This window comes from Rutidosis leptorrhynchoides, chromosome 4 (assembly GCF_046630445.1).
Source record: "Rutidosis leptorrhynchoides isolate AG116_Rl617_1_P2 chromosome 4, CSIRO_AGI_Rlap_v1, whole genome shotgun sequence".
NCBI lineage: Eukaryota > Viridiplantae > Streptophyta > Magnoliopsida > Asterales > Asteraceae > Rutidosis > Rutidosis leptorrhynchoides.
Genome location: NC_092336.1, coordinates 325,158,885 through 325,230,973, shown reverse-complemented (window position 1 = coordinate 325,230,973; position 72,089 = coordinate 325,158,885). Strand labels below are relative to the sequence as shown.

The following is a 72,089-nucleotide window of genomic DNA, read 5'->3' as shown; positions in this document are numbered from 1 at the left end:
TCTAATATCAACCTTAAATGCTGCTCATGCTCTTGCTCACTCTTGGAATAGATAAGAATGTCATCAATGAAAACGATAACAAACTTATCTAAATACGGACTACAAACTCGATTCATGAGGTCCATGAATACAGCTGGCGCATTCGTCAATCCAAACGGCATGACCAAAAATTCGTAATGACCATAACGTGTCCGAAAAGCAGTTTTCGGAATGTCCTCTTCTTTGACACGTAGTTGATGATAGCCCGATCTTAGGTCAATTTTCGAATAAACACATGATCCCTGGAGTTGATCAAATAAGTCGTCAATTCTCGGTAGTGGATACCGATTTTTGATAGTTAACTTATTTAATTCACGATAATCTATACACATCCTAAAAGATCCATCTTTCTTTTTAACAAATAGAATCGGAGCTCCCCACGGTGAAGTACTTGGTCGTATGAATCCATGATCCAGTAATTCTTTTAACTGACTCTGAAGTTCTTTTAACTCTGACGGTGCAAGTCTATATGGAGCACGAGCCACTGGTGCGGCTCCTGGTACTAAATCTATTTGAAATTCTACAGATCTAAATGGAGGTAATCCCGGCAACTCTTCCGGAAAAACTTCAGGAAAATCTCTTGCCACAGGCACGTCGTTGATGCACTTCTCTTTTTCTTTCTTTTCGACTTTATTAACATGTGCTAAGATAGCATAGCACCCTTTCTTCAAGCACTTTTGAGCTTTCAAATAACTAATGAGTTTTAGCTTTGAGTTACCCTTCTCTCCATAAATCATCACCGGCATTCTATCCTTACAAGGAATGCGAATTGCCTTCTTGGCACACACAACTTCAGCTCCTACTTTGGACATCCAGTCCATGCCGACTATTACATCAAAACTTCCTAATTCTACGGGTATTAAGTCAATTTTAAATGTTTCTCCGGCTAAATTTATTTTACAATCACGGCAAATTTTATCGGCTTTAATTAGTTTACCATTAGCTAACTCAATCATGTACTTAGCATCTAGAGGTAATGATGAACAATTCAATTTAGCGTAAAAGCCTCTACTCACGTAACTTCTATCGGCACCAGTATCAAATATAATAGATGCGGATAAGTTATTAATGGTAAACGTACCCGTAACAAGCTCCGGGTCTTCACACGCCTCTTTAGCATTAATAACAAATGCTCTTCCACGTGCAGATCCATTATTCTTCTCTGGATTCGGACACTGGCTCTTATAGTGACCTTGTTTTCCACACCCATAACAAGTAATGGTAGCCAAAGCAGTTCTATTTGCATTGGTGGCAGGAGTCTTGGTACCATTTGTATTTGTAACGAGAGCCCTACAATCTTCAGCAAGATGACCCTTTCGATTACATTTGTTGCATACCACATTACAGTAGCCAGAGTGATGTTTGTGGCATCGGTTGCATAAAGGATTTTGTCCTTTGTAACCAAAGCTTGAACCACTACCTGCACCTTGTATGGTTTCTTGTTTCTTAAAAGATTGTTGTTGGTTACCTCGATCATAATTTCCATTCCACTTTCTTTTGTTACCTGATACCTTCACATCAGTATTGGATGCTTTCTTATCCATGATGACCTGATCCATTAGCTCGTTTGCCATGGTTATAGCTTCATGAATTGTCTTAGGTTTCGATGCTGTAACGTTTGCCTTGACCTTTTTGGGCAAACCATCTTTGTACATTTCAATCATCCGTTCTTCGGTTGGAACCAATTCAGGACATAGCAAAACTAATTCCATGAATCGCTGATTGTAGTTGGTGATTTCAGTACCAACAACCTTCAGGCTTCGTAATTCATCTTCCAACTTCCTAACCTCGTTCCTTGGACAATACTCGTTGATTAACATTGTTTTGAATTCTTCCCAAGGAGTATCATAAGCTACATCTCCTCCTACAGCCTTCACATAATTTTTCCACCACGTGAGTGCACTATCTTGTAAAGTGCACGATGCATACTTGGTCATGTCCTTTTCAACACAACCACTTATTTTAAACACAGTCTCCATCTTTTCTATCCACCGGGTTAAACCGATCGGTCCTTCTGTTCCACTGAATGATGAGGGCTTGCAAGCTTGAAAAGTTTTGTAAGTGCACCCCACACGAGGATTTGGGTTAACTGCAGCACCTCTTGCAGCCTCGACCCATAACATTCTGTCGTTCACTCGCTGATTGATGAGTTCCTGGATTTCTTGTTCCGTCATTCGGTTCAATCACGCCATATTCTTCTATAAGAATGAAAAGAAAATAATTATTCACATGGAATATTATAGATGTAGTGTATATTTACAGTACATTATAGCTTATTAATAATATGAACCAGGTATTATTATAAAAGCCTTTTCTTCTTATTAGCGTTTTATAATTATATCTAGGGTAGTACCTACCCGTTAATGTCCATACTTAATAGCTTAGTACAGAATCAATTACTACCATCTAAGTAATACTTAACCATGGAAAATTATTGCATTTCACACTTCACTATTTTACATATGCTTATCTTACATCGAACATTAAGCAAACCACACTAATAATATTATACAAAACATTATATGATCCCATGGTTTAATACGGCAGCGCATCGTTTGGTCTATTTTCTAGGACGTTTAGGTTCAAAGAATCGCTTAACGCTTATCCTGGCTGTCTGCCTATATTTTGGCTGTGGGGCTGAAGAACTGGATGCCAGGATAGAACGAATAGGAATAGCGGGAATAGGGGTGGTAGTGTCTAGTGGAGTTGGTGCCACATCATCCTTACTAAACTCGGGATTTGAATTTTCTAATTCATTAGCCTTTCGTTTCTTTCCTAGTTCGAACTCGTCTTTTGTAATTTCCTGTATTTCTTCCTCGGGTTCACTTTCCTCCTCGGGTTCACTTTCCTCCTCGGGTTCACTTTCCTCCTCGGGTTCACTTTCCTCCTCGGGTTCACTTTCCGGGTTCTCTATAGTCGGTTCATCCGGAATTTGTGAGTCTTCCCCAAAGATATTATTTTCGTCATCGGATAGGTTAATGACTGGAACACCATCTGAAGATTCTGGTTCGGAGTCGCTGAATGTGATGACCAGTTTTGAGCCCGACATCTATCACACAACAACTAACCCATTAGTACTACATAATATTTACATATAAATTTTAACCAACAATGATAAGCAATGGTTTTTAAATCAGACCCGGTCAAAGTCCAGACTTACTAATGTATCCTAACGACTTATCGGTTTAGACACACTAATGCAAACCTGGTTTGCTAAGACCACCGCTCTGATACCACATGTCATAACCCGTCCTTAACCATAAGAACGTGTTAGATAACGTATGATTTCATTGCGAGGTATTGACCTCTATATGCGACATTTTTAAAAGAACAACTGCATATATTTTACATTACAAACCATAATTCTTATTTTGATACAAGCTTTAGACAAAATAAAGATGATTATCGTTTAGCGATAATCTTAGACTTACAAACTTTACATGTGATGATAACAATACGATTTCTAGCATATTTTACATTACAAATCCTCCGATATGCAGTTTTATTTTTGACACAAATATGCATACTCAAGATCTTGTTTAAATTCAACATGTTGCAGCGGAAGCTTCTAATTATCACCTGAGAATAGACATGTTTAAAACGTCAACATAAAGTTGGTGAGATATAGGTTTAATGCCGGCAGCGATATAAATATAGACCACAAGATTTCATATATAAACATTTTAATAAAAATATTCTAAGTGGTTGAGCACTTGGTAACCATACTTAACATTTAATCACGTCGCATATTCCCTTTATTATGAAATCTTACTACACCGTACCAAGTGTAGTCACAAAACGAAGTACTGTGCAACCGTTGAATACTGGTCGTCCAGTCCGGTTGGGGTTGTCAGGCCCGATAGATCTATCAACAGGATTCGCGTTTACAATACCGCTGTAAATAACAGTTACCAAGCTACAGGGAAGTATGCCAGTGGTACAACTCAACGTAGAATATATTTTTCAGTTACTTGTGTCCATAACGTAAAACATAAAATACATGTATTCTCATCCCGAAATACTTAGAGTTTAAAAGTGGGACTATATACTCACTTTTGTCTTGAAGATATGTAATTTCGACTTGGTCTCCGATTGATATCACGAACCTATCCATATATACTTTATCAATATATTTCTATTTTAAACAATCGTCACATATATATACTTTTTATACTTTTAATAGTTTTAATAATTTCTTAGTCCGTAGTTAGCAGTCCGATGTTAGTAATTCAATTTTAATGGTTCATTTTTAGGTGTTTAATAAACCCCCAATGAAATAAATAAAAACCCCCATCGTATATGTATTGGTCGAGATTAATCTTGACCCACGGTACCGGTGTTGTCAAATGACGTGTTGCGTACATAAAGTACCGGTGTTGTCAAATGACGTGTTGCGTACAATCATGGGATCTTATGATTAATCTTCTCGTATTGTTTACGGGTGATCCTGAACCATATAAAATTAAATTATGAGTACATATATATAAAATATCATGTTATTTTAAAAAGATGTGATTTATTTAATTTTCTCCAATTATTTTCGTAGCTAAACTAGTCTTAGATATCCGATCTCGTTTTGGTCATAGTTTCTTCGTTACAACTCCGTTTTCGTTGATTCAACTTGCCACTTCCTTGGATCGAGTCCCTCTTTAAGACTATGAACTGTAAATACCTTAGTTTGTATTCGAAATCACAGGTCATAGGTCAAACTTTAGTGAAACTTATGGAGTTGATCATTTTCCATCATGTAAACAACCTTAAATGATTATTTTTCTAAAAATACTTATACTTTGAGTTAAATCATGAAATTTTTATGTGTTAACATATTCATAGTAAATATCAATTTTCCAGAAAATAAGCCTCCAATTCAAAGTTCAAAATAGTTTTTAATTATCCAACCCAAAACAGCCTCCGGTTACACTCCGACACCGTAGATTCAGTTTTAAGGTGTTCTTTGAAAAACCAAGTTATACCTTGTTAAATTAGCATATATTTAAGTTATATTACAGGTCTTGAAGTATTTTAAAAGTTAAGTTAGAAGGATCTATTTAGTTTGCAAACAAGTTTGAAAACATTCAAACTATGTTCTTGTTGTTAAAATTTTATACCATAAAATAAGATAGCTATATATATATGAATCGAATAAGGTTATGAACAAAGTTACTACCTCAAGTTACTTGGACAAGATTGCTGTAAAAGAGGAGTAAGAACCTAGAACCAAAAGAGTGATGGAATTGGATGAAATATTGGAAGTAAACTTGTGTTCTTGAAAGGATTCTTGAAGTGTTCTTGTATGGTTTTTCTTATGATGATTAAGGGTTGTTTTTGAAGCTAAATGATGGGGAAAATGCTTGGAGATGATCAAGTATGAAGTTAAGAGTATTTTGAGAGAGAAATAGGAGTGTAAGTATGAGAAAATGGGGTGAAGAAATGGTGTGCATGCATAAAAACGTTTTTAGGTTATAAAGGAAAAAAAAGATACCTAACTTTGTTTTCTTGCTAAATAATTCATGCTACTTGACAAATGGTTGGTTCCACATGTTTCTTAATCATTTAAGGCTGCTAAGGAGCAGATTTTTATTGGTATATACCAATAGTAAATACATCTAGAAGCTGCGTATGATACGGGTACATATACCCTAGATATACGTGTAGAAATCTTTGAGAAAACGGAACGAGGATTCAAATATAGCTATCTTTTGTAAATATACTTATATTGTTTTATGTATGTAAGCCCTTTAAAAGTGATAAAATACATATCTATACGATGCATGTATAAGTATTATAGGTTATAAGTATTTATGTCGAAGAACGTTACGTATAGTTATCGTTTTGAAAACTTAAGTTAGTAGTTTCAAAATATACTTATAACTCATTGTTATTAGTACCCAATGAGATGTTAAACATCCTTAGATCATGTTAAATATATATAAATACATATATATACATAAACGTATAATTATCGTATGTTATATAGTTCGTGATATCATCGGTCAAATTGGACGGTCAAACGTTGTGTAAAACTCTTTTCAAAAACATAAATCTCAACAATTTAGATTGCTTATCATGTTGGTAAGGTTTAATTTATGTAAATATTAATCTTATAAGTATAAATTGATCGAAAAAGTCCGGGTCATTACACCGAACAAGATCAACGATACCCGAAATTAGGAATTTGTAGGGTTTGAACACCATATCCATTGTTTATCTATCGATCAACGGTTTGATAACGCATAGGATAATTGGTTTTCAGGTATGTATAATTAATTTAATTCTCCTTTGTATTCAAACAATCTATTACGTTTTTTGACATCATGTTTCAATGAATTACGCCATGTTCCTGCGATTCTTTCACTCTTTTCATCTTTAAATCATGTTGAAGGTGTATTCCTTCTTCCCGGTAATTTGAAATCGATTGAAATTGGGGCGAATATTAGGGTTTCATGCGATAAAGGTGTATTCCTTTTTATAATTCTTGATTGAATTAACGAACCAACGTCTATGCTATTATAAATGTCCTTTGTATGTTTTTAAATTCTCTTTAGTTATCATCATTTTTTTGTCAAACTATTAAAAGCACATGATTTTTTTGTTGGAGGCTACCGATCTGGTTTAGTATTTCAATTTGGTGTCAATTAGTGATTTTCATTTTGTGTGTTGCATTTACGTAAAGGTCTTATATTGTTAGTTGTAGTGTAGTGTTAGATGTGCTTTTAAAGGCAAATAATTCTTCCCAATTACCAATTGTGACGCCCCGTACAAAATCATCATGTACGAATCGTCAACAACAGGTCCATTACACGGTATAGTACTACATGCTGTTTTAAAACAAGTTTTGCATTCATGAAAAGATAATGTTTTAAAAAAGATAACGTGACACAAAGGTCGTTACAAAGCCATTATTCAAAATAACATAAGTTGCGAATGTAAAATAAAAGTTCCATGATTGAGACATCTCTAAGTAATGCAGCAGAAGTCTAACACAGCGAGTCTGTAACAGCAAGTCTATAACACCAAGACAGCAAGTCTAACAGAGGAAGTAACAACGTCTAAGCACCTGAGAAATACACGCTTAAAAGGTCAACACGAATGTTGGTGAGCTATAGTTTGTTTGTATTCAGTAATGTAATGTAGACCACGAGATTTCGTATTCAAAACAGTATGAAAAGTATATGCTTATCCGTGGGCACCCGGTAACTAACTTAACGTAATAATAATACCCCCTAAAAGTACACTTGGCGAGTGCGTATGTTCTCGATGTATCAAACACCCGTTAAATGCTAGCGCGACTAGTCCGAGTGGGGATGTCAAACCCTATGGATCCATATCTAATATTCGCGTTCACCAGTTAAAAAACCAATGATTAAACGTTACCGTGCTAAGGGGAATCTTTGTGTCGTTATATCACCCACACATATATAAAGTTTAAGTACTCATGTCTAGTATGTAAAATATAAAAAGCGCATGCATTCTCAGTCCCAAATATAGTAAAGTAAAAAGGGAAGCTATAACTCACAGTGAATAAGCAGTAAAAGTTGATACGAAAAGTATGCAGGTAGTAAGTCGGTCCGAAAGGTCGTCAACCTAAGTAAAGGGCACTAAGTCAGTATATTGTCCCCAAAAGTTTAAAAGTGATTAAATTAAGTCTTAAGTATCATCATCATCATCATCATCATCATCATTATCATCATACGTAAAAGATAAAGTAAGTTTTCAAGAATAGAGATCGAAATAAAAGGCTGACTTCGGACAGCTGCTACGACCTCTACACAAAATGAAAAGATGCGTGGTCAGTGGCCAAGGCTCAGTATGTGAGTCCTCTAACCGCTTTCCAATTTTCAGATCCTAACTCGATGTCGTTTGACCGTGGCGACGGTTCAAGCGCGAGTAGGTCAGAATTTTCAGCACGTCGTTACAACGGCGTAGTGACTTTCGGAAGGCTATAAATCCTAAACCGTATATCGGATTTAGACGAGTCCTAAGCGAAAAGTAATCTAATCGAACCGAACTATCTGAAAATCGATTTTCCAGAAGTCCTAGGAATCTGATCAGACCCCAAAAAACAGCAAACATGTGCTCCGGTGGTTTTCTTGGTGCTTGATGCTCATCACGGTTCTCATCCTTGATGCGTGTAAGCTTCAAGTGTACAACTCTATGATGTTTTAGCATCACTTTGACCAAGTTTCAACCATCAACACACTACTAAGAGTAAAAGCTAACATTCTACAAGTTTTGAACATCAAGGTTGCCTCTTTATTGCATAAACATAATAAAGCTTCAACCTTTGTCCTTTTTACACATGTTTATGCATCTCCATCATATGAGATGATGAAGACTTGATCTTTATCATCACAACAATCACAAAAAGTTTCAAGTAAGTGAGATCTACAATGATAACTTAGATCTCAAGTATTAAGAAAACCCTAAGCTAGAAAGCTTGAATCTTTACAAGATTAATGAGACCATAAGCTAGAAAGCTAAGATCTAGTAAAAGTAATGAGACCATAAGCTAAAAGCTAAGATCTTTAACAAAATAATGAAACCCTAAGCTAAAAATCTTGGATCTTTAATGTTCTTGAAGATCCTTAAAGCAAAATGCTAGATCTTCAAGTTACATGAAGATCATAAACACAAGTTTTGATCTTTTTAACAAAATAAAGGAATTATAAGCTAGAAAACTTAGATCCAACAAAAGTAATGAAGATTCAAAGCTAGAAAGCTTGAATCTTTCATGTTCTTGAAGGATTCAAACCAAAGTTTGAATCTACAAGATATAACAAGATCAAGAAGCTAAAAAGCTTGATCCTTGCATGATGATGATGATGTCAAAAATGAGAAGAGAAGAAGAAGAAGAAGAATAAAATTTAAAACTTACACTTTTTAGAGTGAGAAAGACTAGAGAGAGAATTAGAGAGTAAGTGTGTGTAAAATGTGAATGAGATTAAGTGTGAAATAGGTAAGATTTTCTTGGTATTTATAGGGTGGATTGGTGGTGGTGACCGTGGGTATGGGGGGGACAAGTGGAGGACAACTTTTTCTTTTTGGTTAATGGTGGTATAAAGTTGGTACTTATGTTGAGATCCCATGCAACAATTGTGATTATGGTTAACAAAAATGCTAGTATGTTCCCTCTTATTAATGGGTATTTGTCTTACATTTATATGGGCCATAAACTTATTAAAATTGGGCTAATTAAATAGTCAATTAGCTAGAGTAGGGTGGGCTTGAGTCCAACAAGGTAGAAAGTCCAACAAAACTAACTAGTGAGCATAAGTAAATTACTAAGCGTAATTAAGCAACCAAAAGCCCAAGTAATTGTTATTAGAAAATAACAATTAGTATTATGTAGTCGTAATATTCCAATTACGACAAAAGTTAAACGTGTACCAAAACACATAGCTCGTTCTCAACGTCAAGTGACACTAACGGTCGTAAAAGCATTCGAGGATCAAGTTAAATAACTAAGTACTTAATGGCACATTGTATGGTATGAACGAAAGTAATTAATCATGAAATAAGATCCCAGAATATAAACCAACACAGTACGCATAAATACGTAGTTTCGCAGAAAGTAACAAGCACAAAAGTAAGTCGAAAAAGTCGAGTCGTTACATTACCCACCTGTTAATGAAAATTTCGTCCCAAAATTTTAAGCTGAGGTAGACGGTAGAGTTGTGAAGAGGTGAGGATACTTCTGCATCATTTGATCCTCTCGTTCCCAAGTAAACTCGGGTCCTCATTTAGCATTCCAACGGACTCGGACAATTGGAATCTTGTTGCGTTTCAAGGTTTTGACCTCACGGTCTATAATTTCAACAGGTTCTTCCATAAAGTGGAGTTTATCATCAATCGTAAGCTCCTCCAGAGGTATAATGAGTTCTGGTTCAGCAAGACACTTCTTCAGAATCGACACGTGAAAAGTGGGATGAACTGCACTCAAGTGAGTCGGAAGATCCAAACAGTAAGCAACGGGTCCAATACGCTCCAAGACTTCAAAAGGACTAATATATCACGGATTTAGCTTCCCACGCTTTCCAAAATAGATTACACCTTTCCAAGGTGCGATGTTCAACAATACTCGGTCACCTACTTGGAATTCGCGATCCTTACGCTTAAGATCGGCATAGCTCTTTTGACAATCACGAGCCATCTTGAGCCTCACTTGAATTTGAACAATCTTCTCGGTTGTTTCATGGACGAGCTCGGGTCCGGTGATTTGCTTTTCACCTACTTTGGCCCAACAAATAGGGGAACGACATCTACGGCCATACAAAGCTTTGAAAGGTGTGGCCTTGATACTCGCATGATAACTATTGTTGTAAGAGAATTCGGCTAGAGGCAAACGCTTCTCCCAAGCTTTCCCAAAATCAATTACACAAGCACGCAACATGTCCTCCAGGGTTTGAATCGTGCGTTCGCTCTGTCCGTCGATTTGTGGGTGATACGCGGTACTCATATCTAAGCGTGTTCCCAAAGCTTCTTGTAAAGAACGCCAAAATCTAGAAGCAAAACGGGTGTCTCGGTCTGAAATAATCGATAAGGGTACACCGTGTCGAGATACAACTTCCTTTATGTATAGCTGCGCGAGTTTCTCCATCATATCAGTTTCCTTCATGGCTAGGCAGTGTGCAGATTTGGTAAGACGGTCAACGATAACCCAGATGGTATCATAACCGCCTACCATCTTCGGTAGCTTCGTGATGAAGTCCATTGTTATTCCTTTCCACTTCCATTATGGTATTTCGGGTTGCTGAAGTAATCCAGACAGCTTCTGATGTTCGGCTTTGATCTTAGAATAAGTTAAACACTTTTCGACGTAAGTCGCAACATCCTTCTTGAGGTTTGGCCACCAATATTGAACCTTGAGGTCGTGGTACATCTTACCAGCTCCTGGATGAATTGAATACCTTGACTTGTGGGCTTCGTCGAAAATAAGGCTTCGTAAATCCCCATAACTAGGCACCCAAATTCTTCCGACAAAGTATCGGAGTCCAGTCTCCTTGACCTCGAATCGAGAAACGAGAATGTTCAAGTGCTCTTGAGCAATATTCTCCTCTTTAAGAGCTTCCTCTTGGGCTACACGGATTTGATCATTGAGATTCGTGTGAATGGTGACGTTCAAGGCGCGAATACGAAGAGGTACCATTCTTTCCTTTCGGCTCAAGGCATCAGCTACAACATTTGCCTTGCCAGGGTGATAGTGGAGTTCACAATCAGTCGTTAAACGTCTCGATCCATCGACGTTGTCTCATATTCAGTTGCTTCTAATCAAAGATGTGTTGGAGGCTTTTGTGATCGGTGAAGATAGTACTCTTGGTTCCATACAGATAGTGTCTCCACAGTTTGAGTGCAAAGACAACGGCTCCAAGTTCGAGATCGTGAGTCATGTAGTTTCGCTCGTGAATCTTTAGTTGTCGGGAGGCGTAAGCAATAACCTTCTTCTATTGCATCAATACACACCCAAAACCTTGTCGAGAGGCACCATAATACACAACAAAGCCATCACTGCCTTCGGGAAGGGACAGAATAGGAGTGGTGGTTAACTTCTGCTTCAGGGTTTGGAATGCCGACTCTTGTTCGGTTTTCCAAACGAACTTCTCCCCCTTGTGAGTTAATGCGGTCAAAGGACGCGCAATCAAAGAGAAAACTTCGATGAATCTACGATAATAACCGGCGAGGCCTAAAAATGTGAGTAGGAGTAGTGGGGGTTTCTCACTTGCTGATGGCTTCGATCTTTGCGGGATCGACTTTGATACCCTGATCGCTCACAATATGACCAAGAAATTGGAATTCCTTCAACCAAAATTCACACTTGGAGAATTTGGCATAGAGTTGCTCTTGTCTCAAGAGTTCAAGCATGAGTCGAAGATGTTGCTCATGTTCTTCTTCATTTTTAGAATAGATTAGGATATCGTCTATGAATACGATAACGAATTTGTCCAGGTACGGCTTGCATACGCAATTTATGAGATCCATAAACACGGCAGGTGCGTTAGTTAAACCGAATGGCATCACCAGAAACTCATAGTGACCATAACGAGTTCGGAACGCAGTCTTCAGCACATCGCTCTCCTTCACCCTCAACTGGTGATAATCTGATCGTAAATCGATCTTGGAGTAAACGCTGGATCTTTGCAGCTGATCAAAAAGATCGTCAATTCTAGGAAGGGGATACCGATTCTTGATCGTCAACTTGTTCAGCTCATGATAATCGATATACATGCGGAAAGATCTGTCCTTCTTCTTCACGAACAAAACAGGTGCGCCCCAAGGCGATGAACTCGGTCGGATAAATCCACGGTCTAGCAGTTCCTGCAGTTGACTCTGCAACTCTTGCAGTTCAGAAGGTGCAAGTCGATAAGGTGTGCGAGCTACAGGTGCAGCTCCTGGCACTAGATCGATCTGAAACTCCATCGATCTCGGCGGCGGTAATCCCGTCAATTCCTCTGGAAAGATGTCGGGAAATTCGTTCACAATTCGCACTTCATCCACGCTTTTCTCCTCAGTTTCTAACTTCTTCACGTGTGCCAAAACGCCAAAACGCCCCCTTTTCATAACATTTTGTGCCTTCATGCAACTAATAAGGTTCAGCTTCGGGCTACATCTCTCTCCGTAAACAATCAGTGGCTACCATCTTTGCGTGGTATACGAAGAATTTTCTCTACACAGATAACTTCTGCTTTCACCCTGGACAACCAGTCCATTCCGACTATCACATCAAAGCTCCCCAACTTAATGGGTATCAAACAATCTCGAAATCCACACCAACTAAGTTTATAATACCTCCTCGGCCAATTTGGTCAACTCTCTCAAGCTTTCCATTGGCTACCTCAACAAGTATACTCTCATCCAAGGGCACTAACGACTAATCTATCTTAGAGCAAAAGTGTCTACATACATAACTCCTATCAGCGCCGGTATCAAACAGGACAGAAGCTAATAGTTTATTGATAGTGAATGTACCTGTGACCAAGTCAGGATCTTCACGGGCATCTCTGCCGTTCATGTTGAAGACTCTTCCATGTGCTAGCCCGCCATCCTTCTTCTTGTTAGGACATTCATTCTTGAAGTGGCCCTGCTGACCGCATTCAAAACACTTCCTTGGTCCATTTGGGTTTGTCCTCACTGCTGGGGCGTTGATCTTACAATCTCTGCCGATGTGTCCAGTCCTTTTACACCTCTCACACACAACGTTGCAATATCCAGTATGATACTTGTAGCATCTCTTACATTGAGGAAGGGTACCTTTGTAGTTAGGGTTAGAGCTAGGGTTCGGGTTCCTCCAGTCATTGTTCCCCTTAAAATTCTCATACCTCTTAGCCGGGTTCTGGTCAAAACCTTTTCCCTTGTTTCCGTCCTACTTATGTTTCCCATTACTAGCTCCAGATTCTGATTTCGCCTTCTCTTGCTCTTGGCGGGTAATTTGATTCATCAGGGTGGTGCCATGCGCTTAGCTTCTGGTACATTCGCTGGTTTCGAAGAAGTGGCATTTCCCTGAATGTCCTTGGGGAGTCCCCACAGATACCTCTCCATCCGTTTATACTCCGGAGTAACCATTATGGGGCACATCAAAGCAAACTCCAAGTACCTTCGATTATAGCCATCAAGGTTAGTTCCTACAACTTTCAGTTCCCAAAATTCCGCTTCCATTTTTTGAATTTTTGGTTCTGGGGCAGTTCTCCTCGATCATAGCCCTCTTAAACTCCTCCCATGGTGTAGCGTAAGCTTCGTCGATTCCCCGAGCCTGGGCGAGCGTATTCCACCAAGTCAAAGCTCCATCCGATAAAGTGCAGGATGCGAACTTAGTCTTATTCCCTTCGGAGCAGTTACTCACACGGAACACAGATTCCAACTTCTCAAACCATCTCTTCAGCCCAACTGGCCCTTCTGTTCTACTAAAATTGTGGGGCTTACAACTCTGAAATTCCTTGAAAGTGCACCCATTCCGAATGTTCTGGTTAGCCGGTGGAGCTTAGAGGTTGGCATTCGCCATAGCTGCAGCTACTCGAGCGGCTATCATCTCCTCGATCTGTGCTGCTATGGGTATTTCTCTTGGACCTCTTCCGTTAGCCGTCGATCTTCCAAACAAAAATTTCGACTTAAGTCAAAATCCATTAACCAACAACGTCACGGCACAAGGTAAACAACATGGAAACAACACAGTACACAATAATTGAGCATGGAAAACAAGCAGCAGATAGAAAAAAAGCCATCATGTAATAAAATGCCGTACAATAAATCAACAACAGTAGTCCCATTCATAGTAAAAAATTGCATACAACAGCATAAGGTTCGTACAATACATAAATGAAAAACAGAGAACTACAAATGGAATACATAAAGATATCTAATACAACAGTCCTAGGGTGAGGGTGGGTAAATGATGTCCATCAGGTGGGTCATCTGGTCCTCGAGCTCAGTTACCCGAGCATGGAGGGCATGCACTTCTCTCGTCAGTTCCTCGACGGTAGGAGATGCTGGTTGGGCAGGTGGTGTAGATGGTGCAGGTGGCGTCGGTGGTGCAGATGGTCCAGATGATGCGGATGTAGTACTAGAAGTAGACGGCACTGAGCGGGCGACCTTACGCACGAATGGATCGGCAGGATACGGTACAACCCTCTTACAGGCGGTGACCCTAACCAACTGTCCATGTGTGTTCACGAACGGCTTTCCTCCATTAACCCCTGGAATAACAGTACCATCGAAGCGGTACCGCTTCTTCGACGGGGTAGAGGGTGGCTGCACGGGCTCCTCCTCGGGGTCCTCCTCAGAATCCTCCTTGCTGGTGTCGTCAGATGATGATCCGTCTGAATCGTCGGAAGGTAGTGCAGGTACATCATGTGAAATGTCCCGTTCTTATTGATTAAAAACGTTCCATATTAATTGATTTCGTTGCGAGGTTTTGACCTCTATATGAGACGTTTTTCAAAGACTGCATTCATTTTTAAAACAAACCATAACCTTTATTTCATAAATAAAGGTTTAAAAAGCTTTACGTAGATTATCAAATAATGATAATCTAAAATATCCTGTTTACACACGACCATTACATAATGGTTTACAATACAAATATGTTACATCGAAATCTGTTTCTTGAATGCAGTTTTTACACAATATCATACAAACATGGACTCCAAATCTTGTCCTTATTTTAGTATGCAACAGCGGAAGCTCTTAGTATTCACCTGAGAATAAACATGCTTTAAACGTCAACAAAAATGTTGGTGAGTTATAGGTTTAACCTATATATATCAAATCGTAACAATAAACCACAAGATTTCATATTTCAATACACATCCCATACATAGAGATAAAAATCATTCATATGGTGAACACCTGGTAACCGACATTAACAAGATGCATATATAAGAATATCCCCATCATTCCGGGACATCCTTCGGATATGATATAAATTTCGAAGTACTAAAGCATCCGGTACTTTGGATGGGGTTTGTTAGGCCCAATAGATCTATCTTTAGGATTCGCGTCAATTAGGGTGTCTGTTCCCTAATTCTTAGATTACCAGACTTAATAAAAAGGGGCATATTCGATTTCGATAATTCAACCATAGAATGTAGTTTCACGTACTTGTGTCTATTTTATAAATCATTTATAAAACCTGCATGTATTCTCATCCCAAAAATATTAGATTTTAAAAGTGGGCCTATAACTCACTTTCACAGATTTTTACTTCGTCGAGAAGTAAGACTTGGCCACTGGTTGATTCACGAACCTATAACAATATATACATATATATCAAAGTATGTTCAAAATATATTTACAACACTTTTAATATATTTTGATGTTTTAAGTTTATTAAGTCAGCTGTCCTCGTTAGTAACCTACAATTAGTTGTCCACAGTTAGATGTATAGAAATAAATCGATAAATATTATCTTGAATCAATCCACGACCCAGTGTATACGTATCTCAGTATTGATCACAACTCAAACTATATATATTTTGGAATCAACCTCAATCCTGTATAGCTAACTCCAACATTCACATATAGAGTGTCTATGGTTGTTCCGAAATATATATAGATGTGTCGACATGATAGGTCGAAACATTGTATACGTGTCTATGGTATCTCAAGATTACATAATATACAATACAAGTTGATTAAGTTATGGTTGGAATAGATTTGTTACCAATTTTCACGTAGCTAAAATGAGAAAAATTATCCAATCTTGTTTTACCCATAACTTCTTCATTTTAAATCCGTTTTGAGTGAATCAAATTGCTATGGTTTCATATTGAACTCTATTTTATGAATATAAACAGAAAAAGTATAGGTTTATAGTCGGAAAAATAAGTTACAAGTCATTTTTGTAAAGGTAGTCATTTTAGTCGAAAGAACGACGTCTAGATGACCATTTTTGAAAACATACTTCCACTTTGAGTTTAACCATAATTTTTGGATATAGTTTCATGTTCATAATAAAAATCATTTTCTCAGAATAACAACTTTTAAATCAAAGTTTATCATAGTTTTTAATTAACTAACCCAAAACAGCCCGCGGTGTTACTACGACGGCGTAAATCCGGTTTTACGGTGTTTTTCGTGTTTCCAGGTTTTAAATCATTAAGTTAGCATATCATATAGATATATAAAATGTGTTTAGTTGATTTTAAAAGTCAAGTTAGAAGGATTAACTTTTATTTGCGAACAAGTTTAGAATTAACTAAACTATGTTCTAGCGATTACAAGTTTAAACCTTCGAATAAGATAGCTTTATATGTATGAATCGAATGATGTTATGAACATCATTACTACCTCAAGTTTTCTGGATAAAGCTACTGGAAATAAGAAAAATGGATCTAGCTTTAAAGGATCCTTGGATGGCTTGAAAGTTCTTGAAGCAGAATCATGACACAAAAACAAGTTCAAGTAAGATTTCCACTCGAAATAAGATTGTTATAGTTATAGAAATTGAATCAAAGTTTGAATATGATTATTACCTTGTATTAGAAAGATAACCTACTGTAAGTAACAAAGATTTCTTGATCTTGGATGATTACTTGGAATGGATTTAGAAAACTTGGAAGTAAACTTGCAATCTTGGAAGTATTCTTGATTTTATGAAACTAGAACTTTTGAAATTTATGAAGAACACTTAGAACTTGAAGATAGAACTTGAGAGAGATCAATTAGATGAAGAAAATTGAAGAATGAAAGTGTTTGTAGGTGTTTTTGGTCGTTGGTGTATGGATTAGATATAAAGGATATGTAATTTTGTTTTCATGTACATAAGTCATGAATGATTACTCATATTTTTGTAATTTTATGAGATATTTCATGCTAGTTGCCAAATGATGGTTCCCACATGTGTTAGGTGACTCACATGGGCTGCTAAGAGCTGATCATTGGAGTGTATATACCAATAGTACATACATCTAAAAGCTGTGTATTGTACGAGTACAAATACGGGTACATACGAGTAGAATTGTTGATGAAACTGAACGAGGATGTAATTGTAAGCATTTTTGTTAAGTAGAAGTATTTTGATAAGTGTCTTGAAGTCTTTCAAAAGTGTATGAATACATATTAAAACACTACATGTATATACATTTTAACTGAGTCGTTAAGTCATCATTAGTCGTTACATGTAAGTGTTGTTTTGAAACCTTTAGGTTAACGATCTTGTTAAGTGTTGTTAACCAAATGTTTATATTAACAAATGAGATTTTAAATTGTTATATTATCATGATATTATGATGTATGAATATCTCTTAATATGATATATATACATTAAATGTCGTTACAACGATAATCGTTACTTATATGTCTCGTTTCAAAATCATTAAGTTAGTAGTCTTGTTTTTACATATGTAGTTCATTGTTAATATACTTAATGATATGTTTACTTATCATAATATCATGTTAACTATATATATATCCATATATATGTCATCATATAGTTTTTACAAGTTTTAACGTTCGTGAATCACCGGTCAACTTGGGTGGTCAATTGTCTATATGAAACCTATTTCAATTAATCAAGTCTTAACAAGTTTGATTGCTTAACATGTTGGAAATACTTAATCATGTAAATAAAAATTTCATTTAATATATATATAAACATGGAAAAGTTCGGGTAGCTACAGTACCTACCCGTTAAATAAATTTCGTCCCGAAATTTTAAGCAGTTGGAGGTGTTGACGTATCTTCTGGAAATAAATGCGGGTATTTCTTCTTCATTTGATCTTCACGCTCCCAGGTGAACTCGGGTCCTCTACGAGCATTCCATCGAACCTTAACAATTGGTATCTTGTTTTGCTTAAGTCTTTTAACCTCACGATCCATTATTTCGACGGGTTCTTCGATAAATTGAAGTTTTTCGTTGATTTGGATTTCATCTAACGGAATAGTGAGATCTTATTTAGCAAAACATTTCTTCAAATTCGAGACGTGGAGAGTGTTATGTACAGCTCGAGTTGTTGAGGTAACTCAAGTCGGTAACCTACTGGTCCGACACGATCAATAATCTTGAATGGTCCAATATACCTTGGATTTAATTTCCCTCGTTTACCAAATCGAACAACGCCTTTCCAAGGTGAAACCTTAAGCATGACCATTTCTCCAATTTTAAACTCTATATCTTTTCTTTTACTGTCCGCGTAGCTCTTTTGTCGACTCTGTGTGGTTTTCAATCTTTGTTGAATTTGGATGATTTTCTTGGCAGTTTCTTGTATTATCTCCGGACCCGTAATCTGTCTATCCCCCACTTCACTCCAACAAATCGGAGACCTGCACTTTCTACCATAAAGTGCTTCAAACGGCGCCATCTCAATGCTTGAATGGTAGCTGTTGTTGTAGGAAAATTCTGCTAACGGTAGATGTCGATCCCAACTGTTTCCGAAATCAATAACACATGCTCGTAGCTTGTCTTCAAGCGTTTGTATCGTCCTTTCGCTCTGCCCATCAGTTTGTGGATGATAGGCAGTACTCATTCTAGACGAGTTCCCAATGCTTGCTGTAATGTCTGCCAGAATCTTGAAATAAATCTGGCATCCCTATCAGAGATAATAGAGATTGATATTCCATGTCTGGAGACGACTTCCTTCAAATACAGTCATGCTAACTTCTCCATCTTGTCATCTTCTCTTATTGGCAGGAAGTGTGCTGACTTGGTGAGACGATCAACTATTACCCGAATAGTATCATAACCACTTGCAGTCCTTGGCAATTTAGTAATGAAATCCATGGTAATGTTTTCCCATTTCCATTCCGGGATTTCGGGTTGTTGAAGTAGACCTGATGGTTTCTGATGCTCAGCTTTGACCTTAGAACATGTCAAACATTCTCCTACGTATTTAGCAACATCGGCTTTCATACCCGGCCACCAAAAATGTTTCTTGAGATCCTTGTACATCTTCCCCGTTCCAGGATGTATTGAGTATCTGGTTTTATGAGCTTCTCTAAGTACCATTTCTCTCATATCTCCAAATTTTGGTACCCAAATCCTTTCAGCCCTATACCGGGTTCCGTCTTCCCAAATATTAAGATGCTTCTCTGATCCTTTGGGTATTTCATCCTTTAAATTTCCCTCTTTTAAAACTCCTTGTTGCGCCTCCTTTATTTGAGTAGTAAGGTTAGTATGAATCATTATATTCATAGATTTTACTCAAATGGGTTCTCTGTCCTTCCTGCTCAAGGTGTCGGCTACCACATTTGCCTTCCCCGGGTGGTAACGAATCTCAAATTCGTAATCATTCAACAATTCAATCCACCTACGCTGCCTCATATTCAGTTGTTTCTGATTAAATATGTGTTGAAGACTTTTGTGGTCGGTATATATAATACTTTTGACCCCATATAAGTAGTGCCTCCAAGTCTTTAATGCAAAAACAACCGCGCCTAATTCAAAATCATGCGTCGTATAATTTTGCTCGTGAATCTTCAATTGTCTAGACGCATAAGCAATCACCTTCGTTCGTTGCATTAATACACAACCGAGACCTTGCTTTGATGCGTCACAATAAATCACAAAATCATCATTCCCTTCAGGCAATGACAATATAGGTGCCGTAGTTAGCTTTTTCTTCAATAACTGAAACGCTTTCTCTTGTTCATCCTTCCATTCAAATTTCTTCTCTTTATGCGTTAATGCAGTCAAGGGTTTTGCTATTCTGGAAAAGTCTTGGATGAACCTTCTGTAGTAACCAGCTAGTCCTAAAAACTGGCGTATGTGTTTCGGAGTTTTCGGGGTATCCCACTTTTCAACAGTTTCTATCTTTGCCGGATCCACCTTAATACCTTTTTTGTTCACTATGTGACCGAGGAATTGAACTTCTTCCAACCAAAATGCACACTTTGAAAATTTAGCGTACAATTCTTCCTTCCTCAATACTTCTAACACCTTTCTCAAATGTTCACCGTGTTCTTGGTCATTCTTTGAGTAAATAAGTATGTCATCAATGAAAACAATGACAAACTTGTCAAGGTATGGTCCACACACTCGGTTCATAAGGTCCATGAACACAGCTGGTGCATTAGTTAAACCAAACGGCATGACCATAAACTCGTAATGACCGTAACGTGTCCTGAAAGCAGTCTTTGGAATATCATCTTCTTTCACCCGCATTTGATGATACCCGGAACATAAGTCAATCTTTGAATAAACAGACGAGCCTTGTAGTTAATCAAATAAGTCGTCGATTCTCGGTAGTGGATAACGGTTTTTGATGGTAAGTTTGTTCAACTCTCTGTAGTCAATACACAACCTAAATGTACCATCCTTCTTCTTGACAAACAAAACAGGAGCTCCCCATGGTGATGTGCTTGGTCGAATGAAACCACGTTCTAATAGTTCTTGTAATTGGCTTTGTAGTTCTTTCATCTCGTTGGGTGCGAGTCTGTAAGGAGCACAAGCTATTGGTACAGCTCCTGGTACAAGATCTATTTGAAATTCAACAGATCGATGTGGAGGTAGTCCCGATAATTCTTTCGAAAATACATCGGGAAATTCTTTTGCGATGGGAACATCATTGATGCTCTTTTCTTCAGTTTGTACTTTCTCGACGTGTGCTAGAACAGCATAGCAACCTTTTCTTATTAGTTTTTGTGCCTTCAAATTACTAATAAGATGTAGCTTCATGTTGCCCTTTTCTCCGTACACCATTAAGGGTTTTCCTTTTTCTCGTATAATGCGAATTGCATTTTTTTAACAAACGATCTCTGCTTTCACTTCTTTCAACTAGTCCATACCGATTATCACATCAAAACTCCCTAACTCTACTGGTATCAAGTCAATCTTAAATGTTTCATTAACCAGTTTAATTTCTCGATTCCGACATATATTATCTGCTGAAATTAATTTACCATTTGCTAATTCGAGTAAAAATTTACTATCCAACGGCGTCAATGGATAACTTAATTTAGCACAAAAATCTCTACTCATATAGCTTCTATCCTCACCCGAATCAAATAAAACGTAAGCAGATTTATTGTCAATAAGAAACGTACCCGTAACAAGCTCTGGGTCTTCCTGTGCCTCTGCCGCATTAATATTGAAAACTCTTCCGCGGCTTTGTCCATTCGTGTTCTCCTGGTTCGGGAAATTTCTAATAATGTGGCCCGGTTTTCCACATTTATAACAAACTACATTGGCATAACTTGCTCCGACACTACTTGCTCCGCCATTACTCGTTCCGACACCATTTGTTCCTTTCGTTCTGTTAACCCCTGGTCCGTAGACCTCACACTTCGCCGCGCTATGACCATTTCTTTTACACTTGTTGCAAAATTTGGTGCAGAACCCCGAGTGATACTTTTCACACCTTTGGCATAGTTGCTTCTGATTATTGTTGTTGTTGTTGCGGTTGTTATTGTTGTTGGGATGATTGTTGTAGTTGATGTTGTTGTTGTTGTTGTTGTTGTTGTTGGGCCGTTTGTTGTAGTTGCGATTGATGTTGCGATTGTTGGGATAATTGTTGCGATTATTATTGTAATTGCTGTTGTTGTTGTATTGGTGATTCTTATCACCGTTTTTCCTCCCACTTTCTTTTGACTTGCTTCACATTGGCCTCTTCAGCCGTCTGTTCTTTAATTCTTTCCTCAATCTGGTTCACTAGTTTGTGAGCCATTCTACATGCCTGTTGTATGGAGGCAGGCTCGTGTGAACTTATATCTTCTTGGATTCTTTCCGGTAATACTTTCACAAACGCGTCGATCTTCTCTTCCTCATCTTCGAACGCTCCCGGACACAATAGGCACAATTCTATGAATCGTCTTTCGTACGTGGTAATATCAAATCCTTGGGTTCGTAACCCTCTAAGTTCTGTCTTGAGCTTATTGACCTCGGTTCGGGGACAGTACTTCTCGTTCATCAAGTGCTTGAATGCTGACCACGGTAGTGCGTACGCATCATCTTGTCCCACTTGCTCTAGATAGGTATTCCACCATGTTAACGCAGAACCTGTGAAGGTATGCGTAGCGTACTTCACTTTGTCCTCTTCAGTACACTTACTTATGGCAAACACCGATTCGACCTTCTCGGTCCACCGTTTCAATCCGATAGGTCCTTTGGTTCCATCAAATTCCAAAGGTTTGCAGGCAATGAATTCTTTGTAGGTGCATCCTACACGATTTCCTGTACTGCTAGATCCAAGGTTATTGTTGGTATGTAGTGCAGCCTGTACTGCGGCTATGTTTGAAGCTAGAAAAGTACGGAATTCCTCTTCATTCATATTCACGGTGTGTCGAGTAGTCGGTGCCATTTCCTTCAAAATTGTCAAATGGAACAAGTTAATCATACAGAATATTAAGAGTAGTTAATAGTATTTCGTAGCATAATATGAACTCATTTATAAAAGCTTTTTCTTCATATTAGCATTTTATAAGTTTAAATTCGGGTAGTACCTACCCGTTAAGTTCATACTTAGTAGCTAATATACAATTCAACTACTACAATTCTATATGAAAAACTGATTATAATAATATTTCGCGTTCAAACTTTTATACAATATTTTACAAACTTACAATACCGCTTATTTTACATAAAGCATGAAATATAGCACACAATAACTTTGATACAAGATAGTTGTGAAGATAATTCTAGCTAGTACACCAGTCGTTCAGCAAAGGCAATAAAGACACGTAATTCATACGTCCATAAACAAGTCATGCATTCTGGTTTTACTAGGACTACTTCCCATCCTTGGTCTTGTGGAACATAACCGTTATGGCCGTTGATAAGACAGCGTGTTGTAACGTCGTCAAAGGGACGAGGGTTACGTAATGACCAACAGTCTCGTAATAACCTAAAAACCTTATTTCTTACCCCAATTACCGACTCCGTCACTTGTGGGAACGTTTTGTTTAATAGTTGTAGCCCGATGTTCTTTTTCTCACCTTGGTGAGAAGCAAACATTACTAACATGTAAGCATAGCATGCTTCTTTATGTTGCATGTTGGCCGCTTTTTCTAAATCATGAGGTCCTATATTCGGATGCATTGAGTCAAAATAATTTCTTAACCCGTTGCGTAAAATAGCATTTGGGTTCCCCGCAATATATGCGTCAAAGTAAACACATCGTAACTTATGGGTTTCCCAATGTGATATCCCCCATCTTTCAAACGAAAGTCTCTTATAAACCAAGACATTCTTGGAACGTTCTTCGAATGTCTTACAAACTGATTTCGCAGTAAATAGTTGTGCCGAAGAATTCTGACCGACCCTAGACAAGATTTCATCAATCATGTCTCCGGGTAGGTCTCTTAAAATATTGGGTTGTCTATCCATTTTGTGTTTTTATACTGTAAAATAGACAAGAGTTAGATTCATAAAAAAAAATACTTATTAATACAAGCAATTTTTACATATATCATAAAGCATAAGCACACTATATTACATATATTACACCACACGAATACAACTATCTTATTCCGACTCGCTCGTTTCTTCTTCTTCGGTTTTGGTTCATTTTGCCAAGTTTCTAGGGATATATGATGTTCCCCTAATACGAGCTGTCGTTTTCCACAATGGTTTAGAAAAACCTAGTGGTTTAGAGGTTCCCGGGTCATTGTTACAACTTAAGGGCTTCGGGGGTTGACGATACATATAAAGTTCATCGGGGTTGGAATTAAATTTCTCTATTTTTATGCCCTTTCCCTTATTATTTTCTTTTACCTTTTTAAATTCAGTTGGGGTAATTTCTATAACATCATCGGAATTCTCGTCGGAATCCGATTCATCGGAGAATTGGTAATCCTCCCAATATTTTGCTTCCTTGGCGGAAACAACATTGACCATAATTAACCTTGGTCGGTTGGTTGAGGATTTTCTTTTACTTAACCGTTTTATTATTTCCCCCACCGGTTCTATTTCCTCCTCCGGTTCCTCCTCTTCCGGTTCTGATTCTTCTTCCGGTTCTGATTCTTCTTCCGGTTCTTCTTCGAGAACTTGTGAATCAATCCAATATATATTCGACTCTTCGTTATTATTAGGTGAGTCAATGGGATTTGTGCTAGAGGTAGACATCTATCACACAATATCAAACATGTTAAGAGTTTAATATATCACATAATATATATATACATGTTAATAATATATAGTTTCCAACAAAAATGTTAAGCAATCATTTTTAAAGAAAACACGGTCGAAGTCCAGACTCACTAATGCATCCTAACAAACTCGATAAGACACACTAATACAAATTTTCTGGTTCTCTAAGACCAACGCTCGGATACCAACTGAAATGTCCCGTTCTTATTGATTGAAAACGTTCCATATTAATTGATTTCGTTGCGAGGTTTTGACCTCTATATGAGACGTTTTTCAAAGACTGCATTCATTTTTAAAACAAACCATAACCTTTATTTCATAAATAAAGGTTTAAAAAGCTTTACGTAGATTATCAAATAATGATAATCTAAAATATCATGTTTACACACGACCATTACATAATGGTTTACAATACAAATATGTTACATCGAAATCAGTTTCTTGAATGCAGTTTTTACACAATATCATACAAACATGGACTCCAAATCTTGTCCTTATTTTAGTATGCAACAGCGGAAGCTCTTAGTATTCATCTGAGAATAAACATGCTTTAAACGTCAACAAAAATGTTGATGAGTTATAGGTTTAACCTATATATATCAAATCGTAACAATAGACCACAAGATTTCATATTTCAATATACATCCCATACATAGAGATAAAAATCATTCATATGGTGAACACCTGGTAACCGACATTAACAAGATGCATATATAAGAATATCCCCATCATTCCGGGACACCCTTCGGATATGATATAAATTTCGAAGTACTAAAGCATCCGGTACTTTGGATGGGGCTTGTTGGGCCCGATAGATCTATCTTTAGGATTCGCGTCAATTAGGGTGTCTGTTCCCTAATTTTAGATTACCAGACTTAATAAAAAGGGGCATATTCGATTTCGATAATTCAACCATAGAATGTAGTTTCACGTACTTGTGTCTATTTTGTAAATCATTTATAAAACCTGCATGTATTCTCATCCCAAAAATATTAGATTTTAAAAGTGGGACTATAACTCACTTTCACAGATTTTTACTTCTTCGGGAAGTAAGACTTGGCCACTGGTTGATTCACGAACCTATAACAATATATACATATATATCAAAGTATGTTCAAAATATATTTACAACACTTTTAATATATTTTGATGTTTTAAGTTTATTAAGTCAGCTGTCCTCGTTAGTAACCTACAACTAGTTGTCCACAGTTAGATGTACAGAAATAAATCGATAAATATTATCTTGAATTAATCCACGACCCAGTGTATACGTATCTCAGTATTGATCACAACTCAAACTATATATATTTTGGAATCAACCTCAACCCTGTATAGCTAACTCCAACATTCACATATAGAGTGTCTATGGTTGTTCCGAAATATATATAGATGTGTCGACATGATAGGTCGAAACATTGTATACGTGTCTATGGTATCTCAAGATTACATAATATACAATACAAGTTGATTAAGTTATGGTTGGAATAGATTTGTTACCAATTTTCACGTAGCTAAAATGAGAAAAATTATCCAATCTTGTTTTACCCATAACTTCTTCATTTTAAATCCGTTTTGAGTGAATCAAATTGCTATGGTTTCATATTGAACTCTATTTTATGAATCTAAATAAAAAAAGTATAGGTTTATAGTCGGAAAAATAAGTTACAAGTCATTTTTGTAAAGGTAGTCATTATAGTCGAAAGAACGACGTCTAGATGACCATTTTAGAAAACATACTTCCACTTTGAGTTTAACCATAATTTTTCGATATAGTTTCATGTTCATAATAAAAATCATTTTCTCAGAATAACAACTTTTAAATCAAAGTTTATCATAGTTTTTAATTAACTAACCCAAAACAGCCCGCGGTGTTACTACGATGGCGTAAATTCGGTTTTACGGTGTTTTTCGTGTTTCCAGGTTTTAAATCATTAAGTTAGCATATCATATAGATATAGAACATGTGTTTAGTTGATTTTAAAAGTCCAGTTAGAAGGATTAACTTTTATTTGCGAACAAGTTTAGAATTAACTAAACTATGTTCTAGTGATTATAAGTTTAAACCTTCGAATAAGATAGCTTTATATGTATGAATCGAAAGATGTTATGAACATCATTACTACCTCAAGTTTTCTGGATAAAGCTACTGGAAATGATAAAAATGGATCTAGCTTCAAAGGATCCTTGGATGGCTTGAAAGTTCTTGAAGCGGAATCATGACACAAAAACAAGTTCAAGTAAGATTTCTACTCGAAATAAGATTGTTATAGTTATAGAAATTGAATCAAAGTTTGAATATGATTATTACCTTGTATTAGAAAGATAACCTACTGTAAGTAACAAAGGTTTCTTGATCTTGGATGATTACTTGGAATGGATTTAGAAAACTTGGAAGTAAACTTGCAATCTTGAAAGTATTCTTGATTTTATGAAACTAGAACTTTTGGAATTTATGAAGAACACTTAGAACTTGAAGATAGAACTTGAGAGAGATCAATTAGATGAAGAAAATTGAAGAATGAAAGTATTTGTAGGTGTTTTTGGTCGTTGGTGTATGGATTAGATATAAAGGATATGTAATTTTGTTTTCATGTAAATAAGTCATGAATGATTACTCATATTTTTGTAATTTTATGAGATATTTCATGCTAGTTGCCAAATTATGGTTCCCACATGTGTTAGGTGACTCACATGGGCTGCTAAGAGCTGATCATTGGAGTGTATATACCAATAGTACATACATCTAAAAGCTGTGTATTGTACGAGTACAAATACGGGTGCATACGAGTAGAATTGTTGATGAAACTGAACGAGGATGTAATTGTAAGCATTTTTGTTAAGTAGAAGTATTTTGATAAGTGTCTTGAAGTCTTTCAAAAGTGTATGAATACATATTAAAACACTACATGTATATACATTTTAACTGAGTCGTTAAGTCATCGTTAGTCGTTACATGTAAGTGTTGTTTTGAAACCTTTAGGTTAACGATCTTGTTAAGTGTTGTTAACCAAATGTTTATAATATCAAATGAGATTTTAAATTATTATATTATCATGATATTATGATGTATGAATATCTCTTAATATGATATATATACATTAAATGTCGTTACAACGATAATCGTTACATATATGTCTCGTTTCAAAATCATTAAGTTAGTAGTCTTGTTTTTACATATGTAGTTCATTGTTAATATACTTAATGATATGTTTACTTATCATAATATCATGTTAACTATATATATATCCATATATATGTCATCATATAGTTTTTACAAGTTTTAACGTTCGTGAATCACCGGTCAACTTGGGTGGTCAATTGTCTATATGAAACCTATTTCAATTAATCAAGTCTTAACAAGTTTGATTGCTTAACATTTTGGAAACATTTAATCATGTAAATAACAATTTCATTTAATATATATATAAACATAGAAAAGTTCGGGTCGCTACATCATGGGCGGGAGAAAGCGTCTGGCCGGTGGTCATAAGTCGATATCTGCCAGGTGTAATAGGTACGACTCATCCGTCAGCGGTGCGTCTAGCCTAATGTCCATGCTCTTTACGGAAGGGATCGTCTCCGTTTCCCCCAGGGATCACAGTACCACCGGAATGGTGTTGTGGCCCCGGGAGTCTAGGGCTGGGTGGTGCTGGAATCTCCTCGGGATCCTCATATCCGTCTGAGATGTCCATCAGGTCAAGCGTGTGTCTACTATCTCCAGAAGACAAATCGCCAGAGTCGCCGGAGGGTAGCGGTGAGTCAGCAACAATAATAGGCGAGGTAGCACTCTCGAAGTCAAAGGTCATAGGCGGCATGTCTGACATCTGAACAAGGAAAAATAACTTTTTTCATGTCAGTAAGACATATAGCAAGCACGTAATCAGGCACTACAGCATCCTAGCGGTACATGGCATGGCAGTAGTAACAGTATTAAACAGAAGTAACATGCAATCAAAGACAGATAGTAGCATGCAGTAGCGAGAAAGTAGCAGCATAGCAGTAAAGGTAAGCAGTAGCATGCAGTAATAGTAAGCAGTAACAAGTAAACGAGCAAGTTGTAGATTAGTCCTATTAGCGAATCCTACTCGGCTCGGTCAAGACTCACTAATGCAGCCTAATTCCCTACAACCGATGCTCTGATACCAAATGTAACGCCCCGTACAAAACCATCATGTACGAATCGTTAACAACGGGTCCATTACACGGTATAGTACTACATGCTGTTTTAAGATAAGTTTTGCATTCACGAAAAGATAACGTTTTACAAAAGATAACGTGACACAAAGGTCGTTAGAAAGCCATTATTCAAAATAACATAAGTTACGAATGCAAAATAAAAGTTCCATGATTGAGACATCTCTAAGTAATGCAGCGGAAGTCTATATAAAAGCGCATGTATTCTCAGTCCCAAAAATAGTAAAGTAAAAATGGAAGCTATAACTTACAGTGAATGAGCAGTAAAAGTTGATACGAAAAGTATGCAGGTAGTAAGTCGGTCCGAAAGGTCGTCAACCTAAGTCAAACGTCACTAAGTCAGTATATTGTCCCCAAAAGTTTAAAAGTGAATAAATTAAGTCTTAAGTATCATCATCATCATCATTATCATCATACGTAAAAGATAAAGTAAGTTTTCAAGAATAGAGATCGAAACAAAAGGCTGACTTCGGACAGCTGTTACAACCTCCACACAAAACGAAAAGACATGTGGTCAAATGGCCAAGGCTCCGTATGTGAGTCCTCTAACCGCTATCCAATTTTCAGATCCTAACTCGATGTCGTTTGACCGTGGCGACGGTTCAAGCACGAGTAGGTCAGAATTTTCAGCACGTCGTTACAACGGCGTAGTGACTTTCGGAAGGCTATAAATCCTAAACCGTATATCAGATTTAGACGAGTCCTAAACGAAAAGTCATCTACTCGAACCGAACTATCTGAAAATCGATTTTCCAGAAGTCCTAGGAATCTGATCAGTCCCCGAAAAACAGCAAACAAGTGCTCCGGTGGGTTTCTTGGTGCTTGATGCTCATCACGGTTCTCATCCTTGATGCGTGTAAGCTTCAAGTGTACAACTCTTTGATGTTTTAGCATCACTTTGACCAAGTTTCAACTATAAACGCACAACTAAGAGTAAAAGCTAACATTCTACAAGTTTTGAACATCAAGGTTGCCTCTTTATTGCATAAACATAATAAAGGTTCAACCTTTGTCCTTTTTACACAAGTTTATGCATCTCCATCATATGAGATGATGAAGACTTGATATTTATCATCACAACAATTCCAAAAAGTTTCAAGTAAGTGAGATCTACAATGATAACTTAGATCTCAAGTATTAAGAAAACCCTAAGCTAGTAAGCTTGGATCTTTACAAGATTAATGAGACCATAAGCTAAAAAGGTAAGATCTAGTAAAAGTAATGAGACCATAAGCTAAAAAGCTAAGATCTTTAACAAAATAATGAAATCCTAAGCTAAAAAGCTTGGATCTTTAATGTTGTTGAAGATCCTTAAAGCAAAAGGCTAGATCTTCAAGTTATATGAAGATCATAAACACAAGTTTTGATCTTTTTAACAAAATAAAGGAATCATAAGCTAGAAAACTTAGATCCAACAAAAGTAATGAAGATTCAAAGCTAGAAAGCTTGAATCTTTCATGTTCTTGAAGGATTCAAACCAAAGTTTGAATCTACAAGATATAACAAGATCAAGAAGCTAAAAAGCTTGATCCTTGCATGATGATGATGATGTCGAAAATGAGAAGAGAAGAAGAAGAAGAAGAAGAAAATTTAAAACTTACACTTTTTAGAGTGAGAAAGACTAGAGAGAGAATTAGAGAGTAAGTGTGTGTAAAATGTGAATGAGATTAAGTGTGAAATGAGTGAGATTTTCTTGGTATTTATAGGGTGGATTGGTGGTGGTGACCGTGGGTATGGGGGGACAAGTGGGGGACAACTTTTGTTTTTTGGTTAATGGTGGTATAAAGTTGGTGCTTATGTTGGGATCCCATGCAACAATTGTGATTATGTTTAACAAAAATGCTAGTATGTTCCCTCTTATTAATGGGTATTTGTCTTACATTTATATGGGTCATAAACTTATTAAAATTAGGCTAATTAAATAGTCCATTAGCTAGAGTAGGGTGGGCTTGAGTTCAACAAGGTAGAAAGTCCAACAAGACTAACTAGTGAGCATAAATAAATTACTAAGCGTAATTAAGCAACCAAAAGCCCAAGTAATTGTTATTAGAAAATAACAATTAGTATTACGTAGTCGTAATATTCCAATTACGACAAAAGTTAAACGTGTACCAAAACACATAGCTCGTTCTCAACGTCAAGTGACACTAACGGTCGTAAAAGCATTCGAGGATCAAGTTAAGTAACTAAGTACTTAATGGCACGTTGTATGGTATGAACGAAAGTAATTAATCATGAAATAAGATCCCAGAATATAAACCAACACAGTATGCACAAATACGCAGTTTCGCAGAAAGTAAGCACAAAAGTAAGTCGAAAAAGTAGGGTCGTTAATGCAAGGATTTGTAAATAGCTTTTAGATAACTTTTAGATAAATTCAGTATTGGACAGTGTGAAATGGGACGAAAAGGGTCTGGCAGTGGCTATAGCTCAAAATGTTGACTCGGGAGCAATATTAATGCAAGGATTTGTAAATAGGGAAGCGCTTACATCCACAATTTCTTCCAAAAAGGCAACTTTCTATAGCAGATCAAGATCAACATTGTGGACTAAAGGAGAGACATCCTTGTCATCAATGTTCATGATATCTTCCTTAACTGTGATCGTGATTCTGTAAGTCTCTTCATGTTTAATAACGGGTCAAAGCAGTGCTCAAATGGGTAATTGGTAGTGCATGTTGAAACAAGTTGGCCGGGCTAACCCATTAACACTTTTTTAAAGGATTCTTGTAAATATATAGAATGCATTTTAAATATGATAAGAAAATTATAGTACTAATCTAAACTTTTAATGAAGTGATACACGTGGTCAAATGCATTAAAAATACAATTTGGCGACTTCTAATCTCTCTCATACCCGTATGCATTAAAGTTAAAATTCGGCTTTCAACGTTTAGCATAAAAATGTATATTATATTGAATGGGATGCAATATACCAGAATTGTCATTCAAAGTAAATGGGTAAATATTACCACCTCTATTCTTGTTGGAAAATCGTGTGTACTTTTACCAAAACAGATTAACGCAAGGGATAGTTAAAATAATAATCTTTTATTATTTTATAAACAAAATTTAACAAGATTTAATTTTCACTTATTTAATGAAACATGCACACGATTAATCTTTCCCAATGATCCAGTTACACCATAATAATTGTCATGAATATAAAACAAAATAGGAGTTAACGATATACCTTTCTTGGAGAATTGATGAGACGGAGAGAAACTTACGATCAAAAGTATGACTGTCTCTTTGGATAGTCCACACTACACTTCAAACGACTGTCAATGGATGCTAGTCCAAACTCAAGTAATATTAATCAACCTTTGGTTAATATTATGAAATCAAAATATGTAATATGTGTTTTAGTTTTCTGAAAGAATACGATATGAATTAATTTGGTGCGATATATAAAGATATTTTTTTTAAAACACCCGTGAACCTTTTTGAAAAATCCGTGAACGAATATATATCATAAAGTCGTATTTCTCAAATACTTCAGGGGTATGTTATGTAACTTATAATTAATAATTTCTATCATGTCGCTTTCATGTGAATAGTAGATTAATTAATTTCGATTCATTTACTATTCATATGAATAGTAAATGAATTAATTTTGATTTACTATTTTGTTACTTGAGTAATATATATACATCATATATATATTTTATTTGACGTCTCGATGTATATGTGTGTGACCCCGAAGGCTCAAATGAAGTTGGCCATATAGTTATATGTTGTACCTTGCACATTAATCCTACAGACTCCCACTTGTGCATGGCATAACACTAAGTAACTATACAAACAATGGTAAGCTTCTAGCAACACGTCATTGATCCCAAATTCATGTGAGGGTAGTTTCTCGAAACTGTTTATGCTAAGTTTTAAATGTCATTCGTCCTTTTGTTTCAGATACTTTAGTTAAACTTGAGATATGGATCATTGGTCATTCTCATTTGTTTAACAATTTTGTTTCTCGATCTTAGAACTGAATTAGATCACCAAATTAATTAAGTATCATCTTAATTACATTTGGGTGCGGCCACACAAATATCTTATTCATTCATCGAGGAGCTAAAAAAGTATCTAACTCCAAATATTTTAGAGGAACAAATCCTATATTGCATACACGTGTCTATCACGAGCTTTACATTATACCCAATAATGGCCTTTATAACAGCCTTATTCAAGACAGCGTTTAACCATATCAAAGTACAATGTTCCACATATCAAAGCATCTTAAGTCTAAGGACATAAAGACATAATCACTAAAAGATTCAGTACTGACAATGATCCATGTAGTGACATCTCGAATGGGTCATTCCAACATTCATCATCAATGAATACATATGAATTTTGGTCTCTACAAGTTAACTATTTATCATCAATAAATATAACCAAAACTTCATATTAATCTTAATTCATGTTATTCCTATAACATGATTGATTATGGAGATTTTGAATAATGAACAATTACTCATGGATTAAATATGCTAATATAGAACACAGTGATATATATGAAAACGATCATACCATTAATATATCAATTCATTATGATAAAACTGTTTAATGGTCTAAAAATATCCAAATACTAAATTATAAATTATAAATATCAGCAGAATAACGAAGTCCAATACTACTAGCATGATCATCATGCTTGTTGTGTGTCATGGGCTTCGTGAACGGGTCAGCCACATTATCATCTGTATGAACCTCAAGAATACTTATATCATTCCTCTCAACGACTTCTTGAATGTAGTCAAACTTTCGAAGAATGTGTCTGCTACCTTTACGTACTCTTTTGCAAGTATAATAGCACTTGAATTATCACAATACATTTTCATAGGGGATTCAATGCTGGGAACTACTCCGAGTTCAGCAATAAACTTCCTAATCCAGACAGCTTCTTGAGCAGCTTCTGAGGCAGCAATGTATTATGCTTCCATTGTAGACTGTGCAACTGTGCTCTGCTTTGAGCTTCTCCAATCAGCTGCCCCGCCATTCATGACAAAGACATACCCTGACTGGGATTGAGAATCATCTCGATTAGTTTGGAAACTAGCATCTGTATAACATCTAATACTCAACTCTTCTTCCAAACCACCGTAAACGAAGAACATATCTTTAGTTCTCCGCAAATATTTAAGAATGCTCTTAACAGCAATCCAATGTTCTTCACCTGAATTCTGTTGATAACGACTCGTCAAACTCAAAGCTAACGAGACATCAGGTCTAGTACATAACATGGCATACATAATGGATCCTATAGCCGAAGCATACGAAACACATTTCATTCGTCTTATCTCATCAAGTGTGATAGGACTTTGAGACTTGCTCAAGGTTATGCCCTTTTGCATGGGTAATGCTCCGCGCTTGGAGTTTTGCATGTTAAATCTTCGCAAGATTTTGTCAATGTATGTACTTTGACTCAAACCAATAAGCCTTTTGGATCTATTTCTATAGATCTTGATTCCAAGAATATACTTAGCTTCTCCAAGATCTTTCATGGCAAAACATTTTCCAAGCCAAGATTTGACATCTTGCAAAGTTGGAATGTCATTTTCAATAAGTAGTATGTCATCAACATACAAGATCAAGAAGATAACTTTGCTCCCACTAGCTCTAATGTAAACACAGGGCTCATCTTGGTTTTGAGAAAAACCAAACTCTTTGATTTTCTGATTAAACTTAAGATTCCAGCTCCTGGATGCTTGCTTTAATCCATAAATGGATTTTAGAAGCTTGCATACTTTAGTATGATGCTTAGGATTCACAAACTCTTCCGGCTGAACCATATATACGTCTTCGCTTAGGTCGCCATTTAGGAAAGCGGTTTTGACATCCATTTTCCATATTTCATAATCATGAAAAGCAGCTATGGCAATAAGTATTCTAATTGATTTAATGCTCGCGACTGGTGAAAAAGTTTCCTCCACTACTACATTTACCGTCATATAGACCCCCATATTTAGACGTGTTAATAAATTAACACGCCTAAATAAAAAAATTAACACGTCTAAGTAATAAAAAGGGCAGAACACGTCTAAATATATCATTATTTAGAGGTGTTGACATGTCCAATTGACCAAATTATAGATAAAAGAGCGGAACACGTCTAAATTTGACACGTCTAATTGACCAAATTGGAGGAACACGTCTAAATAATAATTTATCTAGACGTGTTGAGACCTTTTATTCATAAAAATGGCCAAACATGTCTAAATATGTTTTTATTTAGACGTAAATTAACAAAATTAAATTATTTACTTTCATCTCTATGCCCGACTTCATAAAATAACCCGACCCACTTTCAATCTAAATACCCTTTATTCCATTTGATACTCGGCACTTTCTGTTCCCCTCTAGTCTCAAAACCTAAGACCATTTGTAAGTCTACTTTTACTTTTTCGATGACTATACAACGGGTTTTTGGTATACAAAGTAGACAGTGGAATACTGACATTTAAGTTTTATTGTTTTCTCAAGATATAATTTATTATTTTAGATTAATTATTATAAATTATATAAATCACTTATATATAAACTGTAAATATATATATACATATCTATCTATACATTATTATAAAGCGCGTGCCAATAATCCTACGTGTCAGTCTATTATTAATTCTGGTTAAATTTGCTTATGTGGCGGCTTGTGGTTAACTTACAATTTATAGTAATTATCTTATATCCAATTCTTTATACATAGAAAGATACCGAGTATATCTAAAATATTCCAAGAATTTAGAGAGTTACATAAACAATATTATCTTTTAATTTTAACCTTCTATTAAATTATCCCTCAAATAATCTTTCAAATTCACCAAAATTAACATATATCCTTCACGTCACTGCAAATACAACAACAATAATTTTATCAAAATCAATATCATAATTTTGAACCCACTAAATAATTAATTTTTACGGAGTACTAAAAAGTTTAAGTATATAACATTGTAATATATACTAATATTTTAAAAAACAATGTATAATATATATATATATATATATATATATATATATATATATATATATATATATATATATATATATATATATATATATATATATGGGCAGGATCAATGGGGAAGTAACCAATCGGGGGGAAGCGGGGGGAAGCAAAATATTTTTTTTTCATTTTTTTGGAATTTTTTTTTCCGCCATCAAGATCACACGAAAATATAAACATTTAGAAGAGACACTTCGTGATGAATGTTATTATTTAGGCGGGAAAACGATCGACAAAAATAACATTCAAGATAATATTGTTCGTGAAGAATATGAACGTTTTTTTTAATGTTTTGTGAAGTAAAATTTAGCCCGATTTAGAGTTTAGGGTTTAGGGTTTGGTGTTTTGGGTTTATTCCATAAACCCAAAACACCAAATCCTAAACCCTAAACCCTAAACTCTAAACCTTTCGTGTTAAAAACTCAATCTAAACCCTAAATCTAAACCCTAAACCCTAAATTTCTAAACCCTAATATCTAAACCCTATAAACCCTAATATCTAAACCCTAATATCTAAACCCCAATAGCTAAAACCTCAACATACGCTCGAAAAACACGATAATTGTTATATATTACTTCTTCGAGCGTTTTTCCGCCAAAATAAAAACATTTATCACAAAGTGTCTCTACTAAATGTTCATATTTTCATCCCATCTATAATGTTCGTGAACAAAATTTTTTCAAAAAACGAAAAAAAAAGTTTTTGCTTCCCCCCGCTTCCCCCCGATTGGTTACTTCCCTCTTGATCCTACCACTATATATATATATATATATATATATATATATATATATATATATATATATATATATATATATATATATATATATATATATTTTAAATTAAATAATTAATTATGTAATATTAATATGTGACGTAATAGTTTTTTTAAAACATAATTATAGTATCAAGACATAACAATTTCATTTAATTTTGGACTACAATATTTTGAAATATAGTGGTGGTATCTAATTTTGTTGTAGTTGAGAATATAAATCTAAAAAATCTTTCTTGCGAACTACAACTTTCATCTAAAAATTCGCTTAACTAATTAACGAATGAACTTAATTTTGAAAATTAATTAAATATATATTTTAAATACAAAATATAATATTTAACTAAACATAAGTCTATCAAACTCTTTGACATTTACGGATACAAATTTTAACGAACGGGCTCATAAATCTATCATTATTGTCACGTGTCTCACTAGATTTAAATTGTCACATGTAATTACTATAATATTTCTTCCCTATTATTTATTTTTAAATACACATAATTAAAAAAACTAATCGATATATAATATTTATGTTTAATTATGAGAGGATACACCTAATTCATATTTAGCTAATGTTGACATTTTAAAAAAATGTTTTGAGTGATTATCAGAATGACTTTTAGAAAACTTTTGAGATATGTAATGTAATAAATCTATAAATATATATCTATATAACTTAAGTATATACTAACTTAATTTAAATAAACAAAAACATATATATATATATATATATATATATATATATATATATATATATATATATATATATATATATATATATATATATATATATATATATATATATATATTAGATATAAAATATGCTATTAAAATAAATTTATGTATATCACACGTTTTGACGTTTACGGACATATTTTAATGGACGGGCTCATAAACATATCACTCTATATTTTATTAGTGTTGTTCTTATTGTAATGTTTATTCTCTTGCTATTAGGTTATTCAATGTTGATGTTGTGTTATGTAATGCTCATAATATTGGGCTAAGTTATCAATAATAAAGTTTTTTCCATTGTAATTGTATTATACATTTGATCAACATCAATACAAAGGTTATCGAAAAATAATTTATACAAGTTCCGTGCAACGCACAGGCTCATAAAACTAGTATAACAACATAACATAACATAACATAACTAACTTAAAATAAATTCAAAACAATACGGAGTATTAATCAATTTTATTTTGGTGATATTGAAAAGCTAAAACCCGGTTATCCCGTTCTAGAATAAACTTGTGAAATATAAATATATATCACTTATCAGTTACTCACACTTATATAAACTATAAAAACAATACGGAGTGTAAGTTGGCATCCGTCCCCAATTTTCATTCACAATAAAACCTGATTATCTCGTTCCATCTTTTTCTCTTCAACATGCCATTGCCAAGCATCCGCCTCTTCCTGCTCTGAAACATTGATGGCGGGCGTAATTTTGTTTTGATACAAAAGCTAAAACGCAAAATTTTGGGCATAATTTTGTGCAAATATCCTGATCAATCCTTAATTAGCGATGTTACTTAATTACAGATTGAGTGCAATAAGAATGTAACGGAGGATGGAATGTTTGATGATTATTTTGGGCACTTTAACTATCAAGTGATCAATCACCCCGACCCGGTCTTGATTGTTAATTAGCTTAATTCACCTTTGCGCGGTGTAAAAATCCCTTGGGCAAGATCACAAGTGGAAATTACAAAGGCTTAGGCAAAATGGCAGAGAATCAACAACCCATAAATGAGAGGCCAAGCTCCCTATTTATAGGAATCGAAATATCCGCGGTCTGCGAGTTACTTAACTATCCGCGGAAACTCAGCGGATTAAACCGCGGTCTTGCATTAATGCGAAAACTTAACCGCTGCACTTATTTTCAGCGAATTTTGTATAGCTTTGCCTTATAATCGCATTCGTGGTGTTTTGTGCGATTAAATGGTCCAGCTTGCCTTGCTCGTATGCTTCTGCAATGAATTCCGCCAAATCTCTACAACGATTGGTGTCATGACCGTAATCATCATGGAAAACACAAAATTTTGATCTATCGCGCCTGCTATTTTATCCCAAAGGCTGCGGATCAGGAAAAGACTTAGCAACTCTTTCTTGCAACAAAATTTCCTTGGGCGTTTTTGTTAGCGTCTGAATGATGTTGAATGATTCATTGCTCCACTTTCGCGTAGAATAGCGATCACGGCGTCCATATCCATGGTTATCATTTTGGCTTTGAAACCTGTCATTTCGCGGGTATCCACCGCCGCCATTTCTTCGCGGAAAACCTGATCCGCGGTAATTATCACTGTTACCATCGCGAAAAGAGTCATTATCATCTCGCCAACTTTTGTCTCTACCCCACCCACACGCAGGGGTTATAGTGCTATCCTCTCTACCACGGAGGTAATTATATGTTTCCTGTTGAACTTTAGCATAAGTGTGCGGAACATCTCTTCGCAGCCTTCGCACCAGAGTTGGATGTCTCTGCGGATTAATAGCATGCAAAAATCCAGAGATTTTTTGATCTTCATGCAGGCTTGTAATCTTTTGACATTCGTAGATGTACCGCGTAAGTAATGCGTTCAAAGTCTCCTTGTTGCATTGCTTAATATCGTGACATTCTATGTGCGTCTTTTTCTGCGGTAATAGATTTTGAAACTGCAGCAAAAAAATTTCGCGCAAATCTACGAAGCCAATGATACTGCGAGATTGCAAACTATGGAACCATTCCCTTGCTGACCCTTGCAAGGCCATGTGGAATACTCTACACGCGACTGGTTCATCCCAGTTATAAGTGCTCACAACGCCTTCGAAGCGTTGTAGAAAATCCAAAGGATCAGTTAGACCCGAATAGACTCCCAGAGTTGCCGGCACGATCGGCGGAGAAACAATTGGATAGTCAGAAATATGCTGGGCAAACTTGTCCGCAGCAATAGTGATTTCTGTTGCCTTCTTTGTGCGAGTATCTGCATTCTCCGCACAAAACTTGGTAAGCATGTCTTGCAAAAAGTTTGGCTGATCAAACTTATGTTGCATTGACTTTGGCGCAATGCTTCTGAAAGCATCCGCCAAAAAATTCTGGGCATTTTCTCTGCGAGCAGCGTCAGATGCATCGCCCTCTTCCCCATAGCGAGGGAAAGGTGTTGGTGGTCGCCTTCGCTTAATTTGTGGATTTTTAACAAACTCTTCTACGCTGTCCGAATCATCAGAAAATTCGCACTCTTCTCTTGGCGTTTTTGCCATTTTTGATTTATACACAGAGTTCAAATGAATGCGATCTTCTGCATTATCACTATCGCTATCATTATGCTCAATAACTAGACGATCAACTTGTAATCCTGAATCATTCAATGGCCATAAGTAAGTGCGCGGTATGCGAGATTCACAATTACGCTTAGAATCTCTCTTAGCTTGCTCGATTGCAGTACTAACAATCTTGTCAGTTCGCAAACTAGATTTTCCAGCCAAAGCTTTTGGTCGCTTCCCATCAGCGGTTATTTCACTGCGATTTTGTAGCAAATTTCTTCGCGCAATCATTTTTCAGCAGCAACTTCTGGCTGCGAGTCACTAGCATTGTTTTCAGCAGATGTTTTAGCGATCGGCTCTTGAACCGATTTTCCCGCGGTTATACTAGCATTTGTTTGTAATGGAAATATCACAACGTTATGCGAATCACCAGGCAGTGCATCAGCATTCGCAGAACCACCAGTTTGCTTTGCATTTGTCATCATGATTGTCGAGCAGGTCGACTGATTGCGTATTGTAAAAGCACCTGCAAATCATCACAACAAAAACACGATTGCAATTAAACCGTCAAATTAATTGTTTAACGGCACGAAACAAAAAATTTTCAGGTTAATTTGTAAAACGTGTCCCACGGATGGCGCCAATTGATCAATCCTTAATTAGCGATGTTACTTAATTACGGATTGAGTGCAATAAGAATGTAACGGAGGATGGAATGTTTGATGATTATTTTGGGACCCGATGATCGTCTTTCACTTTAACTATCAAGTGATCAACCACCCCGACCCGGTCTTGATTGTTAATTAGCTTAATTCACCTTTGCGCGGTGTAAAAATCCCTTGGGCAAGATCACAAGTGGAAATTACAAAGGCTTAGGCAAAATGGCAGAGAATCAAGAACCCATAAATGAGAGGCCAAGCTCCCTATTTATAGGAATCGAAATATCCGCGGTTTGCGAGTTACTTAACTATCCGCGGAAACTCAGGGGATTAAACCGCGGTCTTGCATTAATGCGAAAACATAACCGCTGCACTTATTTTCAGCGAATTTTGTATAGGTTTGCCTTATAATTCGCGTAGTTCTGCCTTTGGCTTTTAGCAAATAAAATATACATACACACATATATATATATATATATATATATATATATATATATATATATATATATATATATATATATATATATTATATATATATGATGATATCCCAATTGCGTTGAATCTCCCAATTGCGCATTCTGTTCGAAACCTCTGGTGTCGTCGTTTGCGCATGAGTTTAGGGTTCTGATTATTTGGGTTTTTCCTGGGCGATTGTCTTCATCTATCAGGTTGTATTCACCTAATTTCATCGTTTTTTATGCATCTCTAACCTTTTGGTACCACGAAGCAACCACCGGAGTGTTAGGGTTTTTATTCGCTCCTTTTGCCATTGCATTCATCGGTTCAGCCAATTGATGGAAGGTTAGGGTTTTATTCGCCTTTTTCAATGGTTAATATTCGTTGCGTCTCTATGAACCCTATTTTGTAGATGATTTTCGGCTAGGGTTAGTGACTTTTAGGATTGTTTACCTCTGTTATAGCCGTTTCATTTATGTTGTTGCTCTTCCTTATCTGAATTTTCGTAACTTTCTTCAACTATATTTATGTTAATTATACCCTTTTCCAGTAATGGTAATTGTTTGGTTGCAAATTGTACATACTTGATTTATACTTTTCTTTACAAACGGATGTTTAGCTTGATGTTGTTTATGCCTTTGAATGTTTGTCAAATCTTCAATTTTTCATAGTACTTGATATAGTGGTTAATTGTTGTAGAGTGTGATTCCTGTTAGTGTTTACCTTTGGTTTCTTGAACTATTTTTGGTTGTTTAGTTGTAAAATATGTTATAAATTTTTGGTTGTTCACCTAATACGCATGGTGTAACTTTGTATTTGAAGCTTCATGGTTTTATTACATTGTAACCTCTTAGTTACTTTTGTCGAATTAAGCAAATTTATGAGCTGTTGTTGAATTACAGACTATCGTCAACATGTTTTTTGTTCAACGTCTCTGAATTTACCCATTGCATTGTTGGGATTGCCGTATAAAGGTAACATTTGGGTATCTTTACTTTTCATACTGTTTTTTTTTTTCTATGCTAATTGTGGTATGCTATTGTAACTGTTTCCATACAAAGGTTTTTTACTTAGTTCTTTGTTTCCGGAATAAGCTATTTTATAACGTTTTAATTTGTAGTTGAATGGCATATAAGAAAAGGCAAAGAAAGATCGCAACCAGTTAAGCAATGTTATAATGTAAAACTGGTGACCCATCTTCATGCTCCGGGTTGTCCATTGGTGCAAATATGGATGCGGCTGGTGAGTTACAGCATACCTATTTCGGGTGAATTTAGTAGCACTTGCCATTCTGTTATTCCGACTATGGTACGTTTGTTTGTTTTTATCATTGGTTTTTTAAAGTTTTTGCTTCTAACGTTACTGTAAATTTGTATCTGAAACTTCAGTCTTTCATAACAGTACCTTGAAACTAAAAAAATTTGTTACATGTTGCTCAACTGCCTAGTTTGATGAACAGGTATTCTGTGCAACATATCTGAATTCGACCTTCTCATTGTTCAATTGCTGTATAAAGGCAACACTTTTCTTCTTCTTTTTTTCTTTTCTCTATATTGTTTCTTTCTGATTGAGGTATGCGAGTGTGACTGTTTCTGTCGAAAGGTTTTCCAGTAAATTATTTGTTTCTCGGATAAGATAGAATTATATTCTATCTATTTTGTCATGTCTATAATTTGTACCCAAATGGCATCTAAGAAAAGACAAAGATAAAATATGTGTCTTGAACGTTTATATCACGTTGTATGTGATATTCTCAATTTCGGTTCGAATTGTGTCTCCTCTTGGCAGTCTGTTATCAGACAAGCAATGTTATATCGTAAAACTGGGGACCAGCTTCATATACTGAGTTTTTCATTGCACAAACTTGACTGCTGCTGATAAGTAGCAGTATACTTATCTTGGTTCTCTTTACTGCCTCTTTTCTTTTTGTTATTTAAAATGTTGTGTATGGTTTTCTTTTAGATATAACATTTAGTTCCAGCAGGTAATGTCAGCAACCTTCATCTAGCGTCTGTATCATTCATGTCTTTGTTTTAATAGGCTACTTAATTGATGTATAATGCTGTTTGTTTCGTGTTTTGGTAGCTGACATTATTTAGTTGGTGCAGATGTAGCCTATGTATCGGTTGTTACTACCGAACATGTACCACTGGCATCTATAGTGTTGGGAATGATTGCACAATACTATTTTCTCAAAAGTTTTTTTACCATCCAGCAACACGGTATGTATTCTTTTTTATGCATCTTATGTTATATCAAGAAAGAATTTGATAACTACTCCGTTTAGATTATGCCTTTATCTTTTCATTGATTGATACCTTAAAAGCTAATGTAGTTTTATAGTAATACTTAATACTCTTAAAAATACTTTTGTTTTTTTAACAATCTCACAATCTTAGTTACTCATCCTTCATTTTAGCATATGAATTTTGCATTAATTAATTTAAAATGTTGTTGGCAGAGGGCGGCAGGAGGCAGGAAGGTGGCAGGAGGCAGGAAGGCGGCAGGAGGGGACTAATGGCAGAGGGATGACATGTTTGATGGGTACTCAAAGAACCATCTATAGCTACCTTATATTAGTGTTTTTTAGTTTAGAGTTTCCTCCATTGTAAATTACATTTATGACTTTTTTTGTAAATACTTTAAAGATATTTATATATATAGTTCGGTTTTGTAGTAAATTTAATTTGGTATATTTGGTGCATTTGGTATTTGTGAGGGTATTATTTGAAATATTTGAGATTTTAACTAGGGTTAACATTTACTGTCACGTCACGTCTAATTGATACATGGAACACGTCTAATTTACTTAACTAGACGTGTTAATTTAATCAATTAGACGTGTTCCGGGAACACGTCTAATTGACGAAAAAGGAACACGTCTACTACTATTTAGACGTGTTTGACACGTCTAATTGAGTTTTTTAGAGCGGTCCCGTGAACCGAACTATATGGCATCCATCAATTAGTGCTGTCACATGTAGACGTGTTGAAAAACACGTCTAATTAGCCTTTTTAACACGTCTAATTAACGATTTTTGTAGTAGTGCTCATAATCAATTCTTTGAGTTTGAGTATAACCTTTTGCCACCAATCGAGCCTTAAAAGTATTTACATTGCCGTCCATGTCAGCCTTCTTCTTGAAGACCCATTTACTGCCCACTGTCTTGCAATTGGGTGGAAGATCAATCAAGTCCCATACTTGATTATCTTTCATGGACTGCATCTCTGCCTTCATAGCATCTCACCATTTGTTAGATTCTGGATCTGACATGGCTTCACCGTAGCTAGAGGGTTCATCATAATCCCTAGATGAGGTTCATCTGAATTAATCAGAAGATTTAACCTCTCAGATTGATGAGGAGTTCTACTAGATTTACGAAGTATAGGTGCAACACGTTCTGGCTCACCAACAGTGTGTTCAGCTTCAACGTGCGGTTGGCTAGTGCCTTCAAAAGGTGTGTTACTTTGCGATTCTTGAATTTCCTCAAGATCTACTTTACTCCCACTGACTTCTTGTAAGAGAAGATCTCTTTCAAAGAATTCAGCAAACCGAGCAGTAAACACTTTGTTTTCAGCTTGGTAGTAAAAATAGTAACCCATTGTTTCCTTTGGGTATCCCACAAAGTGACATTTGATACCTCTGGGTTCTAACTTGTTTGAAGTGTCACGTTTCACATACGCTTCACAACCCCAGACTTTCAAATAAGACAACTTAGGACTTTTTCCATACCATAACTCATATGGTGTCTTTTCTACCTTCTTGGTTGGAACCATATTGAGTATGCGTGCAGCAGACTCTAATGCATAACCCCAAAAAGACATTGGTAGAGTAGTTAGACTTATCATAGATCGAACCATATCAAGTAAAGTTCGATTCTTCCGTTCCGACACACCATTGTGCTGTGGTGTGTAAGGTGGAGTGAACTGTGAGACAATCCCACAATTCTTCAGGTGGTCCAAAAACTCTTGACTCATATATTCCCCTCCCCGATCAGAGCGAAGGGCTTTAATGGTCTTTACAAGTTGATTCTCTACTTCATTTTGGAAGATTTTGAATGCTTCAAAAACTTCATGTTTATGTTTCAGCAAGTAAACATAATCATATCTACTATAATCATCAGTAAATGTAACGAAGTATGATTCACCATTTCTAGACATAGTTCTAAAAGGGCCACATACATCAGTATGTATTAGTCCTAAAAGATCTTTAGCTCGTTTACCTAAACCGAAGAAAGGAGCCTTTGTCATCTTTCCACATAAACATGACTCGCATACATCAAATGACTCAGAGCCAGTTGATTCCAAAAGCCCATCAGATTGAAGTTTTGAAATGCGTTGTTTGTTTATATGATCAAGACGACAATGCCATAGATAGGTATTATTCAAGTCTTTCTTGACTCGTTTGGCAGTACATGTATATACAGAATTATTATTTGAAATTACACCATGCATATCAATTTTAAAAATACCATCATGTGGAATAGCATTAAAATAAAATACATTATTCTTAAAAACTGAAATACCAAAGTCCGTAAATGTAAGTTCAAAACCAACATTTTTCAAAAGAGAAACTGAAATTACATTGCTCGTAATACTAGGAGCATAATGACATTGTTCCAACAAAACAATAAGACCACTAGGTAGAGTAAGCTCATAGGTGCCAATAGCTTCGACAACAGCTCGAGCCCCATTCCCCACTCTTAAGTCTAGTGTATTGTTCTTCAGTCTCTTACTTCTTCTCATTAATTCCCTGCATATTGTTACAGATGTGAGTACCACAACCAGTATCAAAAATCCAGAAATCACTAGAAAAAGTATATAACTGTATATGAAATATACCTGATTTGTTGGTCTGGCCAGCTTTGCCTTTTCTCAACTCAGATAGGTAGGAAGGACAGTTCCTCCTCCAGTGGCTAACTTTTCCACAGTGGAAACATTCGGCGTCTTTCGCTGGGTTTTCTTTCTTGGGAGGTGGTGGAATCTTTTTCTTAGCAATTGACTTGCCTTTTCCTTTTTCCCAAGTTTTCGGCTTATTCTTTCTCACCTTACCATCCCTAATCATCAGGACACTTGGATTGGAAACCTTATATGGAATATCCTGTTCAGCAGTTTTGAGCATCGAGTGCACCTCTGCCAGAGATTTCTCCCAACCTTGCATATTGTAATTCATTACAAACTGGTGATACGATTTTGGTAGTGAAACCAAAACCGTGTTCACAGCCAAGTTAGGCGGCAAGGTAGTTCCAAGTTTTTCCAATCGGTCAATGTAGCTTTTCATTTTCAAGACATGAGAGCTCACTGATTGACCCTCCTCCATTTTGCATGTTTGAAGAAGCTTATAAGTTTCATATAACTCTTGACTAGCCTGTTTTTGAAACATATTTTTCAGCTCAGTCATCATATCATATGCTGTACGATCTTCCATTTTCTTTTGGAGGTCAGAAGTCATACTAGCAAGCATGATTAAAGCTATCTTCTCTTGCTCATCAAACAACTTCTGATAAGCATTCTTTTGAGCAGCAGTAGCTGTCTCAGGAGGAGCTTCGGGTAAGGGTTCTTTAATTTTGTTCAACTTCCCTTCATATTTGAGAACAATTCTCAGGTTGCGGTACCAATCGAGGAAGTTTGAACCATTGAGTTTCTCCTTCTCCAACAAAGAACGGAGGGTGTTTTGGTTTACGTTTTGATTGTTTGACATCTACAAAAGAACAAGGTTCAATTTTAGTATTTTCGATATAATACTTTAATAAATTAATTACCCAAGTTTTAATATATTTAAAAACAATTAATTTACGAAAGCCTAAGATCCACATAGAGGTTCCATAACTACATCTGTTGATCAGCTAGCAGTTATAGAGTCTACTGGTAGGTAGCGAGTACCTATTGCATCACATGTGCAACTCTTAGATCTTTATGAGACCTTGAGATATGTGTAGTCTAACAAACCACTATTATCTATTGACATGTTTGTCCCATCCTTGCCTCTAACTCATGTCTCACCGTGAATACAATTAAGTCGTCCAATTTGAAAACAGTGGAAATTCAGCCTAGTCTCACTCGTAACTGAAAATCCACCTCATGGCTATAATTCGATTAGGTCTCACCGTAATCAAAAAATAACGAGGAGTGTTTGCAAGCTCATTGGATGGCATGACTTAAATTTGACGGGTATTTTGAAAAGGTTTGTGTTAACGAATAATGCATGCACACAAGATTCGCTACACTATTTGTTAAAAATCATTTTAACCAATTTTATATATGTCGATCGTGTTTATGCGTCTAGTTTGTTATTTTATTTTATATAAAAAATAACAAGTACACATTGTGTATCATTTTAAAACATTTTTAAAAGATGTCGCTCATATATATTATTTGAGTTTCAAAAAAATATTTAACTTTAAACTCGTTAGAGTTTAACTTTTTAAAATCATCAATTTTAACCTTTGAAACTCGTTACTAGTTTTATTTGATGTTTTCATCAAAAAACATTTAGCATATATTATAATCAACAATTAAATATAAATGCTAAAAATAAAACACAACCATATCATGCATCACACACACATAGCCTAGCCCAAAAATCCTATGCTTGATCTCATGAGCCGACACGGGATCAAGAGGTCAAACTAAGGGCAATATCATAGCTCCCACTTGATTCAAGAATCAAGTGAAAACTTGACAAACGCCATCGTTGTCTACTTGACCTGTTCGCCATCTTCTAAGCCAAAAGCATGTTGTATTTTATCTTCAATCTTCATCTTGTTACATTTATTTAAAATTGAAAAATACAACTAATCTAATACTTTTACAATTTAGAATAAACTTAAATACAATACTATGAAAATGAAAACTAAATATAATACAACTTTGGCTTCAAAATGACCTTTCTAATAAATAATCAACATGACATAATATTGCCGTAATCAACAATCACAACAATCATACATAGGTCGGGGCATTATGGGCTATGTGTGCAATCACAATTTTAATAACTACATTATTAAAACTTAAATATGGCTTGTCCATGGTTACAATGCATGTGTATAACCATGGAATAAAACAATCAACAATTATAATAAATATTCAAGCCATAACAATTAAATCTACAATTTAAAATAGTGATATTCTTTCAATCATATTTGTGCGTCATGAGGTTAAGTCTAGATCAACCGAGTTGACTTTAAAAACCAAAAAGGTTTCGACTTTCACCAATATACCACAAAGCTAAATCTAAAGAATAGTCACACGACAATTAAGATGGTGTAAAAGCGGCTCGGATACCACTGTTGGAAAATCGTGTCTACTTTTACCAAAACAGATTAACGCAGCGGATAGTTAAAATAATAATCTTTTATTATTTTATGAACAAAATTTAACAAGATTAAATTTTCACTTATTTAATGAAACATGCACACGATTAATCTTTCCCAATGATCCAGTTATACCATAATAATTGTCATGAATATAAAACAAAAGAGGAGTTAACGATATACCTCTCTTGGAGAATTGATGAGACGGAGAGAAACTTACGATCAAAAGTATGACCGTCTCTTTAGATAGTCCACACTACACTTCAAACGACCGTCAATGGATGCTAGTCCAAACCCAAGTAATATTAATCAACTTTTGGTTAATATTATGAAATCAAAATATGTAATATGTATTTTAGTTTTCTGAAAGAATACGATATGAATTAATTTGGTGCGATATATAAAGATATTTTTTTTCAAAACACCCGTGAACCTTTTTGAAAAATCTGTGAATCGTATTTTTCAAATACTTCAGGGGTATATTATGTAACTTATAATTAATAATTTCTATCATGTCGCTTTCATGTGAATAGTAAATTAATTAATTTCCATTTATTTACTATTCATATAAATAGTAGATGAATTAATTTCGATTTACTATTTTATTACTTGAGTAATATATATACATCATATATATATATTTTATTTGACGTCTCGGTGTATATGTGTGTGATCACGAAGGCTCAAATGAAGTTGGCTATATAGTTATATGTTGTACCTTGCACATTAATCCTACAATTATGACAAGTGACACTTACAAAGGAGATGCATTCTAACCCCTTTATCATCTTTACAAGTGAATTGATGGTATTGCTTCTGCTACACTCGATACTTTTCTTTTTGACATCTTTCAAAAGACTATTTTAATTGTCTTTGTTAATGGTCATGATTGATATTTGATTGCAAATTTAACTAGATGTGCGAGTGCAATTATTTTTTATTTTCTAAAGTCCGAAGAAACCACAAGTGTAGTTTTTTAGCAGCTATCATGTGTTTATTTTCTAAAAAAGATAACACAAATTTTCTAACATTTTCCAGATTATATACCTTGGAAAGCCTGATGGTCCTACTTGTCACACTGGAGCCGAAACTTGCTATTACACATCCATTTTCGATTCCCTTAATAAACCAGAGGTGCCCATTTTTTACCCTCATGTGCCATTAGTTACTTTTATTTTGTTTTTAAAATTTTATGGTTATTTATTTTTTAGTTTGAGATTGAAGAAAATAATCTGGCATTGACAACCTTGTACTCACTGGAATCCACACTTGCCCGAAGAACGGAAGAACTTTCAGCACCTGAACAAGGCAAACCATGATGGACTAAGCGTTTATTGCTCGACGACAAATTACTGTGCTCAAAGATACAGTATGCTGATTCTTTAATAAATATTACCAAAAGCTAACTAATCTATGATATTGATTTGAATTGTAACAAACAAAACAAAACTTGGCTTTTTTGTTTTTGTTTGCAGGGAAGAATTTGCAGAACACTGGAAGAGAATGGGGATGAGTCACGAACTATATCACATATAGCAGACTTATTGTATCACGAAATGGTATTATTGATACGCAGAGGTTTAATATTTGAAGATGTTTTTGAGGTTCTTTGATGCAGATTTACCCAATCAGGTGTTGAAGAAAAGAATAATTGTAAAGCAAAAACTGTCAAATGATATTCTTCTAGTCCTCAGGGTGCATCAAATTTGCTTTATTATTGTTTTTAATTGGATATTAAGTGTATTAAATTTACATCAGTCAATTGGATATTGTTTCTTGGAATTGTGATCATGTTTGTAGCTACTGGTCTGTAGCCAAGGTGCAAACATAGGCATTTTCATGTAGTGAACAATGATTTTACATATTGGAAGTTGTATGCGATTGAGGGTAGTGCTGACCCGATGATTAATAGTCAGGGTAATCAATATATTGCACCACCAGAAACCGACTCTAAAGAGCTATTAAAATAAGAATTGGATGGTGAAATTGGTTAAAGAGGATAACCCATGATTGGTGGGTTAAATGGGTTAAATCAGATGTACTAAAGCTGAATTGATACTTAATTTTGATAGAAATACACTAACTAGGGTTACAATATTAGTTAGAATTTAGTTAGTAAAGTTCGACTATAAAAGTCAGGCGATACATTCTGATATAGGTTGTAAATAGCGTAAAGATCATTTTGTACGTGTCCACTATGTTATAACAAGTGTATTTGCAAGTTTTTGATGTTTTGAAAATGAGCTTTTGACCTAATTTGGTTAAAGTGTAAATTATGATCCACAATGGCGGAGCTAGGGGTAGCTTGGGGGTGTTGAGCTACCCCAAGTGAATTACCGACAACAAATACCATATGTTAATTTTTGTCAATTGTTTGTGAGCACCCCTCATAATAGCATACTACATACCAACCTTTTATTTTATTTGTCTTCTAAATGGACTAGCATATTCAATTTGTATATAATATACTATAATTTTAAATGAACATCCCCCTATTCGTATCATATAGTCCAATTGTTTATGGACTCCATAATTTTTTTTTCATTAGTCTATTAGTCTAAAGGGCCTATTACCCATAAATATTAAACCTCAATTTTATACCCCCGTACTCAATTAGGTGTGGATTAGTACTTATTAGATAGATATTGAAGATTTGGGAATACTCTGTGGCGTAACTACAATTCTACAAGGACATGCGTTTGAATTTTGTAAGTGTAATTCTACACTTTCAATAGATGAAATAATAGATGATTTCGCTACCAAGAAACGTAGACGTGTTCGACTTCAAATGCCAAAGGTACAACAACAAACAACTAACTATTTAGTGTATGTTTATATATATTTAACTTATACAATTATTATAACTTTTTTATAGGTTACTCAATGAGACAATGGATCGACGCGTGTTAGATATTAATCTATTTTTTGATGATTTCTTTTAGAAAAAACTTGTTCTTATTTAAGAATGGTGGTCGTTTACGTTCTTTTCTAATGATACATTGTTATTATATATGGATGGATTTGTTATCGTTGATCGTCTATTACGTAAATGGAATGTTTATTATCGATAGAGTAATTATATTATTTTTTTATCGCGTAAGCAACCCCTATCATGAAATTCCGGCTTCGCCTCTGATGATCCATTTGGGTTATAAGGTTCCATTTTGATCTGTTTGTATCAATCTGGAAATCTGAAGTTTCTAACAACTTTAGAATGTCATTTTAACGTTATGAAATGATTTTGGGTCACTCGGGTACAATGAATAGGAATTTGGGTCGTTAACTAATTTTGGTGTAACATTGTGTTGTAGCTCATGTGGTTGTGGACTTGTGGCCTCCATCGAATTGGGCCGGGTTTCCTCCTGGACAGCAGTTGTGTGGGTGGTTAAGTCTCCCTGGGTGATCCTGTGATGCCCCGTACAAAACCATAGTGTACGAATCATCAACAACAGGATCATTACAAGGTCAAATACTATATGCTGTTTCAAAAAGAGTTTGCATTCATGATAAAATGTGACGTTTTAACCAACGTCAAATGTTTAACATCCGAAAGTATGCTTCAACGAATAGCAAGCAAAAATAATAGTACGTGACCTGTAGGTCGTTACAATTACATCGTTTCAAAAGTAATATAGTTTGAATGCAAATTAAACGTTTCATGCGGTGACATCTCTAATAAGCGCAGCGGGTGTCTACAAAGCATGACTAGTACAGCGGAAGCAAACAAACCTTAAGCACCTGAGAAAAACATGCTTAAAAACGTCAACACAAAGTTTGGTGAGCTATAGTTTAAGTATAACAGTAATGTAAGGTAGGCCACGAGATTTCAGTGCTTCAAACAGCGTTTCAAAACAGTATGAAAAGTATATGTTTAACCGTGGGCACTTGGTAACTAACTTAACGTTTATCACCCCTAAAAGTACACTTGGCGAGTGCGTATGTTTACGAAGTATTAAACACCCGTTAAATGCTAGCGCTACTAGCCCGAGTGGGGATGTCAAACCCTATGGATTCATATCTAAGATTCGCGTTCACCGGTTCAAAGACCAATGAATAAACGTTACCGAGCTAAGGGGAAAGTTTATGCCGTTGTATAACCCACACATATATAAAGTTTAAGTACTCGTGCCTAGTATGTAAAACGTAAAATGCACATGTATTCTCAGTTCCCAAAATAGTTAAAGTAAAAAAGGGATGCTATAACTCACAGTGGAAAGTAGTAAAAGTCGATACGCGGGAATAGTAAGCAAGTGGTTGGTCCGAAAGGTCCTCAACCTAATTGAAAAGTTACTAAGTCAGTAAATCGTTCCCAAAGGTTTAAATGTATGTAAATTAGGTCTTAAGTATAATCATCATTCATCATTAAACAAAAAGTGTAAAGTAAGTTTTAAGTCAAGAATAGGGTTTGAAATAAATGCTGATTCGTTCAGTCGGCACGACCTCTATACAAACTGAAATGGGGTGAGACTAGTGGCCATGGCTCCGTATATGAGTCCCCTAGATGCTGACCAATTTCCAGAACCAAATGTAATGACCCGAACTTTTCCGAACCTTTCTATGATTATATGTTTAATGAAAACTATATTTACATGATTAAATGTTTCTAACATGTTAAGCAATCAAACTTTTTAAGACTTGGTTAACTGAAACGGAAATTTTGTAAACGTCTGATTACCCAGTTTGACCAATGATTCACGAACGCTATAAGTTGTATATGACATGATGATACATAAATGAATAAATATATATGTTTAACATGATATAACGATCATCAAGTATCTCATTAAAAATAATAACAATAAGTTATATACTTAAAAAGGAGACTATTGACGTATGAAACTCGAAACGATACATATAACGATTATCGTTATAACCACGTCTTACTAAATATATATGAAGCATATTAATACATTGTTATATTATATATAACATGATAATATGATAATTAAATATATCATTAAGTGTATTAACAGTGAACTACATAAGTAAAAACAAGACTACTAACTTAAGGATTTCGAAACGAGACATATATGTAACGAATATCGTTGTAACGACATTTAAATGTATATATCATATTAAGATATATTAAGATATCATAATATCATGATAATATAATAATTTAAAATCTCATTTGATATTATAAACTTTGGGTTAACAACATTTAACAAGATCGTTAACCTAAAGGTCTCAAAACAACACTTACATGTAACGACTAACGATGACTTAACGATTCAGTTAAAATGTATATACATGTAGTGTTTTAATATGTATTCATACACTTTTGAAAGACTTCAAGACACTTACCAAAATACTTCTACTTAACAAAAATGCTTACAATTACATCCTCGTTCAGTTTCATCAACAATTCTACTCGTATGCACCCGTATTCGTACTCGTACAATATACAGCTTTTAGATGTATGCACTATTGGTATATACACTCCAATGATCAGCTCTTAGCATCCCATGTGAGTCACCTAACACATGTGGGAACCATCATTTGGCAACTAGCATGAAATATCTCATAAAATTACAAAAATATGAGTAATCATTCATGACTTATTTACATGAAAACAAAATTACATATCCTTTATATCTAATCCATACACCAATGACCAAAAACACCTACAAACACTTTCATTCTTCAATTTTCTTCATCTAATTGATCTCTCTCAAGTTCTAACTTCAAGTTCTAAGTGTTCTTCATAAATTCTACAAGTTCTAGTTACATAAAATCAAGAATACTTTCAAGTTTGCTAGCTCACTTCCAATCTTGTAAGGTGATCATCCAACCTCAAGAAATCTTTGTTTCTTACAGTAGGTTATCATTCTAATACAAGGTAATAATCATATTCAAACTTTGGTTCAATTTCTATAACTATAACAATCTTATTTCAAGTGATGATCTTACTTGAACTTGTTTTCGTGTCATGATTCTGCTTCAAGAACTTCGAGCCATCCAAGGATCCGTTGAAGCTAGATACATTTTTCTCTTTTCTAGTAGGTTTATACAAGGAACTTAAGGTAGTAATGATGTTCATAACATCATTCGATTCATACATAAAAAGCTATCATATTCGAAGTGGTAAACTAGTAATCACTAGAACATAGTTTAGTTAATTCTAAACTTGTTCGCAAATAAAGTTAATCCTTCTAAATACACTTTTAAAATCAACTATACACATGATCTATATCTATATGATATGCTAACTTAATAATTTAAAACCCGGAAACACGATAAACACCATAAAACCGGATTTACGCCGTCGTAGTTACAACCGGGGGCTGTTTTGGTTTGGATAATTAAAAACTATGAAAAACTTTGATTTAAAAGCTATACTTCTGGGAAAATGATTTTTCTTATGAACATGAAATCATATCCAAAAATCATGGTTAAACTCAAAGTGAAAGTATGTTTTTCAAAACAGTCATCAAGATGTCGTTCTTTCGACGGAAATGACTACCTCTTTCAAAAACGACTTGTAACTTGTATTTCCGACTATAAACCTATACCTTTTCTGTTTAGTTTCATATATTCAAGTTCAATACGAAACCGTGGCAGCTTAAATCACTCAAAACGGATTAGAAACGAAGAAATGACGAGCAAAACAAAATTGGTAAAAACTACTCATTTTAGCTACGTGAAAATTGGTAACAAATCTATTCCAACCATAACTTAATCAATTTGTATTGTATATTATGTAATCTTGAGATACCATAGACACGTATACAATGTTTCGACCTATCATATCAACACATCTATATATATTTCGGAACAACCATAGACACTCTATATGTGAATGTTGGAGTTAGCTATACAGGGTTGAGGTTGATTCCAAAATATATATAGTTTGAGTTGTGATCAATACTGAGATATGTATACACTGGGTCGTGGATTGATTCAAGATAATATATATCGATTTATTTCTGTACATCTAACTGTGGACAACTAGTTGTAGGTTACTAACGAGGACAGCTGACTTAATAAACTTAAAACATCAAAATGTATTAAAAGTGTTGTAAATATATTTTGAACATACTTTGATATATATGTACATATTTGTTATAGGTTCGTGAATCGACCAGTGGCCAAGTCTTACTTCCCGACGAAGTAAAAAATCTGTGAAAGTGAGTTATAGTCCCACTTTTAAAATCTAATATTTTTGGGATGAGAATACATGCAAGTTTTTATAAATGATTTACAAAATAGACACAAGTACGTGAAACTACATTCTATGGTTGAATTATTGAAATCGAATATGCCCCTTTTTATTAAGTCTGGTAATCTAAGAATTAGGGAACAGACACCCTAATTGATGCAAATCCTAAAGATAGATCTATTGGGCCTAACAAACCCCATCCAAAGTACCGGATGCTTTAGTACTTCAAAATTTATATCATATCCGAAGGGTGTCCCGGAATGATGGGGATATTCTTAAATATGCATCTTGTTAATGTCGGTTACCAGGTGTTCACCATATGAATGATTTTTATCTCTATGTATGGGATGTGTATTGAAATATGAAATCTTATGGTCTATTATTATGATTTGATAATATATAGGTTAAACCTATAACTCACCAACATTTTTGTTGACGTTTTAAGCATGTTTATTCTCAGGTGATTATTAAGAGCTTCCGCTATCGCATACTTAAATAAGGACGAGATTTGGAGTCCATTCTTGTATGATATTGTGTAAAAACTGCATTCAAGAAACTTATTTCGTTGTAACATATTTGTATTGTAAACCATTATGTGATGGTCGCGTGTAAACAGGATATTTTAGATTATCATTATTTGATAATCTACGTAAAGCTTTTTAAACCTTTATTGATGAAATAAAGGTTATGGTTTATTTTAAAATGAATGCAGTCTTTGAAAAACTTCTCATATAGAGGTCAAACCCTCGCAACGAAATCAATTAATATGGAACGTTTTTAATCAATAAGAACGGGACATTTCAGTTGGTATCCGAGCGTTGGTCTTAGAGAACCAGAATTTTGCATTAGTGTGTCTTATCGAGTTTGTTAGGATTCATTAGTGAGTCTGGACTTCGACCGTGTTTACTTGAAAAATGATTGCTTAACAAATTTTGTTGGAAACTATATATTTTTAACATGTGAATATTATGTGATATATTAATCTCTTAACGTGTTTGGTATTATGTGATAGATGTCTACCTCTAGAACAAGTCCCATTGACTCACCTAATAATAATGAAGAGTCAAATGTAAATTGGAATGATTCGTGGACTGATTCACAAGTTCCCGAAGAGGAACCGGAAGAAGAGTCGGAACCGGAAGAAGAATCGGAACCGGAAGAAGAATCGGAACCGGAAGAAGAAATAGAACCAGTGGGGGAAATAATAAAACGGTTAAGTAGAAGAAAATCCTCAACCAACCGACCAAAGTTAATTATGGTCAATGGTGTTTCCACCAAGGAAGCAAAGTATTGGGAGGATTACCAATTCTCCAATGAATCGGATCCCGACAAGGATTCCGATGATGTTATAGAAATTACCCCAACACAATTTAATAAGGCAAAAGAGAACAATAAGAGAAAGGGCATAAAAATAGAGAAATTTGATTCCAAACCCGATGAACTTTATATGTATCGTCAACACCCGTATTTCTTAAGTTGTGACAATAACCTGGGAACCTCTAAACCACCAGGTTTTTCTAAACCAATGTGGAAAACGACGGCTCGTATTAGGGGAACATCATATATCCCTAGAAACTTGGCAAAACGAACCAAAACCGAAGAAGAAGAAACGAGCGAGTCGGAATAAGATGGTTGTATTCGTGTGGTGTAATATATGTAATATAGTGTGCTTATGCTTTATGATATATGTAAAAATTGCTTTTATTAATAAGTATTTTTTTTATGAATCTAACTCTTGTCTATTTTACAGTATAAAAACACAAAATGGATAGACAACCCAATATTTTAAGAGACCTACCCGGAGACATGATTGATGAAATCTTGTCTAGAGTCGGTCAGAATTCCTCGGCACAACTATTTAAGGCGAGATCAGTTTGTAAGACATTCGAAGAACGTTTCAAGAATGCCTTGGTTTATAAAAGGCTTTCGTTCGAAAGATGGGGGATATCACATTGGGAAATCCATAAGTTACGATGTGTGTACTTTGACGCATATATTGTGGGGAACCCAAATGCTATTTTACGCAACGGGTTAAGAAATTATTTTGACTCAATATATCCGAATATAGGACTTCGTGATTTAGAAAAAGCGGCTAACATGCAACATAAAGAAGCATGTTATGCTTACGGGTTAGTAATGTTCGCTTCTCACCAAAGTGAGAACAAGAAAATCGGGCTACAACTATTAAACAAAACGTTCCCACAAGTGACGGAGTCGGTAATTGGGGTAAGAAATGAGGTTTTTAGATTGTTACAGGACTGTTGGACATTATTTAACCCTCGTCCCTTTGACGACGTTACAACACACTGTCTTATCAACGGCCATAACGGTTATGTTCCACAAGACCAAGGATGGGAAGTAGTCCAAGTAAAACCAGAATGCATGACTTGTTTCTGGACGTATGAATTACGTGTCTTTATTGCCTTTGCTGAACGACTTGTGTACTAGCTAGAATTATCTTCACAACCATCTTGTATCAAATTTATTGTGTGCTATATTTCATGCTATATGTAAAATAAGCGGTATTGTAAGTTTGTAAAATATTGTGTAAAAGTTTGAACGCGAAATATTATTATAATCAGTTTTTCATATAGAATTGTAGTAGTTGAATTGTATATTAGCTACTAAGTATGAACTTAACGGGTAGGTACTACCCGAATTTAAACTTATAAAACGCTAATATGAAGAAAAAGCTTTTATAAATGAGTTCATATTATGCTATGAGATACTATTGACTACTCTTAATATTCTGTATGATTAACTTGTTTCATTTGACTATTTTGAAGGAAATGGCACCAACTACTCGACACACCTTGAATATGAGCGAAGAGGAATTTCGTGCCTTTCTTGCTTCAAACATAGCCGCAGTACAGGCTGCGCTACATACCAACAATAACCTTGGATCTAGCTGTACAGGAAATCGTGTAGGATGCACCTATAAAGAATTCACTGCCTGCAAACCTTTGGAATTTGATGGAACCGAAGGACCGATCGGATTGAAACGGTGGACCGAGAAGGTCGAATCGGTGTTTGCCATAAGTAAGTGTACTGAAGAGGATAAAGTGAAGTACGCTACGCATACCTTCACAGGTACTGCGTTAACATGGTGGAATACCTATCTAGAGCAAGTGGGATAAGATGATGCTTACGCACTACCGTGGTCAGCATTCAAGCACTTGATGAACGAGAAATACCGTCCCAGAACCGAGGTCAATAAGCTCAAGACAGAACTTAGAGGGTTACGAACCCAAGGATTTGATATTACCACGTATGAAAGACGATTCACAGAATTGTGCCTATTGTGTCCGGGAGCGTTCGAAGATGAGGAAGAGAAGATCGACGCGTTTGTGAAAGGATTACCGGAAAGAATCCAAGAAGATATAAGTTCACACGAGCCTGCCTCCATACAACAGGCATGTAGAATGGCTCACAAACCAGTGAACCAGATTGAGGAAAGAATTAAAGAACAGGCGGCTGAAGAGGCCAATGTGAAGCAAGTCAAAAGAAAGTGGGAGGAAAACGGTGATAAGAATCACCAATACAACAACAACAGCAATTACAACAATAATCGCAACAACTATCCCAACAATCGCAACATCAATCGCAACAACAACAAACGGCCCAACAACAACAACAACAACAACAACAACTACAACAATCATCCCAACAACAATAACAACCGCAACAACAACAATAATCAGAAGCAGCTATGCCAAAGGTGTGAAAAGTATCACTCGGGGTTCTGCACCAAATTTTGCAACAAGTGTAAAAGAAATGGTCATAGCGCAGCGAAGTGTGAGGTCTACGGACCAGGGGTTAACAGAACAAAAGGAACAAATGGTGTCGGAACGAGTAATGGTGGAGCAAGTAGTGTTGGAGCAAGTTATGCCAATGTAGTTTGTTATAAATGTGGAAAACCGGGCCACATTATTAGAAATTGCCCGAACCAGGAGAACACGAATGGACAAGGCCGCGGAAGAGTTTTCAATATTAATGCGGCAGAGGCACAGGAAGACCCGGAGTTTGTTACGGGTACGTTTCTTATTGACAATAAATCTGCTTACATTTTATTTGATTCGGGTGTGGATAGAAGCTATATGAGTAGAGATTTTTATGCTAAATTAAATTGTCCATTGACGTCGTTGGATAGTAAATTTTTACTCGAATTAGCAAACGGTAAATTAATTTCAGCAGATTATATATGCCGGAATCGAGAAATTAAACTGGGTAGCGAAATATTTAAGATTGATTTGATACCAGTAGAGTTAGGGAGTTTTGATGTAATAGTTGGCATGGACTGGCTGAAGAAGGTGAAAGCAGAGATCGTATGTTATAAAAATGCAATTCGCATTGTACGAGAAGAAGGAGAACCCTTAATGGTGTACGGAGAAAAGGGCAACACGAAGCTACATGTTATTAGTAATTTGAAGGCACAAAAACTAATAAGAAAAGGTTGCTATGCTGTTCTAGCACATGTCGAGAAAGTACAAACTGAAGAAAAGAGCATCAATGATGTTTTTGTCGCAAAATAATTTCTCGATGTATTCCCCAAAGAATTACCGGGACTACCTCCACATCGATCTGTTGAATTTCAAATAGATCTTGTACCAGGAGCTGCACCAATAGCTCGTGCTCCTTACAGACTCGCACCCAGCGAGATGAAAGAACTCCAAAGCCAACTGCAAGAACTATTAGAACGTAGTTTCATTCGACCAAGCACATCACCATGGGGAGCTCCTAGCGGAATTACCCAATGAATGTCTCTTAACGCCGCGACGGGGACCGGTAGAAGCAGACACAAATTGACTCAGGGCTAATTACTTCGCACCTGACTGTGATAGCCCCCTTTTGTTTGTCAAGAAGAAAGATGGCACATTTAGGTTGTGTATTGACTACAGAGAGTTGAAAAAACTTACCATCAAAAACCGTTATCCACTACCGAGAATTGACGACTTATTTGATCAACTACAAGGCTCGTCAGTTTATTCGAAGATCGATTTACGTTCTGGATATCATCAAATGCGAGTAAAGGAGGATGATATTCCAAAAACTGCTTTTAGGACGCGTTATGGTCATTACGAGTTTATGGTTATGCCATTTGGATTAACTAACGCACCAGCTGTGTTCATGGACCTTATGAACCGAGTGTGTGGGCCATATCTTGACAAGTTTGTCATTGTTTTCATCGATGACATACTTATTTACTCAAAGAATGATCAAGAGCACGAAGAACATTTGAGAAAAGTGCTAGAAATATTGAGGAAAGAAAAACTGTACGCTAAGTTTTCAAAGTGTGCATTTTGGTTGGAAGAAGTTCAATTCCTCGGTCACATAGTGAATAAAGAAGGTATCCAGGTGGACCCGGAAAAGATCGAAACCGTTGAAAAGTGGGAAACCCCAAAACTCCGAAGCATATACGTCAATTTTTAGGATTGGCTGGTTACTACAGAAGATTCATCCAAGATTTCTCCAAAATAGCAAAACCCTTGACTGCATTAACGCATAAAGGGAAGACATTTGAATGGAAGGATGAATAAGAGAAGGCGTTTCAGTTATTGAAGAAAAAGCTAACTACGGCACCTATATTATCATTGCCTGAAGGGAATGATGATTTTGTGATATATTGTAACGCCTCAAAGCAAGGTCTCGGTTGTGTATTAATGCAACGAACGAAGGTAATTGCTTATGCGTCTAGACAATTGAAGATTCATGAGCAAAATTATACGACGCATGATTTGGAATTAGGCGCGGTTGTTTTTGCATTAAAGACTTGGAGGCACTACTTATATGAGGTCAAAAGTATTATATATACCGACCACAAAAGTCTTCAACACATATTTAATCAGAAACAACTGAACATGAGGCAGCGTAGGTGGATTGAATTGTTGAATGATTACGACTTTGAGAATCGTTACCACCCGGGGAAGGCAAATATGGTAGCCGACGCCTTGAGTAGAAAGGACAGAGAACCCATTCGAGTAAAATCTATGAATATAATGATTCATAATAACCTTACTACTCAAATAAAGGAGGCACAACAAGGAGTTTTAAAAGAGGGAAATTTAAAGAATGAAATACCCAAAGGATCGGAGAAGCATCTTAATATTCGGGAAGATGGAACCCGGTATAGGGCTGAAAGGATTTGGGTACCAAAATTTGGAAATATGATAGAAATGGTACTTAAGTCTCCCTGGGTGATCCTATGATGCCCCGTACAAAACCATCGTGTACGAATCATCAACAACAGGATCATTACAAGGTCAAATACTATATGCTGTTTCAAAAAGAGTTTGCATTCATGATAAAAGGTGACGTTTTAACCAACGTCAAATGTTTAACATCCGAAAGTATGCTTCAACGAATAGCAAGCAAAAATAATAGTACGTGACTTGTAGGTCGTTACAATTACATCGTTTCAAAAGTAATATAGTTTGAATGCAAATTAAACGTTTCATGCGGTGACATCTCTAATAAGCGCAACGGGTGTCTACAAAGCATGACTAGTACAGCGGAAGCAAGCAAACCTTAAGCACCTGAGAAAAACATGCTTAAAAACATCAACACAAAGGTTGGTGAGCTATAGTTTAAGTATAACAGTAATGTAAGGTAGGCCACGAGATTTCAGTGCTTCAAACAGCGTTTCAAAACAGTATGAAAAGTATATGTTTAACCGTGGGCACTTGGTAACTAACTTAACGTTTATCACCCCCTAAAAGTACACTTGGCGAGTGCGTATGTTTACGAAGTATTAAACACCCGTTAAATGCTAGCGCTACTAGCCCGAGTGGGGATGTCAAACCCTATGGATCCATATCTAAGATTCGCGTTCACCAGTTCAAAGACCAATGACTAAACGTTACCGAGCTAAGGAGAAAGTTTATGCCGTTGTATAACCCACACATATATAAAGTTTAAGTACTCGTGCCTAGTATGTAAAACGTAAAATGCGCATGTATTCTCAGTTCCCAAAATAGTTAAAGTAAAAAAGGGATGCTATAACTCACAGTGGAAAGTAGTAAAAGTCGATACGCGGGAATAGTAAGCAAGTGGTTGGTCCGAAAGGTCCTCAACCTAATTCAAAAGTTACTAAGTCAGTAAATCGTTCCCAAAGGTTTAAATGTATGTAAATTAGGTCTTAAGTATCATCATCATTCATCATTAAACAAAAAGTGTAAAGTAAGTTTTAAGTCAAGACTAGGGTTTGAAATAAATGCTGATTCGTTCAGTTCGCACGACCTCTATACAAACTGAAATCGGGTGAGACTAGTGGCCATGGCTCCGTATATGAGTCCCCTAGATGCTGACCAATTTCCAGAACCAAATGTAGTGACCCGAACTTTTCTGAACCTTTCTATGATTATATGTTTAATGAAAACTATATTTACATGATTAAATGTTTCCAACATGTTAAGCAATCAAACTTGTTAAGACTTGGTTAATTGAAACGGAAATTTTGTAAACGTCTGATTACCCAGTTTGACCAATAATTCACGAACGCTATAAGTTGTATATGACATGATGATACATAAATGAATAAATATATATGTTTAACATGATATAATGATCATCAAGTATCTCATTAAAAATAATAACAATAAGTTATATACTTAAAAAGGAGACTATTGACGTATGAAACTCGAAACGATACATATAACGATTATCGTTATAACCACGTCTTACTAAATATATATGAAGCATATTAATACATTGTTATATTATACATAACATGATAATATGATAATTAAATATATCATTAAGTGTATTAACAATGAACTACATAAGTAAAAACAAGACTACTAACTTAAGGATTTCGAAACGAGACATATATGTAACGATTATCGTTGTAACGACATTTAAATGTATATATCATATTAAGAAATATTAATATATCATAATATCATGATAATATAATAATTTAAAATCTCATTTGATATTATAAACTTTGGGTTAACAACATTTAACAAGATCGTTAACCTAAAGGTCTCAAAACAACACTTACATGTAACGACTAACGATGACTTAACGACTCAGTTAAAATGTATATACATGTAGTGTTTTAATATGTATTCATACACTTTTGAAAGACTTCAAGAAACTTATCAAAATACTTCTACTTAACAAAAATGCTTACAATTACATCCTCGTTCAGTTTCATCAACAATTCTACTCGTATGCACCCGTATTCGTACTCGTACAATATACAGCTTTTAGATGTATGTACTATTGGTATATACACTCTAATGATCAGCTCTTAGCAGCCCATGTGACTCACCTAACACATGTAGGAACCATCATTTGGCAACTAGCATGAAATATCTCATAAAAGTACAAAAATATGAGTAATCATTCATGACTTATTTACATGAAAACAAAATTACATATCCTTTATATCTAATCCATACACCAACGACCAAAAACACCTACAAACACTTTCATTCTTCAATTTTCTTCATCTAATTGATTTCTCTCAAGTTCTAACTTCAAGTTCTAAGTGTTCTTCATAAATTCTACAAGTTCTAGTTACATAAAATCAAGAATACTTTCAAGTTTGCTAGCTCACTTCCAATCTTGTAAGGTGATCATCCAACCTCAAGAAATCTTTGTTTCTTACAGTAGGTTATCATTCTAATACAAGGTAATAATTATATTCAAACTTTGGTTCAATTTCTATAACTATAACAATCTTATTTCAAGTGATGATCTTACTTGAACTTGTTTTCGTGTCATGATTCTGCTTCAAGAACTTCGAGCCATCCAAGGATCCGTTGAAGCTAGATCCATTTTTCTCTTTTCCAGTAGGTTTATCCAAGGAACTTAAGGTAGTAATGATGTTCATAACATCATTCGATTCATACATAAAAAGCTATCATATTCGAAGTGGTAAACTAGTAATCACTAGAACATAGTTTAGTTAATTCTAAACTTGTTCGCAAATAAAGTTAATCCTTCTAACTACACTTTTAAAATCAACTATACACATGATCTATATCTATATGATATGCTAACTTAATAATTTAAAACCCGGAAACACGATAAACACCATAAAACCGGATTTACGCCGTCGTAGTTACAACCGGGGGCTGTTTTGGTTTGGATAATTAAAAACTATGAAAAACTTTGATTTAAAAGCTATACTTCTGGGAAAATGATTTTTCTTATGAACATGAAACCATATCCAAAAATCATGGTTAAACTTAAAATGAAAGTATGTTTTTCAAAACAGTCATCAAGATGTCGTTCTTTCGACGGAAATGACTACCTCTTTCAAAAACGACTTGTAACTTGTATTTACGACTATAAACCTATACCTTTTCTGTTTAGTTTCATAAAGTCAAGTTCAATACGAAACCGTGGTCGCTTAAATCACTCAAAAAGGATTAGAAACGAAGAAATGGCGAGCAAAACAAAATTGGTAAAAACTACTCATTTTAGCTACGTGAAAATTGGTAACAAATCTATTCCAACCATAACTTAATCAACTTGTATTGTATATTATGTAATCTTGAGATACCATAGACACGTATACAATGTTTCGACCTATCATGTCGACACATCTATATATATTTCGGAACAACCATAGACACTCTATATGTAAATGTTGGAGTTAGCTATACAGGGTTGAGGTTGATTCCAAAATATATATAGTTTGAGTTGTGATCAATACTGAGATATGTATACACTGGGTCGTGGATTGATTCAAGATAATATATATCGATTTATTTCTATACATCTAACTGTGGACAACTAGTTGTAGGTTACTAACGAGGACAGCTGACTTAATAAACTTAAAACATCAAAATGTATTAAAAGTGTTGTAAATATATTTTGAACATACTTTGATATATATGTACATATTTGTTATAGGTTCGTGAATCGACCAGTGGCCAAGTCTTACTTCCCGACGAAGTAAAAAATCTGTGAAAGTGAGTTATAGTCCCACTTTTAAAATCTAATATTTTTGGGATGAGAATACATGCAGGTTTTATAAATGATTTACAAAATAGACACAAGTACGTGAAACTACATTCTATGGTTGAATTATCGAAATCGAATATGCCCCTTTTTATTAAGTCTGGTAATCTAAGAATTAGGGAACAGACACCCTAATTGATGCGAATCCTAAAGATAGATCTATTGGGCCTAACAAACCCCATCTAAAGTACCGGATGCTTTAGTACTTCGAAATTTATATCATATCCGAAGGGTGTCCCAGAATGATGGGGATATTCTTAAATATGCATCTTGTTAATGTCGGTTACCAGGTGTTCACCATATGAATGATTTTTATCTCTATGTATGGGATGTGTATTGAAATATGAAATCTTGTGGTCTATTATTATGATTTGATAATATATAGGTTAAACCTATAACTCACCAACATTTTTGTTGACGTTTTAAGCATGTTTATTCTCAGGTGATTATTAAGAGCTTCCGCTGTCGCATACTTAAATAAGGACGAGATTTGCAGTCCATTCTTGTATGATATTGTGTAAAAACTGCATTCAAGAAACTTATTTCGTTGTAACATATTTGTATTGTAAACCATTATGTAATGGTCGCGTGTAAACAGGATATTTTAGATTATCATTATTTGATAATCTACGTAAAGCTTTTTAAACCTTTATTGATGAAATAAAGGTTATCGTTTGTTTTAAAATGAATGCAGTCTTTGAAAAACGTCTCATATAGAGGTCAAAACCTCGCAACGAAATCAATTAATATGGAACGTTTTTAATCAATAAGAATGGGACATTTCACCAAACTCGTCTTCGTTTGACCGTGGTGACGGTTTAAGTGCGAGTAGGTCAGAAATTTCAGCACAACGTTAACAGGGTGTAGTGACTTTCGGGAGGCCATAGATCCTGAACCGTAACTCGGATTAAGACGAGGTCTAAACGGAATATAATCTACTCGAACTGAAATAACTGAAAATTAACTTTACAGTAGCCCATGTAGTCTGATCAGTTCCAGAAACAGTAGCTAAAGGTGTTCCGGTGGGTTCTTGGTGCTTGATGCTCATCATGGTTCTCATCCTTGATGCGTATAGCTTCAAGTGTACAACTCTTTGATGGGTTTGCATCATCTTAACCAAGGTTTTACCATCATAACACTAGTGTAAGTCTAAGATAAGTTGCACAACTCACTTAAGAGTTGTATGTATTTTGATGAACCAAAGTTACATCAAGATCTTAGATCCGACACATACATGAGTTACAAAAGTAATATTAAGCTACAAACTTGAAAGTAAATTAAGTAATCAAGATCTTAAGTTGTAGAACATTTTTCCTAGTTAGATCTTGAAGATCCTAGACTAGAAAGTCTAGATCTAGTGTTCTTAAGTTAGATCCTAAGTTACAAAACTTGGATCTTCACTTTAATGAAACCATAAGTTATGAAACTTAAATTTTCAACTAGTAAAACGTATGTAAGCTTGTAAGATCTTATTTACAACAAAATTAGAAGACCATAAGCTATACAAACTTAGATCCAACACAAGTATATGAAGTTATAACTAGAAAGTTATACTTCCATGTTCTTGAACTTATAAAGTTAACTTTTAGTTCAAGAAAAATGAGATCAAGATTAACTAGTAATACTTGACCAATTTAACAACATCACAACTTTAAAGTACATAAAATGAAGAAATAAATTAAATCTACAAGTAATAAGTTCATGGTTATTCATAATTTAAAGATTCAAGCCAAGGCTTTGATCTTTAGGAAAGTAAACCTTAAGTTTAAAAACATGCACACAAGTATGATTATAAACTCATGAACTTTAAATATTTTAAAACATTAAGTGTAGAACCATAAACTAGAAAGTTTAGATTCCTTGTTCTTGACTTCATCAAATAAAGATGGAAGTAACAAGATTTCATGAAGATACAAGTTAGAAAACTTGATCTTTAACAACAACAAATAACTAGTAAGTAATCAACAAGTAAGAATGATGATGATGAGGGTTCATGTTTCGGTTTTAACAAGAAAAAGAAGAGAAAAAGAAGCCTTGTTACTTACAATATTTTGAGAGAAAAGATGAGAGAAAGTTGAGAGAAAATGTAAGTATATGTGTGTGAAGAAATGAGATGAGATACAAGTAAATAAGTCACCAAAAATGAAAACAAAACTCCCTCCCACACCACCATAATGGATGGTTTGGATGGCCAAGAAGGGAAAGTTAAAAATCAACTTTCAAACATTGAAGAATGGTGAGAGCTCGGAATGGTATTAAAGTTAAATGGTTATGGGAACAAGGTGTAAATATGCAAGTAACAAGATTCCTCATGAACTAACTAATCTAGTTTCATCTTAAAGTAATACTTGCATAAAACATGGGCTTACAAGTCCATTAAGAGTGTAGGGTGGGCTTCCAAGTCCATTTCCAATAATAAAAGCCCAAGTCCAAGTAAGTATGCAATTAACCCAAATAAAGCCCAAGTAATTAACTAGTAACCTTAGTTAATTAAAATGATTAATAATAAATAATCATGAATGTAAATAATATTTGAAAATACTATTCGTGTAAAGTACGTGTGTCACAAAGACAAATCAGGCATGTAAAGTTAAATACGGTAACAAGTAAATGTAATACAATACATTTATTAAAACACAAGTATTAATAATAAATATTAATAAGTATGAGTTGGAAAAACCAGGGTCGTTACATTACCCACCTGTTAAAGAAAATTTCGTCCCGAAATTTTAATCTGAGGTAGATGGAGGAGTCGAGAAAAGGTGAGGATACTTCTGCATCATTTGATCCTCTCGTTCCCAGGTAAACTCAGGTCCTCGTTTGGCATTCCACCGTACTCGGACGATCGGGATCTTATTGTGTTTCAAAGTTTTGACCTCACTTTCCATAATTTCAACAGGCTCTTCCACGAAGTGGAGTTTGTCGTCAATCGTAAGTTCCTCCAATGGTATGACATGTTCCGGTTCAGCAAGACACTTCTTCAAATTCGATACATGACAGGTAGGATGAACTGAGCTCAATTGAGTCGGAAGATCTAGACGGTAAGCAACAGGTTCAACACGCTCCAAGATTTCAAAAGGACCAATGTATCGCGGGTTTAACTTCCCACGTTTTCCAAAACGGATCACACCTTTCCAAGGTGCGACCTTCAACATTACACAGTCATCCACGTTGAATTCAAAGTCCTTACATTTAAGGTCGGCATAACTCTTTTGACGATCACGTGCCGTCTTAAGTCTCGATTGAATTTGAACAATCTTCTCAGTTGTTTCATGGACTATCTCGGGTCCGGTGATTTGCGTTTCGCCTACTTCGGCCCAAAAAATAGGAGATCGGCACTTACGGCCATACAAAGTTTCAAAAGGTGCGACATTAATACTCGAATGATAACTGTTGTTGTAAGAGAATTCGGCTAGCGGCAAATGCCTTTCCCAAGCCTTTCCAAAATCAATGACACATGCACGCAACATGTCCTCCAAAGTCTAAATCGTGCGTTTGCTTTGTTCGTCGGTCTGTGGGTGATATGCAGTGCTCATGTCTAGACGTGTTCCCAAGGCTTCTTGCAAAGAACGCCAAAATCTGGAAGCAAAACGAGGATCGCGATCTGAGATGATCGATAAAGGTACACCATGATGAGATACAACCTCTTTGATGTATAGTTGAGCAAGTCTCTCCATCGTATCCATTTCCTTCATGCCTAAGAAGTGTGCAGATTTAGTGAGCCGGTCAACAATAACCCAGATGGTATCGTATCCGCCCACCGTCTTTGGTAACTTCATAATGAAATCCATTGTTATCCTTTCCCACTTCCATTGCGGGATTTCTGGTTGTTGAAGTAATCCAGAGGGCTTCTGATGTTTGGCCTTAACTTTCGAGCAAGTCAAACACTTACCAACATAAGTTGCAACATCCTTCTTAAGATTAGGCCACCAATACTGTTCCTTAAGATCGTGGTACATTTTACCAGCTCTAAGGTGAATTGAATATCTCGACTTGTGGGCTTCATCTAGTATAAGGTTCCGTAGATCTCCATAACGGGGTACCCAAATTCTTCCGGCATAGCATCGGGGTCCAGTCTCCTTAAATTTAAATCGAGAAACGAGAATGTTCAAGTATTCATGAGGTATATTCTCCTCCTGAGAGCCTCATCTTGGGCTGCTCGGATCTGGCTATTGAGATTCGAATGAATGGTGATGTTCAGTGCCCGAACACGAAGAGGTGCCATCCTCTCCTTTCGGCTCAAAGCGTCGGCTACAACATTGGCCTTGCCAGGATGATAATGAAGTTCACAATCATTGTCGTTCAGCATTTCGATCCATCGACGCTGTCTCATATTTAGTTGCTTCTGATCGAAAATGTGTTGGAGGCTTTTATGATCGGTGAAAATAGTGCTCTTTGTTCCATAAAGATTGTGTCTCCACAGTTTTAATGCAAAGACAACGGCTCCAAGCTCGAGATCGTTTGTGTAATTTCGCTCGTGAATCTTTAGTTGCCGAGAGGCGTAAGCGATAACCTTTGTGTGTTGCATCAGTACACAACCAAAACCACTTTTTGAAGCATCGCAATAAACGACGAAATCGTCACTGCCTTCAGGAAGTGTTAAGATAGGTGCGGTGGTTAACTTCTTTTTCAAGGTTTGAAATGCAGATTCCTGTTCGGGTTCCCAAATGAACTTCTTCGCTTTGTGAGTCAGTGCGGTCAAAGGACGCGCGATCAGAGAGAAACCTTCAATAAATCTTCGGTAGTAACCAGCGAGACCTAAAAATTGGCGAATGTGCGTTGGAGTAGTGGGGGTTTCCCACTTGCTGATAGCTTCGATCTTTGCGGGATCAACTTTGATACCTTGATCACTCACAACGTGACCCAGAAATTGGACTTCCTTCAACCAAAACTCACACTTGGAGAATTTGGCGTAAAGTTGCTCTTGTCTCAAGACTTCAAGCACTAGACGAAGATGTTGCTCATGTTCTTCGTCACTTTTGGAGTAGATGAGAATATCATCTATGAAGACAATAACGAACTTATCCAGGTATGGCTTGCAGACACGATTTATGAGGTCCATAAACACGGCAGGTGCGTTGGTTAAACCGAATGGCATCACGAGAAACTCATAATGACCATAACGGGTTCTGAATGCAGTCTTCATCACGTCGCTCTCTTTCACCCTCAACTGGTGATAACCGGATCGCAAATCGATCTTAGAGTAAACGCTTGATCCTTGTAGCTGATCGAAAAGATCATTAATTCGGGGAAGAGGATACCGATTCTTGATCGTCAATTTGTTGAGTTCACGGTAGTCGATACACATGCGGAAGGATCCATCCTTCTTCTTCACAAATAAAATAGGTGCACCCCAAGGCGAGAAACTTGGTTGGATAAATCCACGGTCTAGCAGTTCTTGTAATTGACTCTGCAACTCTTGCATTTCGGAAGGTGCGAGTTGATAAGGTGCGAGAGCTACAAGTGCAGCCCCTGGCACTAAATCGATCTGAAACTCTACTGCTCTCAGTGGCAGTAATCCAGGCAATTCTTCCGAAAAGACATCAAAAAATTCGTTCACAATTCGTACGTCCTCCACGCTCTTCACCTCGGTTTCTAACATTTTCACATGTGCTAGAACAGCAAGACGTCCTTTCTTCATAATCTTTTACGCTTTCATGCAACTAATGAGATTCAGTTTCGAGCTACATCTCTCTCTGTAAATAATCAGTGGCTCACCGTCTCCGTGTGGTATACGAAGAGCTTTATCTCCACAGATGATGTCGGCCCTTATCTTGGTCAACCAGTCCATACCGACAATAACATCAAAGCTTCCCAACTTAATGGGTATCAAGTCAATCTCGAAATCCACACCAGCTATGTTGATAATAGCTCCTCGGCTGATTTGGTCAACTTTCTCAAGTTTTCCATTGGCTACCTCTACAAGCATACTCTCCTTTAAAGGAACTAACGACCAATTTATCTTAGAGAAAAAGTATCTACATACATAACTTCTATCGGCACCAGTATCAAACATAACAAAAGCTAATAGGTTGTTGATAGTTAATATACCTGTGACCAAGTCGGGGTTCTCACGGGCATCCCTTGCGTTTACATTGAATGCTCTTCCATGCGGTGGTCCGCCGTCCTTTCGCTTGTTGGGACACTCATTTCTGAAGTGGCCCGTATGTCCGCATTCATAACACTTTCTCGGTCCATTGGGGTTCGGCTTCCCAGTCATGGTGGTGATCTTGCAGTCTCTGCCGATATGCCCGGTCTTTTTGCACTTTTCACAAACAACGTTACAGTACCCGGTATGGTGCTTGTAGCACCTCTTGCACTGTGGTAGAGTACCCTTGTAGTTGGGGTTTGAGCCATTGTTCGGGTTGGGGTTCCTCCCATCGTTGTGCCTCTTAGCTGGGGTTTGATCATAGACTCTCCCCTTGTTGTTATCCCACTTACGCTTATCACTACTACCCGCTTCGGATTTTGCCTTCTCTGGTTCATCGCTGATAATTTGGTTCATTAAGGTGTGCGCCATGCGCATTACTTCCGGGACGTTAGGTGGCTTAGACGAGATGACATTTCCCTTAATGGACTTCCCACAAATACCTTTCCATACGCTTAAACTCCGGGGTACCAATGGTAGGACACATCAGGGCTAATTCCAGATACCTACGGGTGTAACCATCGAGATCGTTTCCCACAACCTTCAACTGCATAAACTCAAAATCCATTTTTTGGATCTCTGTCCTAGGGCAATACTCTTCAATT

At 35.8% G+C, this 72,089-nt stretch overlaps 1 protein-coding gene and 1 pseudogene across 3 annotated transcripts; both read left to right on the top strand.

Annotated features, from left to right (window-relative positions):
• The first annotated feature begins 31,199 nt into the window (after window positions 1–31,199).
• LOC139844868 (histidine biosynthesis bifunctional protein hisIE, chloroplastic-like) lies at window positions 31,200–49,979 on the top strand (annotated as a pseudogene).
• Window positions 41,001–43,555, top strand: LOC139843709 (uncharacterized). 3 transcript variants are annotated; one of them, XR_011757688.1, is made up of 5 exons: window positions 41,001–41,237; window positions 41,795–41,866; window positions 42,013–42,134; window positions 42,992–43,114; window positions 43,354–43,555. XR_011757688.1 is itself a non-coding variant. In XM_071833854.1 (5 exons), the coding sequence occupies exons 1-4, from the start codon at window positions 41,231–41,233 to the stop codon at window positions 43,004–43,006; spliced, it is 273 nt and encodes a 90-aa protein (XP_071689955.1). In that variant the 5' UTR covers window positions 41,001–41,230; the 3' UTR covers window positions 43,007–43,114; window positions 43,354–43,555. The 3 variants fall into 3 exon arrangements, 2 of the variants coding, with proteins under 2 accessions (XP_071689955.1, XP_071689954.1); XM_071833854.1 differs by having other exon boundaries at window positions 42,013–42,200; window positions 43,001–43,114; XM_071833853.1 differs by lacking the exons at window positions 42,992–43,114; window positions 43,354–43,555 and adding an exon at window positions 42,294–42,376 and having other exon boundaries at window positions 42,013–42,200.
• Window positions 49,980–72,089: the final 22,110 nt, after the last annotated feature.

Coding starts and splice junctions, on each gene's coding strand:
- LOC139843709 (XM_071833853.1), top strand. Junction 41,867..42,012: donor GTTGGGATTGCCGTATAAAG/GTAACATTTGGG, acceptor TTTAATTTGTAG/TTGAATGGCATATAAGAAAA. Junction 42,201..42,293: donor ATTCTGTTATTCCGACTATG/GTACGTTTGTTT, acceptor CTTTCATAACAG/TACCTTGAAACTAAAAAAAT.